This window comes from Aptenodytes patagonicus, chromosome 1, assembly GCF_965638725.1.
Source record: "Aptenodytes patagonicus chromosome 1, bAptPat1.pri.cur, whole genome shotgun sequence".
Classification (NCBI taxonomy): Eukaryota; Metazoa; Chordata; class Aves; order Sphenisciformes; family Spheniscidae; genus Aptenodytes; species Aptenodytes patagonicus.
The window spans coordinates 72,112,035-72,169,573 of NC_134949.1; the positions used below are offsets into that span (position 1 = coordinate 72,112,035).

The window sequence follows — 57,539 nt, forward strand, 5'->3', positions numbered from 1 at the left end:
GGGGGAACTAAGGTAAAGAAGCAACTTGCTGAAGGCTGGGTAGCAGATAAGTAGCAGAGCCAAGAATAGCACACAAGTCTCCCACCTTTGCAAGTATCAACTAGCCAATACCAGACTCCAAAATTATTTGTAAATGATACTGTCACAAAGTAATTTGCTAAACAAATGTGTACATGAGTTTATTATTTTTGAACCATTACTGAGTACAAATACATGTGGATACCTATCTATTTCCCTACAGAGATTAAAAGCTTCTCTCTACCAACCGTGCCAAGCAGTGAGCTCTCATTGTCCTCGACATGCATTATGACAGTGCAGCATCCTACAAGGCCAAATCCTATGACGACTGCTATTTTGTAAACTTATAAATAACATTATTATTTCTAAGATAATTCATAAATACATTGGCAGTTCCACTAGTACACTAGGTAATTTATCATTAGAAAGCTGGTTGGTAACACAATCAAAATCTAGTCAAACAAGTGAGAAATTTTATCAGGTTTTCTCCATAGGAGACAAAATGGGAGAACTTTCCAGGACGCTATCATAATGCTTGACGACTTTTTTGTGCTTCAAAAGTTTTTCTTCAGGAAGACTTCCTCTGAATTCATTGGTGTATTCCCGATTCAGATTGTCATATCTGGGAGGGAGGATAGGGAAGGAAAATACTGAAATAATCATCCTTTCTGGGATTAGCTTCATCCATTGTTTATTAGGTAATATTTTGCAAGTTACAGTGCCTTCTGAATCCTGGACTTCTAAGCAGCCAAAAAAAAAAAAAAAAAAGAAAAGGATAGTGGTATGTGCTTTCCTAGAAGCTTTCAGAACTTCAGGATGAGAAGTGCCAAACGGGATGCAGGTGTTATTAATAGCTGTACTGTGTCATTTTAACAAATTTAAAAAAGAAACATGCTTTTTTCCTCAGAGAAATTTTAGTATATTTTTTCTAATTCAGAGTTTTAAAGCCTGATTTCCCCCCACCTTTAAATCAGTGTTTATCTGAATAGTCCTCACCCTTTTCTCCCTGCTCTGGGAGAATTCTTATTCGGCACAAAATGAAACAATTACATTTGACCTCAAAAAACATACTTCATATAGGTTTTGATTGTCTTATTGAAAAATGAGCTACCTTGATTTTGAAGTGAAATATCAATTTGAAATAATTTTTTTTTTTTTTTTTTTTTTTTTTTTTTTTTTTTTTAGGAAGACTGGAGGTCAACAGATTTCCTTGTAAAAATATGTTGATTTGTAGCAAAATTGTTTGATAAGTTCAACCCAATTTTATGGCCAGTCTAACAACCAAAACCTTTTAGTTTTCAGCAGTAAGTGTCACAAATGAAAGTTTCATTCTACAGAAGAATAAAATCCCATTTTATAAAAGGAAGACAAAGTACATACAGGAGAAACATTTCTAATCATGACTCAGGTCACATTTAAAAAGAACAGAATCAAGAACTAGCCACTGGAGTAAATGGACACTTGTGTCTCAGGTTACATTGAAATAATTGACAAGATGCTATAGTAATATTTGGTGCTGAAAAGTTAGTGCTATATGTAACAGAAAAGGCAGTATTTTTCTCAAGAGTTCTAGAAGTACACTGCCCTTGGAAATTTTCTGTTATTGTCATTATGAAATCACTCCTTCATCAAGGTTTCTGAAAGATTTCCATAGAACTGCAGCCTAATGTCTAAAAGAGAATGCCACTAACACGTGACCCTTCCCAGTCGTGGTGACACAGGTTGCTTCCCTCCCTGTTCTTGACTACGAATATTACTTAGAACACTGACCATAGAAAGTTAACTGTGATTAAATGTTCCAGAATACAGGAGACAGGCCAACTTTCAAACCACCCTGGATGTAAATGGGGACTGCAGTTGTGAGTTCCTTGCATTTTACAGGCAATAAACCTAGGCTCTATAGGTGGCATAAAATTGCTTCCTGTGTGGGGGCTAATTAAGCAACTCCCATTGTCTCCAGCAGAAAGTTGCTTTTATCTCATTGACCAGTAGACCATCAGAAAATATTTCAGGGTTATTCTGTTGAAACCACTGCGTACAGCATTAACCAGGAGCGGTCTGCTGTTTTCTTGCAACCCCTTCACCTACTGTCCTATACTAAAGATGTAAGCTCGTTGAGACAACAGCAACGTTTTCTATATATTGGTACAAAGCCAAGTGCGGTGGAGGTCAGTTCCATGACTGAGATATCTTGGTACTGTGATCTAAACGCCATGCCAACATATTTACGTCCTTCTGTAAAGAATAGGGTGCTCTTCTTTCTTCAAGGCATTTTTATATTAATAAGACCCCTTAAATATTTAAGGCTAACTACATCAGTCTTTTTTTTTTTTTTTTAAACCTTACCACATAATTTTTACTGTGAAATCTCTCTCCTCAAGGCAGATGAAAAATATTAAAGTCTGAACCCTGAATGACAACACATGATCTATCGCTACCAATTCTTTATTACACACTAGTTTACAGGTTTTGCAAGAATTTCTACCCATATCTACAAATGAAACATCAAGCTTTCATTTTCACACACATACCTGTGTGCAATGGTCCAGAACCCCAGGGTGTTCACCATCATTAAGGAAGCCAAGAAGAAGAAGAATCTCTCCAATTTGCCTTCATGCAGCAAGTGTGGAAACCAGCTGCCTGGCAAAGCAGACATTTGAAGCAGAATTAGTTTACCTTGCAGGATGAGACGTGGCTCAGATGAAAGACACGAAGATAACTCTGTGTAAGACACAATCACAGCAGGTGCTTTGAACCCCCCCTGTAGCTATTTATACAGACTTCATTCTCACAGCATTTATGTTTTTTTGAGTCTACAGTATACTTTGCTCCTGCTTTGCGGACAGGCAATAGAGATCTAGAGAAACTGAAGAACTTTCCTAACAGATCTGAAGTGTGCTGGAAAACCTAACTCTGCACAACTACTACTGTAATGATTGGGCCATCTTCCCTCTATATTATCCTGTGCACATAGCTAAATGATTGTCAGGTATGAAAATTTTAGGAAGAGCTAGAATTAAGGTGTTCTGTAGAAATCCTTATTCACATCTCTCATGGTTTTAATAGGCCCTTCTTAAGACAAAAAAAAAAAAAGGCATAAAAAGCATTTGTTCAGTGCCTTGGATGGTGCTCCGTTACCAAGATGCTACCTGACATTTTACTTTACCTTTCTTTATAGCTGCCTTTAGCCGTGAGTCTGCAACGTGTCCTTGTCTTGCACACGGCATTTATTTGCGTGAATCAGACCTTCTTCTACTAAGGCTTTTGGCAATAGTGCCTGGGACATTTTCGCAGCTTAAACTCCATGCAGCAGAGGACAGTACCAGCTATATACACCCAGAGTCTTCCCTGCCTGTATTCTTGTGTGCTTTGGTTTGCAACTGTATTGCTTTTGATGTTGTCCGTTGCTACCAGTCTGCAAACAAGCTCGAGTGGTAAATAACTATGGAAATCAAGATGCTTAAAACAGAAAGCCAGCCCAAATCAGTCTGCATTTGAAGACAATCAGTACTTGAATTACCATAATCAACTACAGCAAAAACATAAAACCAAGGTGAAAAAGAAGTTACAGTAGATACAGAATATCAGAGAAAGCTCTACAGTCCTGTAACGACCTTTTACATTAGTTCGGAATACAGGATCTTTATTGTCTTTGAAGAAAGAGAGACTGTCTTCATTAGCAAGTAGTGAAGTGCAATAGGAGCAAATACAGAGCGTGAAACAACTGGTGCTGAGAATACGAAGTCCACACTATACACAGCTCAGGGGGGGTCACATCAGACCAGTTCCCACTAACACCTGGAACCCATCAGGCATGAGCATTTTTTTGGTTTAGTTCCATCCAAAAGGAATGCAGGGTTTTTGTGCTCCAGGATCACTCTGTGATGCAAATCAGAGATGATCAGGAGGTTCAGATCAAAAACACACTTTTGATCTGACCTAAAACACCAGCATCGCTGTGCCCAAAGTCGCCTTTCTTTGCTCCCTCGAAGTCTGGTATCAAATCCTACCCATCTAAATAGAGTGGCTGCTCACCACTTGAACGACCTAAAAGGGAGAGGAGGAAAAACAGCCGCCTTTGCCAAAGCTGTGCTGTACAAACCTGATAGCCTTAACTGATCTTTTGGCCACTAATGCCATCTTTAGCCATCCAATGCCATTCTTAGCTTGTCAAAATTTTCTAATTACAGAGAAAGAGCTGTTCCACAGCCCAGGAGAGCCAGCAGTCAAAGGATTACACTCCGCCCCCCCCCCCCCCCCCCCCCTACATATATTTACATTTTTCTCTTTCCTCCACATCTTAGAGTTGTAAACACATTTCTTTTCAAAGCAGTTACCTTTAGCTCTCCTGGGATTAACAGAGAACAACTGCCATCAGCGCAGTTTTCCCTAACTCCTCCGCAGTTTGCTCCATGCCACGTTACCTTTCTGCCTGTCACAGAGCACCACCTCACCTCTGCCTGCGCGGTTCCTTTTGTAGCATTATCTCAGAGCAAGTTTTAAAACGTATCATTTAACGTTGTCAGTTGACTGAGCTCCTAGGTGCTATAACTTCATTTTAGTAGCTTATAAACTTTTACTGTCATAATTCACAATCAGGTAGTTTTTCATTTCACATCCCCCAGTGGCCAATAGAAGTCACGGAGAGATCGCGTGTATCTGATGAAAGAGAAAGCACGCATGGGGCTCGGCGCTACAGCTTGTCAGAGCAGAGTTCACACTGTCTGCTAGGTTATTTACATCAGCTAGGCTAACTATATGAGCAGCAGGAGCTTCCTAATGGAACAGCGTTTACAATGAAACCTGAACAGAAAATATGTACTTAAAAATACCACTGAGCGATTAAAAAAAAAAAAAAAAAGAGGAATTTAGCAGCTTCTAAGAGAACGGAGTAAAATGGACCTTTGAAACTGTCTTAAAGCTAGCAAAGGCACCATACCGAAGCGTTGAAAGTGGGAATGGTTGGTTTTATCAGGGTGGGAGGGCAGCCCAGCAAACAGGAGATCTGGGTTTTGCCCCCACTTCACCACTGGTCTCCTCCATGGCCTGGGTCCAAGATCATTGCTCTCTCTCCTCTCTGCCTCTTTTAGTAATTGCCAGTGTTTAAACAGTGAGGCCAGGATAACAACACAAAGCCTCTGGAAAATCCTGTATTATAAATGAGCAACAGCATAGGCAGGGCCAAAATTAGATCGGGCATGGTAAGACTCCAGCTCCCATAGCGCTCTCTCTCTCTCTCACTTACTGCTCTATCCAAAGCAAGAGGTAGGAGCAAGACTTCCTTTTCCTTTCAGTGAGGGGCAACAAGGTTCATCAGGGATGCCTTTCTCTACAGAGAAATAGGGGTTGCAGCAGTCCTAGAGATATCCAGACTGTTATCCTACTGCCAATACGCATTTTCATCAGTGGATACAGCAAAGATTAATGTAACCATTTGCTATTTTCAACCAAAAATATTTACTTCTCCCTTCCCCCCGCCCCTTCTTTTTCCTTTTTAAATGGAAGTTGGTTTTCCATGAAAGAGGGGATAAACCTGGACTACATTTACTTCTACTTACACTCACCGCACAGAGAATCCTCTGCTGGCAGAAAGCTTTGGGAGAACAGCCGTCAGTGTTAAAACATCAACCATGTGTTTCAGGCAGCAAAACTCCCTTTAGACGCTTTCACCTCTTACCCCACTAACACCTTCCACAAGCTGTCTGCAGACTCCAGCACCCTCCACTGACTGGGTTTGGGGTTCATACTTCCAGGATTTTACTCTCAGCCATGAACGTCAGGAACTTATTGGGCCAGTTTGTTTGTTTTTGCTGGAGTAAGATGCCCTAGGCACTACTGTGTTTGAAGAGTCCAGCACCTTCTCATCCTTGAATCAGAATGCAATATGCTAACAATTCACTTTCCCCCAAAAGACACTGCCTTTGGGTTCTGTCAATCCTTTACTTTTCTATGGAGATTGCCAACAGAAGTGCCAATTACAAGGTTGGTTTGTCACATAGATAATTGCTTACTGGGAATTAACTTTCTACAACAAGCTCCTGATTTCCATTTTTATTCCAACAATGGAAATACTTTGTAGCATGAATCACTCAGAGAATCAGAAGTTTCCTTTAGCTGTGTGTGTTTTAAAGAGCCTTTTCTTATTTGTTAGAGGTGAATCAGTTATGCATTTCATGGCAAATTTAGAAGAAATTAGAAGATTAAGTCTAGGCAGAGTCAGTTCCTCAAGCCTGCTATACCATACGTCATTGAAATAAAGTGCCTGGTAAACTTTCACTGACATTTTGCAGTCCTATTGATTTTGCATCAAAAATGCTCAGGTAGTACAAGAAGAAGAAATATTATACAACACCAAGAGAAAACACCTGATCCTACCAACACAGACAGAAAAGTAGGTGAAGCAGGGATTAGGACACAGACAAAAACCACTTTCCTGGGCTGTTTCTGGTGGATGACTGACAGCAACAAACTGCTGGCAATACTAGCCACGAAAGAAGATGTGGAAAGGGCTATAAGCCAGTCCTTGACATATACTAATGCACACAAGGTATCTGTTACTATGATGGCACCCTTGGAGCTCTCAAGGGATCCACAACAAAGCCCAAAGTTGCATAGGAAGGCATTCAGGTTGTTTACTGAATAACACCATCATGTTTTAGTATTGGGAAAACACAGAAGACAAAGCAAAACAGTCACATGCCAGAAGTTAGTATAGTCTGTACAATTCCTGCATTTTTACAGCTATCCTACAACCTAGACTATGATTATAGAAAAATTTAATTCACATCTTAGAAAAGGACTGTATTGCCTTCCATCATTTCATCAAGTTAGTGGGCATATATTTAGTGTTTAATCATATCCAAATTAAAGTCTCAGTCTGCCTCTAATCCTTATTAGCTAAGTAGGCACCAGTGGACACCACCATCTGGACCACAAGAGGTATCCTTTAGCTTTATCATGTTTGGTATTTAGAATCACACAAGGCTCCAAAGTGAAAAAAAAAAAAAAAAATAAACCCACAAAAACACCCTGGTTCTCTAAATACAAGCAGGAAAAGTGTGCCTGGGGCAGTTTCCTTCCTCTGACCTTTTTTTTTTTTTCTTTTCTCCTTTCTTACATATTTACATTAATATTTTTAGAGAAATGTATTCTGAAATGATTGGCATAGGAGGACAGGTTTTGTCTTGCATCTTCTTCTGTTAAAATGTTAGGAGAGGTAAGAGATCCAAAAGAAAGCAGTTTCCCAGCTTGTACTGAAAATATCACTGTCACCCGTCATCTGTTTGCACTCGTCAGATTTTAAAAAAAGTCTTTTTATCATATTCACACCATCCTCCATAGATGCGTTAAAAATGATTAATGCAGCTTTGACTGTGACTGATATCTGATCAACTTTGCCAATAAAAACCCAAATAAAATTCTAAACTAGTGACATGAAATAGGATATAAAATGTTTAAATTTTGTCAACACCCTCTGTGCTTCAGCACTTCAAAATACACACTGGAGAATCTACTTCACTGATTCCTGAATTGCTTCACGGCAAACATGGTCTCATTGCTTAGAGATGGGAGAACCAGAAATAGTCTTGGCTCACGTTTTGGTGAAACAAGAATCATGGGACAAAAGCACCCATAGCCCAAGAGTCGCACACTAAGCCTTGTTAAATCTTGCAAAACCATTGCATAAACACTATCATCTTCTTTCAGCAAAAGAGAAAGAACTTTGGTCTTCCAATATAAATAAATTAGTTCAGCTTTTTAGGAAAAAAAAAAAAAAAAAAAAAAAAAAAGAGTTCTGGGTGGTTTGCTTTACTTCCAGTTCCATAATTTGTCCAAATACCAAATGTTTTACAAGCTCTTTAAACAGAGCTGAAAAATAATACCAAATGTGAGTAATGAGGGCTTAATTTGTGTCATTTGACCTGAGAGAAGTCACAATTTTGTTCTCTGAAGCACTATCATCTTTAGAGGGTTCAACAGGTAACCATTAGGTTTTATAAATTAAAAAATTATTATTTTGCTGATCTTAAGCTTTTTGTCACAAGCACCAAAGAACACCGTAAGAAGCACAATGGAAGAGTTTGGAAAAAATACAGATGGAACAAGAGAATTTTGTAGATAACATTTCCTATCAAACTAGGAGAAAAACAAAACCAAGCCTAAATCCTCTTTGGTTTTGTTGGAGTCTATACCCAGCTCCAAAAGTCTGATCCCAAGCCTACTTTGATTTATGAGTCATATTAGACAAAAGTCTAGCTGGGATGAGTAGAGGAATACTCTAAGTCTTCAGTCTGAAGCGTTATAACATGAATGAAGATACAGGAGTATCTCCATTATTTACAAGCTGTGAATTGCATGAATTGTGGTAACTTGGAATAATTAATCTCTTTCAAGCAGGGAACACTGGGAAAGAGATACCCAGTGAGATTCCACTTATTTTTAGAAATAAAATGTGAGCGCCCAATAATATGTTGTTTACATACTAATAGAGAAAGTAATCTCTAATGCTTCTAACTAGAGCAACAGAGCAAACATTAAACATTTTTCACTATATTTTCTCTAAAGCTTTTCAAGTTTTGCAGAGGACTTCCCCTATTTAGGGGCTTATTCAGTCCCATTACGGCACCTTAATCTGAATACAGACTGTCACTGAATCCCTTGGAAATTTAAGGGTGGCTTTTGCTCAGGATAATGGTGCGGTCAATTCCATCTACAGGAATGACAGGTCTGACAAAGTTAAATAAAGACGTAAGTTATACCTTTTTTTTCAAAGCTAAGTAGAGAATTTTGCCACCCAACTTCATAAAAGTGAGGAGTATTTTAGCCAGGAAGCTTTTTCAGTTTGCTCAAAAATCTTGAGCAAAAAGGGTTAGAACATGGCAACTGCAGTCTGTGGAGAATTTGGAGAGTTCAGGCTTTTTGGTCCCAGCCACGATGAGAATTTGAAGGCTCTGATAAAACAGTATTTCTGGCAAGAAATGAACATTTTCTTTTTTGAATCAATTAAATGTTTTCATACAGACTTACAGAAAAAGAATAAATCACCCTGATAAAAAATTAGACAAAAACCTACTGAATTGCAAACCAAATGCAAAAATTGATTTTCTCTATCACTTTGTATAAAATATTCTATAAAGGAATAAATTATATATATAGTGGCACAATATAGTCAAAATGTTTTGATGCTGACATTATGCTTAATTATTTTATAAATATTTAATTATACCCAAAGTCAAATTGCAGTAAAATATGTCAATTTTACTAAAACAAAATATTTCAGCCTTATCAAAATTAATAATTTCCATACTTTTGGGGGGAGGGGAAGACAAAAAGTCAGCAACATAGTCTTTCTTGAAGTGTTAGTTTCATTGAACCCATATTACCCAATGAAAAAAAAAAATAAAATCTATTCCACTGGGGGACATTCAAGGAGCTCTGCTCTCCACACTAGATGTCTTGGTACTTATTAGTTCTTTGCCTGACTCATTTGGGTAAGCATTCCTGTTTTTTACCCTCTCTAGGTGATGCTTTTATACCTCATAATAAAATTTTAATTGAGTTAATTTAAAAACAGCACTGCATGTCAAAGAACCATTACAATTTCTTGTCATACTTTCAAAAAAACCCACTTCCCCTTGTTTTTAAGTTACATCGTTCTTTATGTAGGAAAGAGAAGAACCCAAAACTTAACCATGAGCAGTTACAAAATTCTGCAGCCGTGGTAACTGCAATGGTGTCGTGCATTAGGGCCAGCAGTTGTGCTCTGTAAGAGAACAGTTCTCTGTAACACAGTGACAAAGCTTATCAGTGGAAATCATCTTTAGAAGTTCTGCTTCAGCAAGTGGAACTATTTCAGATGTGTGAACAAAGGGATCCCTGTCCTTTGGTTCAAGAACTCAAGTGCTTTACTTTTTAAATTTACTTATGAAACAAGTCTTTTCTGTATTGAACAAAGATTCATCAGCAAAGGAAAAAAGACTTTAAGAAACTCTTGGCCTATCTTGAAAGTCAGCAACCCAGAAAAATCTCCAGTTCAGGGCTTACACTAAATAATCCTCAACAGGCTGACTCTGAAATAACTCCTTTTGAAACAGTAAGTTCTCTGGAAATTGCAGTATTCATCTGCAAAAGGGTAAAACCACAGTGAGGCCATATTGTCACAGAATCTGGTTCTTCCAGTAGCTGGGCAAAAGGGAGAGGCGTAAAGGCGGCAAGAGAGAACTAGTAGGTCTAGGGGAACAAATTCCCTAGATGCCTTTGAAACACTCGACTCAACCTCCTTTCTGCTACGACACTATGGAACAGAAAGAAATGCATGTTCTCCATTCTTTGAAGCATTAATCTTGCTCTCATGGCCAGAGGCTTCTATGTAAGTGTGGCTAACATAAATGTACTTCTTCATGAAGATAAAAAGATGCTTCCTAGACAGTTTATTTTCTTGTCTTCCAGAACAGAAGTATAGAGATTGGAGGTGAGGGCTTCCTGCAAGATGCCATCCTCTAATTACTCCAACTATCAAAACTAAGATGACTCATTAAAATTGGATGAATACAGCTGGAAGGCTATTTCCTATCTTAATTCCATCTTAATTGTGAGAGAAAAATCAATAAAACTTTGGCATCCCCTTTAATTCTGCTGCCTAATTCTCCAAATCAATAATATTAGAAAACTGCTCAGGAACACCAGTCATGAGCATATTCTTACCTTGAGTGCCTGCATGGGCTGTCTGAACAAAGAAAGCTCCCATAAAGCAGCCAGCTCCATTAAAGAGAGTTAAAAAATGCATGGAAATCCCTCTAATTCTTTCTGGCACGAGCCGGAATGAAAGTAAGGAACCTTAGAAAGGAAGCAGACACAGTTACAGGTTTAAAAAAAAAAAAAAAAAAGTAAATGATGGTAGAAGATAGATAAGACAGAAAAAAATCCAAAGTGTCTCCAGTAGGGACTTTCCATATTTTACATAGAGAATGTACTTGCTGCAGAAGGGCAATCAGACATGTTAGTATGTACCCTATCAACAAAGGATTATCTAAACTGTTTAAATGAATCTCTGTTACAAACCATCCCATGTACAACTATCGATATTCCACAAGTACGTAAAGATCTTTCACCCAGGCAGTTGCTTTCACCTTTTAAAACCTCAGGCATAGCGAGACAAGAGAAACACCACCGCAATCAGCAAGCATGAAGTCAGCAGATGTGATATTTAACTGCAGGACAGTGGGACCTCCTATGCCAGAGCCAATGCAGCATGGCTACTAGTAAATACTTCCAAAATCCAGAGCTCTACCTTAACTTGGACAGTTACCTTGCTCTAACTTAAGGCTTTACAATGCTCCTCTTTCCCAGAGAGCAACCCCCAGAGTCACTGGCTAATTTTTAAGACATTGTCTTCACTTTCTTGCCAGAAGATTAAACCAGAAGAAGCAACAGCTTTGGTGGTAAGGGGAAGCTGTAGCACGCTGTTGTAGTATGGATGATTATAAATAATCCCACCAGTTGTAATTTGGCTAAACTAGGTTAGAGTAACAGTAAGTCTTTATGATAGCTGCTCTTTTTGAGTAACTTTCCCTGATTATCAAAACCTCTTGTTTGCCAATTTCACACCTTGAGCACTCATCCACACTTGTTTTCCAAGCCCCGGTGTCTCCCAACCTGCTCTATTAGTTGAGTTTGAATGACCTCCAGCTTGAGACACTTGTCAGCAGAGGATCCTATTTGGATGCTGAGTTGCCTGAAGCATCTCTGAATACAAATGAAACTTTACAATCACCATCTTCCACCCTTTTTAATTTGGATGTCCAAATGAGAGCTTTGGAAACATATTAAAGAAAAGAAAAAAATACTATGGGTAGTGTTTTTTCATCATTCACAATGGGAACCAGAAGTCTGAGGGCAAGAGAAAGCAGGGGAGCCTGGGACACCATCTGTAGATACAACAGTACAGTCTGAAACATTGTACAGTCAGCGTCCTAGCTAATTTGAATCACTAAGAGCCTAAAAAGTTTTTGGTTATTCCTCCCTTCTAAAAGCAAGGGTGCAAAACATGCATCTTGGCCAGATTCAGCTTGGGTAATTGCATCCTACTTACCTAAATTACCCCTGCTGTTTCAATTGTATACTCCGTTCCTCGCTTCTCCCACGGTGCTGCTGTGAACTATTAAACAGCTGCTGCATTTCACCCTGGAGACTATTGCATTTCATCGGTGGGTGAAGTGATCCCCAATATATCCTTTAACTAACAGAGCTGTTTGTTACAAGGCTTCCCATTTCTAAGTGCTTTGAGACATGTTGATGGGCAGATGTTATTCTTGCAGCACTTCAGCAAACACTGCAAATCTGCTAACACTTTGTAGGGCAAAGTACTTACAGTGCACCAGACTGCTTGGACACTGGCAGCGTAACACAGCTGCTGCGGCCAGCAGGCTGGCTTCCCATCACCAGCAATCTCATGCACTGTGGGGGCAAATACCTGCTAATATTGTCCCACAGGATGGATTTTGGGTTTTTTTTGTGGTGGTATTTTTTTGTTGGGGGGGGGGGGCAGGGGAGTTTTGTGGTTTGTTTGGGTTTTTTTCCCTTTTTTTTTTTCCTCCTTTTAAATCATTGGGCTTTGAAAGAGTAATTTCGTAGTTTAAACCAAGCAAGGGTTACAAATTCAAGCTGTCAGAGGCCTGTGAGATCTTACATTCTAACACTGCAGAGGAGAGCAATTATTTTATCATTGTTTTATTTTATATTTTAAAGACTCAGTGCTAGGGAAACATTAAATGCTGATGTTATTCTAAGAGATGCTCATGCCACCTGAAGCAGATGATTATATAAAACTCCTATCAACAAGATAATGAAATATATTGTATAAACACAACTGTAAGTATCAAGGCTCAAATGTAGATAGAGAGTTCAATATGCCAAATCTAGCTCCTCTAACCAAGCACTTCAGAAATGAGATATCTCCTCTATTCCCTCTGATTACAAGTGTGAACATTTCTGTCTTCAACTTGGATCATGTACTTTCAGGTCAAGTAAATTATTATGATAATTGAATTTGACCTTCTGCATAACAAAGGCAGTAAAATGTCAGGGAAGGTGAAACAACTATTTAGGTGTCTAGGCTGTCATTACCATCCATGGAGATCCACTGAATGGTTCCTGAACAGCAATTCAGTTCAAACTGAAGTAGAAACCTAGAGCTCAGTTCAGTAGTCTGAATACAGACGCCCAGTGCTGCCTGAAATGCTCCAGTGCACCTTAGCCATCTGCACGGGGCTGTCTGATAAGGTGCAAGACCTACAGGAAAACCATGTTCTTCTCCAGCAGCAGCTGGAGGCCACACAGGTACCGTAAAGAGCCTGCTTGCCCGGCGTGCATAGCCTAGATACTCCATGACAAATGATGCCAGACGCTTATGTGTGGGCAAGTGAACGGAGGCCTGCATCCCCACCGACTATAGTAGTAATGTACTATTTTAGGTACCTACCTTTATTTTTCTACCTGCAAATCTCAAATTCAGACTTAGTCCCATTTACCGGGGTTCTTGAATTGTACCTCTAACTGCAGACCTTAGCAAGATGCTTAATCTTTATTTAAATAGGGAAGACAATTTTTCTTCCTAAGAAATTCTAATCACAATCCTTTAAAAAGATAAAAAAAAAAGAAGAAAAAAACCCCCAAGACGGAGCTTTATTTCTTTTCTAAACACTAATGTCATCTTCTAGTCATTGGACTTCTGTTGTGTTCCAGCGTGCTAGATTAAAAAGCCTTATTCTATCAGCAATATTCTCATGTTTCTGTATGAGAAGACTGTAAGCAAGCCACCTCCTAACCTTTTTTTTTGTTAAACTAAAGAGAGAAGGTCACACTTTTCAGTTACACTTAGCCTGTAACCTAGAAACCACATTACCTGCCTAGAAACCTGTCTCAGTTAAGTACTTGAGAGCTATCGGATGAAGAGGCATTATGAAAGTGCTAAGTATTTAAAACTAGGGAAAATTACCTTTTTAGTGACAGACCGTGACCCACAGCTCTCAGTAGTCTTAGAGTGTGAGAATGAAGCTGAGACACTGAAGTTATTTCCTGCTCTTAAATAAAAACCTGAACATTTCTGGGGTTGTACTGGAACAATAGACACTCAACCTGTAGAATTAAATGCCTGCAGAGATCAGCTAGTCAATTACTTTACTTGTGTCTCTTTAAGTGAATGTTGATTAGATTATTTTTGTAATACATTTTTTTTTTAAGCTCCACGAAGTAAAACACTGGTAAGCACTCTGTGTGCTCCTCAGAAGAAAATAAGCCTCAGGAATGTCGGCGTAGATGTGGAAAGGTAAATTATGGAAGGGAGAGAAGGTTCAGACACACAATCAAGAGCGCGTCTTCATAACTTGTGGATGGCAGGAGTGAGTTAAGCTCTGCCTGTGCTCTGTGAAACAGGAGTGTTTATCTCTGGCTCCATGCCACAAGCTAAGGCATGATGCTCTCTGCAGGCATGTTCGCATGACTCCCAATTGGAGCACAAACAAAAATCCTGCATCTGCCTACAATATTCTCCAGGTTAGCCTGTCAGTTGAATTGTGTTACCCACCTACATATGCTCTGTGTCAGTGAAAAAGGTGTAATAATTCTATTAGCTGGGTCCACAAATGAAAAGTGTTAAGCTAAATTGCTTCACCTTGCTTTGACTGTGGCCTAAAAAGTGCTCACAGACCGTAACCACAGCTCCGCTGTCATGTGCGTATTTGTTCTGTCTCAAGAAAATAATCACAGAAGAGTTCAGGTCAGAAGGCACCTCAGGAGCTCATCCGGTCCAGCCCCTGCCTGAAGCGGGTTCAGCTTCAAGACCAGTCATGCATCTGAGCCCAGAGTGCCACCGCTCTGATCATTCCCCTGCCGAACGGTGGATTACGCACCCCAGGGACCTGTGTCACCTTCCAGTTAATGTGGAACAACGTCATTGCTCACTGAATTACAGCCAGCAAGACAAATTATGCTACTCTGAAGCAGGTAAAGCACAGATCTGCTCATTAAGCCTGTGGAAGAGAGCCAGGGTTAAAATATCAGATGACAGTAATTATTTTTAGGAAGCTGATATAATTCTCTGCGAATCAGGACACTCTCACTTTAGCCTATTAGATTTTACTTACAGGAGGGAGTTACCAAAGCTTCAGCCACTCCAAGTAGGATGTACTGAGGAGCTAAGTGGAAGCAAGGCATGGAGGAGACCAGGAGAACCTCCTCGGAAAGCGTCTGCTCCACCTGAGGGAAGTGTTTTCGGTGTATTTCAGAGAAGCCAGCAACCATCACGGAAAGTGCAGCAGATAACTGACCTACAACTGCGTAAAGAGCACAGAGAGCATTCACCAAGGTTGTAGTTATTGAATTATCATGTATTTAGAATGAAGCAGAGTCCCAGGAGATGCAAAAGAAGCTTCTCCTCTTCCTCCCCCTCCCCAGTACATCCTCTCTGGACACAAACATGGACAAAGAGTAATTGCTACGCCACAAGCCTAACTCTAAATATATGGCAAAGGGACACCAGCTCAACACAGAAAGAATTTAGGGATGCAGAATAAATGAGAGAGGAAATACTTTTCTGAAGAGCAAAGTCACAAACTTTTTTTTTTTTTTTTTTTTTTTTTTTTTTTTTTTTTTAAAGACTGGGGGAAGTAAGGAAGGAGGAGAGAGAGAAAAGGCGGCAGCCCTTCCAGGTATCACAAGAGATTGGGTGGGAATAAGACTACGCAAGGGAAATGCTCCTATTCAAGCAGCAATAAGATTCTCAGATATACGCATACACCATATCCTTTACCCATTTGTTTTCTACACAAAGAAGTAGTGCAGGCAGTTGAAATGATGGGAGAGAAAGAGATCAGCAGTGCATATCACACCTCAGGAGATCAAGCATTCCTACATTTTCCCCTTTCCCTCCACTATAGAGCTCTCCTGATGTACTTTTGAAAGTTTGTTGGATAGTCCATTTGCTGGACTGTTTAACATTTTAGGATGAGATGAGCTGCATTACTGGAAAAGATAATCTCCAGCTCTCTAAGTTTTTACACATAAGCCATTGGACTACAGTTACCTCCTGCCTTCTTCAGTTGTCCTGAAGAAGTACCACCGCATGATCCATAATATACTGGATCCATAATACATTTCAATATATTACTGCACATGCAATGCGTGAAGTCTTACTGCCTGCCTCAGTGGTAAGGCACAAGTACAAGTACTGCACAAGCACACAGGTCAGGAAAAAACCCTATATGTTTAGTCTCATAATGCAAGAAAAAGCTTCTAATAAACTCAGACATATTTTAAATACTGCACACTTCACCACACATTGCATAGAGGATACTATTTAAATAGATTATATTTCTTGATGCTGACAGTATGAAATGGTTGTAGCCTCTCAGAAAAGAAAAAACACAGAATGCAAAGTTTTCAAGTAAGTCTCCTGAACTTGAAACATTTATACTTCTAATGTTTTGAGCTCCCATTGATTTTGACTAAGTTTGTGATTCCTCAGCATTTCTAAGCTACAATGTAAGTACAGCTTACATTACAGGAGTGAGAATTTGGTTTCTTTTGACAGCTTTGGCTCAAATACCTGGACTGTGCACTGCTTTCCCCATAAGAAACCTCATCTCACTTCATGACTGGAAATTGTTACGCTTACTAGATTTGATGTCGACATTCAAAGGCTTTTGTTTCATTTTATATTTATTATATATATAAAGTTTGTCTCTTTGGATGCCAGGACAGAAGAGGCAGAAAACTCATATAGCTAAGTGGCCTTAGCCTTGTTATGTTTTTGCATGCTTCTGTGTTTCTTCTCTCAGCAGCAAACTCTCACACCCTTCCATCAGCACAGTTCTCCTGCGTTTGCAGAACTTTAAATATCCTCCCCTGTACCTAACCTGAGGCCTGGAAGCTGGTTTGCTGTTAAGGCCCTTCTAGTGCTTAATGAGAACATCAATGAATTATTGCTTGAAAATCGATGATGAGAGGGAATTCAACAGCATTTTCTAGCCAATGCACCTTATCAAGGCCAGGTATAAAGCCCTCAAGGAGCTTCTTGTAATCTACCAAAGCAAGAGTTCTCCTAGTGAAAAATTGTGTTAGCACTAAAGAAACCTCAAGCAGTTCAATATTACTACACAGTGCTATATTTTAAGCATTTTCCTTACTAAAAGCCAAAACATTTCAGAAAAAGCAACCTCTGAATGCCCAACAATTGCAATATTTCTTTTAAGACATTATGTGGCAGAGGAAGAAACTGAGACACGTGGAGACCTGGTTTTCCTCCTACCTCTTCTCCCTTTATTCCTCTTTAAAACAAGCAGTTTGGAATGACCATCTGAGGCTTTGGTTTTACAGGAGAACATGCTGTTTTAGGAACACTTGGGGCTGATTCTAGAACAAGGTAGTTTATATTATCCAGAGACTAAGGTTGCACTGGACCTTTGTGATTACTTAATCTCATATACTGAGTAAAACAGGTCAAAAAGCTTTCCTGAAATTAATACTTGTTCAAACTAGAACATCTTTTAGGGAGAAGTGGTCATCATCAACTCTTAAATCACTTGAAATAGACATTGGACTGGAGGCTTGCTTTTATGTACTGTACGGAGAGCTATTCCCCACATCGCTCTTGGATGGAGTAAATCCAAGATTTAAGACACTTCAGTATAATCAGGCATTAAGAATACTAGAGCAAGAACTTCTATGGCTCAGGTACTTCAGCTAGAGCCTCTTGCCTGTAGCTGATGGACAACTACCCAGCAGACACATACCTTCCGTTCTCTGCTGAATCTTTTATACTATTGACTAAATCAAGTAGCATAAAATATATTAAAAAAACCCAAAACCAACTATGAAACTGGAAAAACTCTAAGTTTACCAAATACTCATGTTTTTCATAAAGAGGTCCAGATGCTCAATATATTTGGGACACAATCTAAATTCACTTTAAGATTTTAATGTTTTTTAGATCATACCTAACTTACAAATAAACCAACAATTATAGAGAAATAACATAGATTACAGTTTTCATGTAGATCCTTATTACAGAGCAATCAAGTATTTCAGTTCAACATTGTCTATATGGCTCATCCCTGAAAAATGTTATTCTTAACATACTGAAAGTTTCCAGAAAACTATTTAAATTTCTTCCTCTTACAAGACCTGAATTAAAATATAGTTATAGGCTGGCTTAACACCAACAGTCTATTTATACTTTTAATTTTGTTCCTGAAAATAATTGTGAACCTAATTAACTGTTGGCAAAAATATTGGCATTTAGAGGTCTACCATATTTGCAGGTGCAGTCATATACTTGGATATCCAAAGCCATCGCCTGTACTCACAGGTACTTTTTATGCCTCAGGTAGTTTATCACCTCTAAGAGGAGGCTATTTTAATAAATGAAGCTATTAAGAATAAACCACTGCATATATTTTACTGCTGTTCAACGTAACAGGATAGAACATTAATACTAACTTGAAATTTCCATGGTTTTAAGGAAAATTATTATCCGAATGTGCTTTTTGTGTTTTAATGCAGATGTTATTTTAAAAACTAGGGTAATCGCAACCTGCTGCGTTATATGCATCTGGTTTGTATAAAACTTAATAACACTCTTAATTAGGCTAATTTAGTCAGATTAATACCTCTGCGTGTGTCAGTACTCACTGTGCTGCTTGCCATGGGGCACTGAATTAATAGTAGCACACTGAGAAAATAGTCGTTTATAAATATTTTTGTCTGAGGTTTGTAATAGCTGGAAGATAAAAAAAAAAATGTAGGAAGCTTAATAATAGTATCTACAAAAGGGAATAGTTTTAAGTGAATACAGAACGGAAGCTGCTTTTCTGGTGGTGTTAGATGGAGCTGATATCAGAAGAGGGTTTTAGAGGATCCCTCCAGATCCTGGAACATAAGACGTTTGGGGGTAATTAAAAAAACCAAACAAACAAACCACAAACGCAAGGAGGCCCAACCCCTACTAAAGCCATCATTATTTCTAGGCTATGAATTTCTCCAAATGAGCGCCAATCTGCAAGCCTGAGTTTACAATGCTTACTGTTGAAAACGCTGGGACTCACAACAGAGGAGACTTCTTTGTACCACTTCTATGAGAAAGAGAGAGTACTTCACCTCTGTAGATGCCTCTTTGCTTTACTTTAAGTGAGTGTACAGTAAGGTATGTTTCAGTTTAGGATTTTAATAAATAAAATTACTAAACACCTGGACAATTATCCCATACTAGATATTCAAATGAAAATTCTAGTACTAGAGAGGAGAGCTGTACCTCTCCAAGTAACCTTCCACCTGTGAAATGTTCAGCCTGCTCAAAGGGAACAACAGTTCAGTGATATGCATCCATTTGTTTTATGTAGTTGTCTGCATGTTTTCTTTTGCTCACCAGTTCTGAACACACCTATTGCAGACACAGAATTAGACTAGGTACTTTTATTTCACTTGGGATGAAATTGGAATAAACTGTATTAGTGATAATACAATTTCACTCTTACAAGTTGCAATCCTAATGTTGATGCAGTTATAGCACAAAAATGTAAGAAAAACAAAGCCTTTATTCATAACCTAATTATTTAAATCCAAACTCATCATTTTGAGCAACAGAACATTTCTCCAGTGTCAGAGAACAACTGAAGGACTCTCCCATCCCCAAAGCAGACTTCCAAAGTAAATTAACTTTCCAAAAATTAATGGATAAACAAACATATAGAAGAGAACCAAGTCAGAGTAAGTCTCAAGCCTAAATGATTAGTACCGTTTCTCTCACCAATTCCTTAGGATGACTCCTAGTTATTTGTGAGTGTCTCTCAAATTTTTTTATTTGTCAGAAGAGCCTCAATCTCTGTCCTAAACAAAAGCTATCAATTTTTTTCTTTATATCTAATATGTTTTTTCAGGACTGTCCTTTCAACAATTCCTTTGAAACATATTCACCTCAGAGTCATCCCAAAACAAGTCCATGTTAATATTTATAGTCAGAAATAATTGTATAGGATCATCCATCTCGTACTGCAGTTTCTCTTTCAAAAACAGAATACATATCAAAACTGTATAAACACATGTACTCTATACGTACCAATGTAAATGGTTGGAGAATGTCCAGTGTCCTTGGAACTAAAGAGACACGAGTTAATGCATTCCAAAATAGGAACAAGAATCAGTAGTGGCACAATGCTTATCACATTCATTGCTGCAACTGGCAAGACAAATCCACTGAAGTTCAAGTTGGAATTCATGGTTTGGAGATAATATCCTGAAGGAATCTGTATTGAAGAATAAAACCCCACTCCATTAGTATACCAGTTACCTTTCACAGATAAGATTTTTTACTGTATTTGGAAACCTCTCCAACTCTTTTCCTTCTGAAGAAGTCACAGTAAACCAAACACCTGCTGGCCAAAAGGAACGACCTTTCATGATGAAAGCCTTTCAGACAGTGACATTCTCATTCTCTGCCAGAATGTAACATTTTTCCTTCTATTGCATTTGCTCCTCAGTTTAACAAATGTAAGCAGCAGCCATTCATAGTTAGAGCTATCAGCCAATATACTAAATGGTTCTGCCTAACACTTTAGTCACTACTTCTTCATAGACAGTGCTTAACAGAACAGAATTTTAGAATAGCAAGATGCAGAGTTATTTTGAACTGCTGATTATGTGCTCAAGGTGGGAGTAATTTTTAAGACACTCATACCAGCACATGGCTTTAAAAGCTACAGGGAAGGAAGATTTGGCCACAGTCTTGGAACCAGCTTAATGTGACTGACAGCTATATAAAGGACTTCCTTTTACTTCTGGGAATCGAAAACAGAAGAAAACAAATAATCAGATGAGCAACCCACCAACAGCAGTCATCAGGGTATGAAATGAAGTAGATTTGTAAGGCTGTCTCTCACCTCAAAAGCAAGTAATTTCTCCTGCTTGTGTGAGGCTCTACAGAAGATCTGTTGAATTTATTAAAAAACCAAACCAAAACAAAAAAAACCCAAACCCCAAACAAACCACAATGGCTTCTACCAACAGATTTTTCAGTTTGTTTTTTTTTTGAGGAAGCTTGATTAACTAAGCATTGCAATTTCATGTGCAGCTGGGAGTTATAATCCACTCCATTTTACAGACTGATGGGAAAGGAAAGAGAGGTAACTTGAGCAATTCACAGAATACAGTCATGACAGAGCTGGATGTAGAACTTGTTTCTTTATTTCTGTTTTTAGAGAATTCTGGATTCCTGCAGTATTCTGCATGGCTCTTCAACGCGACTGGCAATGCCAAATCTAGGTAGAATATTACTGCTTTATAGCTGTCTCAAAATTAATGTGTAGTTAGTAACTGAGCTCATCTAGTGTTTCTTATCAATGGTTATAGTCAACCCTACTCACTGGGAGTCTGTTCAGTGCTAAACAATTACTCAAATGCTAGCTGCTAGCTCTTAATAAAAATATTTTTCACCTACATTCCACCTCCAAAAGAAGATATAAATTGTAAAAGGGTGAATAAGTGGCAACAGAACTATGGAAGAGCAGAACTGAACCAAATTTTGTTGGTTTCTTCTTTCCACTGCCTACTGCAAATCAGAATTGACTTCTTAATAGGAATTAAAATATCATCAGCATAAATCACAGGCACTGAAAACTGTTAACTTAATAATATGGAGAAAATACTGTTAATCTTTACAAAAAAGATACTGATCTATCACCTAGTCTAAGAAAGAGCCTTAAACTTATTGGAAATTCTGCCGAAGGAATAAAAGTCATCTGTTTCAGCAGTGCAAATACTTTTATCTTTTCTAGATATATACCTGATTATTACAACTCTGATTAATGATACCTGGTTCATTTCCATCTGGTCATTAATGCATAGTCTCAGCCATATGTGTGCATTTTTTGCTTAGGGTGGGGATTTTTTGTTTGCTTGGGTTTTTTGTGCTTTTGGGGGGCAGGGAGGGAAGAGGAGAAAGAATGAGGCAGATGGATGGGAATGTAGAATGATGGCAAGAGGGAGTGTCAGTAAAGCAGTATACACTACACATTTGTAAGAATTTCCTTAAGCGGCATTTTAACACCAATAAGTAGAAATGAATTTCCAAGCCAGCACATAAATTCGTTACGCCAGTTGCCAGGGGGTAAGCTACCTCAAACTCCTGCTTAGCCAGGATCATCCAGACAGAAATGAATCTGAAGGAATCATGTCAGCTTAAGTAGCTTCCTGACACATTTACATTTATATAACATACACGCACTCAGAAGTGGAAAGAACCATGTAGCCTGATAGAGAGGCTGTGCAAGGACTGTTTCTTTCCACAAACGGAAAACCACTCGTTTCCAGTGTAGGTACACTACCTACACAATCCTGCCAAAACAGTAAGAGAAACATGCAACCAAAAGAGCAAATAAAGATTTTCTACCGCTCCCAAAAAGTGAGCGAACATTTAAGAAATTGGAAAACTAATTTTTTTTTTCAAAAGAATGCTGAGCCTGAGTCTCTGATAACTGTAACATGGCGGCGTGAGGAGCACAAGACTCTAGCACTAGATGTTTCAGCCAGTAAGGGTTCAGAGAAATAAGTAGCAAGCAGTCATACAAGCTCCTTTACGAGTCTTGATCAAGTTGATTTTACCTATTCGATGAGATGAGAGGATATAACAAGGTATATTCTCAGGTAATTAAAACTACTCTGCAAAGTTGCTCTGCTGGTAAAGCAACAGTTAAAAAAAACATGCCTAGAAACATAGTAGTAAACACGTCACAGTATTTTTCAAGATTTTTGTTTAAAAGCTGTGTACCCACCTGCATAATACACGTTCTGTACAGAATTTGGAAAGCAAACAACGGGAAGAGCCTGGCAAGCGACTTTATGCTTTCCACCTGAGTCTCGCTGTACTGACCACCATAGTTTTCCTTGGCATGATCTAGCCAGTTTGTCACGCCTCCACTAAAGTAGTGATATCGCATGCAGCACATTTTCAGTGCGCTAGCAATTACCCCAAAAGTCGTCAGCAGGGAACTGTCTGCAAACAATCAGAGACATTGGTATGTCTTACTTGCCGCCAAAATAAACAAGACAAGACAAATCACTTTGGGAGGGAAATTACAACCCGAAATATTCACCTTTATGTCTTTTTGGGGAGGGGGAAGGCAATAACAGTCTGGATTTGTTCCAAAACATTCTTTTTTGGAAGCCAGTTGGTTCACAACCTAATTGTTACAAAAGCAATTCAGCCCAACATCCACAGACAAAAGTGCCTTTTGCTGCCAGTTATTTAACACACACCACAGCAATTTGTTGCTGTGGTTGAGCAGGTAAAGTCTTACTTTGCTTTGCTTTTGCTTTCTATTGATTGAATGAGGTTAGTTTTTAATTCAAGATAGTAATGAAATATTGCATATCCACTGGAGTTCAGCAAGGGGAGGGTAGTAGCGAAGTGAGAAGGAAAAGGAGTTCAAAAGAGGGCTGATGAGATAAGAGAATTTTCATGGATGCATTTCAAAGCCAGAAATAATATCTCGGGACTTCCAGGTAGCATCCTGTGGGAGAGAAGTTTCCAGTCTAGCATTTGGCATATTAAAACTTGCCCACTGGTTACTGGGTTCAGGAGTTGCTAACTTGATTCTTAGACTCAGAGGCAATGGAACTAAAACAAGGATAAAACTGCTAGCTTCAGCCTTGGGAATGCAGATTCATTTACCTTTGGTAACTTGCCGATCCATGCAAATAGGGGTTATAGCACTTCTCTGCTTTTCTGAGAGTGTTGGAGCACTACAATAATTGGGGTATCTGTAAATAGATACTTTCCAAAAACTGCAGTGAACTAAGAAGATGGTAGAGGGAAAAATGTCTCCCTACTATCTCTGGTATAGAAATTATTTTCCAGAAATAGCAAGTGGAAGCATTTGCTCTGGAGTATGAAGAAAGGGAATTTTATTAGATAACTAACATTTAAGAGGTATTTAAAAGACGTGTAGATGAGGCGCTTAGGGACATGGTTTAGTGGGCCTGGTGGTGTTGGGTTGACGGTTGGACTCGATGATCTTAGAGGTCTTTTCCAACCTCAATGATTCTATGATTCTATGATTCTATGATTCTATGATAAAACTCTGACTGTTTAGCATTAACCTGTAGACTGTTGGCACTGTTGAATAAAATCTGAAATAGAGAGCATATCAAAGCTTGCAAACACAGAGAGTTGATACAGTTTTTATTGTTCTGTATGACTGTACTAGGCAGCTATTCTTACCACTCATTGTAAGTGATGTTTAAGTTTAGGATCTAGACTATTTCAAGACCAAATCTGAAGGCTAAAAGAAAAATATGCAGACTTCCAGAGTGACTTGGCTAAGAAGCTAACTAGAAAACAAGTGGGACTTGGGGCTTTTGTCAAAACAGAGTTATTTTCAGAAGTAAAAAAAAGGTAGCAGAAAAGTCAGTATCAGCTCAACTCATTGGCAAAGCTAGTAATTACGTTTTAGATCAGAGAAGTGATAACCTTTTGCTTCGCTGTATGCTAGAGGTTGGACATTCACAAAGAAGGAATTAAAAGCAGTGAAGCGGTGTTATTACTGCTCTACAAGGGTTTGAACCCAGTCAGTGTTGAAATTGGAAGACACACAGAGTACCCCATGACATGATTAGCAGGCAGCTCAAACAAAGCGACAACACGGCTGTGTCCTGGTTTATCTGACCTAGTCTCAAAGATGGCCATGGCCATCTCCTTTCCTTTGGAATGGAAGATGTTGGGCAGACTCTTCTTACTTACTCTCACTGAAAAAAAAAAAAACCCTAAAATAGACAACAACTCCTGACATTTCACTGCCTTTCCTAATGGATCAGCGGCCCTCTTTAATGTAATTTCATTCAACTACCTAGGAAATATTATTTTGTATGAAGCAAACAGACAACTACATTATTTAGCTGTGTTTCTCAGCATGGAATTCCAGCAGATTATAAGATCTAATAAACTGGGAAGATAAAGCTGCTTGAAGTTGTAGTTCAAAAATCAACTTGAATGACACATAGATCTAATCGGTATCAAGAGGATTTTGCCAATGATGTGGTTCGAATAAGTATCTCGTCCCTTCTTTAAAAGAAAACAAGTAAACCCCACAGAACTCCATAGTGGTGAATTCTTCAGATTACAAATCTGATCAGCTAGTAAGAGATATGTTTAAAAGCATAAATATTTATATCAGTATACATTGTGTAGATCAACATCATACACTCTATACTTTTATTTCTAATGTTTTCTTAAAAAAAAAAAAATCTATCTATATAGCTATTAAATTGCAACTTTCAGAAGGCAATTTTCCTTCTCCTTTATACTTCAGTCCTTGGCTGTAATGTTCTGCTACTTTGACCTTGATCTAATCATGAATATCTATGCTACTTAATTACAATAAAAAGCCTGCACTGCACCCTAGATGGTAGATACACATTTTTTCCTCATCTCTGGTCACCTGCCAGTCCTCAAAGTTATAGCAGTGGGAGGAAATGCAAATGAAGTCCATGCTTGACAGCTAAACATAATTGAACGCATGATACATATTTGAAGAGTTACCTTAAAATAAAAAAGGCAGCATATATAAAAATCATTTAAGGTCACCTATGGATTTGAATTACACTTCCAAAGAATTTCCAATTTCATAATCTCACTGGAAGGTAGAAAGTATATTATATTATATTTTATTTTGACCAAGGAGATAAAAAACTTTGCAGATATTAGTAGAGAGATTGGCATTCCTCAAAGACTTGGAAAAATATATGATAAATCAAACAACACTCACAGGGAAAAACATTTGATAAAAAAAATCTGCTAGTTTTGTTGATGGCCAAGATAGATATAATCTACAAATTTATGTTATTCCACTTCATAGAATTAAACTAGTTAGATGATAAACTACAGATTTTGTCCATATGAAATAGTCCAGCTCAGGGGTGGATTCTAATGAATCTTTTCACCTTCTCAGGTTGTAAAACCTGTAGTGAGCCCCAGCGAGCCAGACAGCCACCATTCTCTCTATAAGAAGCTAGCTAATTTGATGCTAGTCTTTGCAGACCTCAGTTGCATATCATCATGATGTTTTTGGGGCATTGCGGAGGTGACGCATTTCTTTGGCTCTATTTGTTTTGAATAAACCTCTCTAGTGATGTCCTCACTATGATATTACCAGGCACTTGATTCATGCATTCATTCCCTCACTGCTAATACATTTTTGCTTAGATTATATTTATAACAAAAAGACTGAAATAACAACTTGCTTTCAGTTTCTGAGTTCTATTGGAAAAAGAATAGCAAGGTTTGGGCACTTACAGCCTTATTCAGGTCACCTAGGCTCCTCTGACATTTCTGTGCTTGGTCAGCGGAGAGGGGTAGTTGCCATCAAAGGATTTTGAAGAGCTCAGGTACTAACTAGTGAGGCCACAGAAGTGTAAGAACTTCTTCTGTTTTAAAATATCTCCACAGTCTGCACAGAAACTATTTAGAGTTATTCAGTATTTCTAGTTATTTTCAAGTGTGTAAGAACACTTGATGTTGTATAAACAAGCATGTTGAAATAACAATAAGCATCAGACATTCTGCAAGATAAAGGCATTATATGACAACTTTGCTACTAGTGCATATTCCTGTTTAGCTGACTAACCACACTGCTTGGCTGCTGGGTCAGAGTTCAGGCAAAGCAATGGAGCACACTTAAGGGAGAAAATACAAGCGTGCTTGGTGCCTTAGCATAGGTGTAAACTCTACTTCAGCTGACCAAGACACATTGGGCATAGGTTGAACCAAACATGGCAAAATAAAGTCCACCAGCAGCATGCATATGATACCTCTTCCTGCACAGACAAATGCTTTGATACATGTCTTGACATGACAGAAAACGTACATAAGTTTACCAGAGACTGCTTTCCACTTTTTCAGCCTATCCAGAATCTCCAGGTCTATCTTTACAGAGGATGGATGTTGCCTTTTATACACAGACCTTGTAGAGCTAAAACCTAAGTATCTCCAACCAAACAGGGCAGTGTTGTGGAAGAACTCATTTAGATATGCAAGTTGATCTCTTCTGTGAAAATAATCTCTAAAGATATTTCCCAAGATATAGTTGTCTCTTACCTGTTTTGGGTTTGTAAATCATTTCACCACGCACCATGTGAATTGTGATCATAGCCATAAGTACAGACACAAATGGGATAAGAAAACCAAGGTTCCTGGCCACAGACTGCTGGATATAAGAAATGCTGACAAAGACAACTGCTGAATTTAAGTTAATCAGCCAATAAAACCTAGTACACACAGACAAGAGGGAGAAGAGTGGAGAGGTTTAATAATATAAGGCTGTTACAGAAGATTAAAACATTACATTAAAGGCATGGTAAGTATAGTAAACATGGACAGCATCAGTACCATGCATACATTGACACAGCAATTAACATCAAATTTCACTTGGATGTCTCAGCTCCAAGAGGTATATGATTAAAGTAACTGTACTAAGGCAGTAGAGCTGAACAAATTATCAATCTAGTACTGGAAATATTCTTGTGGATCAGACTAAATACATCAACATTTACCATTTACACATTTAATATCTGATAACATAAGTTTTGTGTATGCAATATCATCAAATCACATACTTTAAGCTTAAGAGAGAAATGTCTTAATGCCACTATCCCTTGCTTAAGAAGAATTAGAATTTGATTTATCAGAAGGGATGGCTTTTCCATTAGTTGCAAGGCTCAGCTTGAATTTTTGTTGGCTTCTGGAAATATCTTGATAAGGAGGTTCCCCAACATAATTTGCTGTGAGACTGCCTTTGGCAGTAGAGGTGCTTCTCAAGTAAGTGCTGAGCCCCTCCTATGCACAGAAGGTATTCAAATGAAAATCACATACTCTTGGAAGCAGATGGCGTACCACTAATGATAGGCCTACCGCAGTTTGAAACCCCTGACAATAGCACAATAAATATGCTTTAAGGAATTATAAGGATAGCAAAAAGCAACCCCCAAAAATAAAAAATGCCCAAACAATGCATTTCCCTGATAGGATGTAAAAGGATAACTACTTATTTTCTTTACCCTAGCAAATGTGTTTATATCTGCACAGTTAGGAGTATATCATCACACATTTTTTTCCTTGGATTCTGACTCCTACATAACACATTAAATCAGGAGTTATTGTAAAATTCAGCTTTTTCAAGAAGTTAGTTAACTGTATAGCTATTTATTAAAGTGAAACATAAGTGAAGTGAAACAAAATGTACTGCTTATTCTTCTATTGCATAACCCTCTTCTCACAACATGACTGACCAATTTTTACCCTACCGTTCATAACTACAAGTGTTTCACTTATAAACCCTCTAAGTTCTTTTCAATTCTAAGGTACTCCCCTTACACTGTTCTTCAAGCCACTTGTGTTGTCTTTTTGCTTTAAGGAGAGCTTTAACCAAGGTTTCCCTTCAAACGTAACTCTCACGCAAAACAGGGGTTTGAGGCTACAGAGCAGGCTCAATGAATATTCAGTATCTCAGAGTAGAGAGATCAGATTTAGGGAGGACCTGCTTTGTTGGAGTCACAGTTTCCAAAAATACTAACTGTCAGGTAACAGTGTAATACTTCATTTGAAGAGTCAGAATCTGTCACTCAGAAATTTTTGCTTCAGATTTGACTCTGACTTGCAGACTTAGCCTTTGAAATTTTAAGTTAAGAATTTTAACTTTGACTAAACTTTCAAGTTCCAAGTTGGCTTTAAAGACGACAACTGTATTTTAAACAAAGAAGAGGGATCAATAATGGAGTAGTACTACCTCAGTATATCACAGATTACATTTTGTAAGCAACTGCAAGAGGAGATTCCTTCACCTTTGCTGGAACCTTAGCAAAATGGTTTCATTTAAAAGTGAAATATACATTGATACATAATTATACAGCTTAATACATATTGCTTGAGGAACCAAAGCTTGCTTTCTTGTTTGGTGCCACTTCTGCCTCATGTATGCTATTTGGACTTGAGTATTTATGTCTCTTAATTCATCTAGAATTACCTTCTCAACAATAAAAGAGAAATCTTAACATGTTGTAGAAGACCGGTTACCCCTCAACAATCCAGCTCCCAAGCTTTCCAGCTTGATCCCTCCTCAACTGCAAATGAGTGGGTAGGGCAGGAGCGAGGTATCAGCCCACCATTGCAGCTCCCTGTATCAGCAATCACAGCAAAATGTTTTGAGCTGAAAATCCTAAGAGGGGGGTTGCAAGTCTCTTGACACCTGGGAGACTTCCTCAACGCCGTTTAATTCATTTAAAATGACTTCTAGGTGGCCTGTCATAATTGCCAAGACAAACCATAGTCATATTGCAAGTTACAGTATTGAAGTGCCTGCTGTACTCCTTCCGCTTGTTCTGACATTGCCCATTACATGACATCTAGCTAAAGCCAAGAAAGCAAAACCTTTATCATGACAGAAGTACGGACCTTGGTAATGCTACTCAGGTCTGTTCAGTTACAAAGTCAACACACTCTCACTCTGCTACGGGATGGGAGATGACCACAGGGCTGTGCAGCAGTAGGCACAGGAACATGCTTATGCAGCTTGCCTCACAGGACCCAGGGCAAGCGGCAGAAGAAAAATGACATACTCCACCAGGGCAAACTCAGCGCTGCCGAGAGCCATGCAGTAGCAGCTCTCCTGGAACCAGCAAGGACATGCACAGCAGTGAGCTCTCTTGCTTCACGCATTTCTTTGAAGTCACGCCAAAACATGGCCGAAGTTCCAAACCAATTACTGTTTCCTTAAGTAATTTACATTTTCAGGAGATGATACTCATCAGAATTGTAGACTTTTACCCTCCACCAAAAGCAGTCTCTAGGGACTTTGAAATTATGTTATTCTGTGATGATGGTGTAGTTGGAGGGATTTTGTACATACACATGTTGACCCCTGTTCAACTAAAGCTTTTAGAAAAATACAGTTACACGACTGAGCAAGCTAGAACTTGTGTAGGAGTTTTGAAACAACTCCTAACTGACAATTGAGTTAGAAGTTTCAGTGGCTGTTTTCCAAACTTTCTAAAGAAGTCTGCCTAAGCTACCTGAAGTCCTGACACTCTTCATGACTCTACGACTGTTTCACTGGAAGTAGGAACCTCCAAAGAAAACCCTTGAGTACAGGAGAGTGCTTTTGTTTTTCACCACTGTATAGCAAACTACTGTAAGATTGAAATGTAAACCTCCTGTCCTCTCGCAGAAATGAGAAGGAAAAAACCCCAATGTGTCTTAGCAATCCCTATGGGCCAAACAAGAAAGACAAACTAACCTCAATGCACACATCAGAATTTTGGGATTTGCTCATATCATACTGACAGCAGCAGATCAGGACCTACACAAACAGAAACACATCTTGCTAGCTCTCATACACCACAGCTATCTAATATTGCAATATTTGGACTTGCATTATATAAAGTGTCTCAGACATCCCAGTAGGGCACAGCTGAATTAGTTAAATACATCAAACTGAATATCATGTCCAACTTTGCAGGGAACAGCTCATTCCTGGAGCTTCAGCACTCTGAGGTCTCCTCACAATGAGAGCCAAATGCCAACTTGGGAGGTTCATTTCACGAATGCAGTCCAGATACAAACCTAAATGTTATTGTGACATGCCCATAAAAACCTAATAATCTTATTATAACATTTTACAGAAATGTATTCATTGTTATAACTTTAAAAAACTAACATCCAGATGACTTCTTATTTAAAAGTATTTATTATGTTTATACAGTATTCAAAAAGTTTTTACTTAATGTAACAATTGAGATGAACCTGCTGAATGAAACAATCTGAGATCAAGTAAAATACATGAAAGTATTCTAAAATTGACCTTTCGTCACTTTTTGGATTAATTTTGAAGACTCAGTAGATTTCCTGTCACTTGAAATATTATTTGCTTTTATTTTTTAAGCATGCCTAGCTCTCACAATTTAAGTTCTGATTTATCCAAACTCAGACCCAGATATTCCATGTATGGACCAGTATCCAAGCTATATACTTTTCTGTACCACAGCTTTGTAGGAGGAAGTAATTTTTTTCAGAATCACTATGGAGTTCTCTGCAAAGACAAGGTGGGGGGGAAAAAAACCCCAAAGGGGTATAAAAACATTTTAAAAAGTCAAAGTAAAGTGCGTCCAGGATAACAGCAGAAACTGATCTGAAGTATATGGAAAGAAAAATTATTTAGAAGAGACATAAGATAGGAAGGAAGAAAGGAAAGAAGATAAATACTGGTCCCATGTTCTCTGCATTTTTTTTTTTTACAGCAGATCAGTAAGACAAGACATAACACTGCTAACTCTCATCCCTAGTCTGGATTGTACCCTTTGCTCTCATTCTCTACTCCCATAGACAGAATTTACTTTTCTTGCTGCAAAAATAGTACCAGTCCATAACCTTATCTTTAGAAAAGCAGAAATCCTTAGAGAAACTTAGTCCAGCAGAATCCAAGTCCCTTCTTCACTTAGCATTGCTATATTCTGTTTATTTAAAAGGTCAGACTCATAGTTCATACTAGGGGTTAGAACCAGGCCCTATATGTGCAAAGCAATCTTCTTCAAGGATTGAATTAGACAACAGGTAATTACAGGGTCTTTTAACCCAATAATTCTGATCGTTGAAATAGAACTTTTGGCTAAGAACACAGATTCTCACTCACCAAGAGTATGCAACCATCTCATTTTATATTATTTTAAAAATCAGTCCTGTGACAAGCGCCTACCAAGAGAAAATGATTATAATCCGAGAGGTTTTAATGAGATTAAGAATGCCAAGAATGAAACCCCCACTTTCTAAATCTTGAGATTGCAATCAAATAGCCCCTCCTTGGCTGCCAGTGTAAAAATTACTGAATTTTTTTTAATCGCACATGTGCCTTTCTTGATATTTCCAAAGTCCCAAGAACTGACCCATTTGGATTCCCCCAAGGAACTTTTTATTCGTATTATGTCTCCTTTGTAATCAACACTAAGAAATGTCACTTTGATTAAACACAATTCTGAATGGCTAAGACCACAGTACAATAAATTCTCCAGAGCTACCTTTCAGAACAACTGATTGCTCTCCAGTCTTAATCCCCCAGAGTCTTATTTAATCAAAATGATGTTGCTAATTAAGGATTAAAACTCAGAATAGAGTAAAAAGGAAGGATTTTTTTTTTTCTTCTCTCCTATGGGCAGGTCAAGGAGGCAGAATCTGCTCTAAGGAACTGAACAGTCTCATCCACCTTTGCTAAAGCTGCCTTATTCATTGAAGTTTGGATTTAATTCAAAACTCTTTGATATTAACATAATTGGAGGAAAAAAGAATAGCCAGGAAAGCCATTCCCAAAGGAAAAGAGCTGATTCACTAAGATCTTCATTGATTCTTCAGCATTGCATTGTCAATATGCAAATGTGCTCAGTTTTGATTTTAATAACTGTGCATATACAGGGAAAGAAGAGAAAAGGGGGCAGTTTAGGACTTATTTCACCCTGCCTCAAAGGAGGAATCTGGAGGTTCTCACTGTGACTTCTTTGGTCCTTACTCCACAGTTCAACCAGAAGGTACAGGTGAATGTATATAGCACTCTGTATAGTGCTACAGAATTGGTAAATAAAGGCAAACATATCATAAAAAAATGACCTCTCTGACACACTGAGAGACACAAACAGTTAACATGAAAAAATTTTGATTTTTAAGAACCATTTTAGGAGCAATTTCTCCTCAAAGTTTTCTTAAAAGCTTTAAAATATTCAAACCGAAACACAAATGTCAAGTGGTTTATCTGAGGCCAAAACTTCACACCAACAGAGCTGAAACTATACAGGAGATCCCTACCACTGAGCTGAGCAGTTAGAGACTACAAGCAATCCCTAGTTCCAACAAATTAGCAGACTCTACTGCTGCCTGTCATTGCTAAATATTTACTCTGATGTAAACTCTAATATATCATTGAATTTTGCCACTGTTAGCTAGGGAGTAACAGCAAAATAACCTAAAAGGATAGCCATGTTAAAGGCAGAAAACCAAATGGAATATGTTGTTCTAACAGCAACTAGGCTATTAAGTCTGTGAGGATTTGGGCAAGTCAGTTCATCCTAATTCTGACTGAAGATTTCTGTAGGAGGCCAAAATAGATGCTACTGGTCCTAGCAAAAGGAAAAATTTAGGAAAACTTTTTACAGAAATTCTTGGAAACTCTTCCAATATCTAAATGTTTTGCAGTTAAAAACAAAACATGAAACCCACCATCTGCAGAATCTGCCTTGTAAGTCAGCAGTGAATTTCAAGGCAATGCTCTATCGTCCCCAACAGATATTTAGCTGACATTAAGTTACCAACCAGTTGAAAAAAGAAAGGAGTTCCTTTGGTCCACAGTCCTCAAGGTTGTATGCACTTAATGGACAAACTATAGCTCTTATGCCTCCTATTCCCAGACTAGCTGTGAGTAGTGCAAAGTAGAATACTATTTTCTGCTCCCTTTTGGTTAGCGTATGAAGAATATGTCGTCTGTCAATGTAAATATCTTCAAAGGGGAATGCCACAACAGGTAATAGGGCTGTGCCTGGAATTGGAAAGAAAATTGTCATTTAAAATGGATTAGAATCAGACTGATGAATAAGACATATTTTTTAAGCAGTTATGTTGAAAAGACAACTGAAAAAATCAAGGATACACAACAGAGCAGTGCAAAGAAGGAGAGTCTTAATTCTGTAGAGAGGCAGAACTTTTCTGGACGTTGCTATATATAGTAAGGCAAAACCACTAAGGGCCTCCAAGAAAGCAATCTTCCTCTGAAATGCTTGTAAGGACTCAGGACTGAAGAGCTGGCTCTGGAAACATCGCTCGTCTCACTGGACTTCCCCATTGCCTGCACATAGAGGGCAGTAGCTCTCCACTTGCCAGAGGGCACCAGTTAAAACACGTAACTACAGTTGATGTACCACCAATCAGCCAAAAAAAAAAAAAAAACAAACCAAAAAACCCCACCCCATGGTGGCATGTAGCCTTTTTTGCATCTTCTTTAAACCCCAGAATTGTAATGAGAATCATGATTTAACAAATAAATTCTCAAAACTTCTGTGGAAAATTTTCCTTTTTTCTGCTGCAGCTTCATGGAAAACACGTGATTTTCAGAAACTTTACCTACAGAAGCACTGCCATGAATTGCATTTATCACCTCTAGTCTGCAAAGCAAGTCTTTTGGATTTAATCAGCTACGGATTCTCCAGGTTGTAATTGGAGACTAAACTCAAAATATATTGATGTGTCAACAACACCAACATTAGCCATGACTAAGACTACAACTGTGCATCAAACCCTAGTACGTCAGGAATGTTTAGTGATCTATCTCCAAAAAAAACCAGTTCTGGTTAAAACAATACCCAAATACATCAAAATCTGTTTGTGTCGCCAGTCTTCTACTTTAAGATATGCATTGAAAGGACAAGTGACAGAAGGAGATTCCAAACCAGAAGCCCATGGGAGAAACAGTGGAACATAACAGCAATCATTTTTCCAGGCTGCTTGCACAATGGTTTTGCAATCAGCTCAAGAACATTTCAGGAATGACTGATTTTTTCCTTCCTTTGTGGCATGTCTAAATAACAACGTGGCTGGCTATTGCAGAAATCAGACTTGCTTATGCCCAACAACTGGTCCAAGTAAAAACTATTTCTATCAGCTTGGTTTAAGTTGACAGAATAACCCCCGGCTTCGAGATGCACTAATTGCTACAGAACAATCATACTTAGTTTGAACAGTGTTTTTTATGTAAAAGATCTCCAGAATAACACATGGGGAAGATTCAGAATGTGCTAACAGAAAGCAGGCTCTCAATGCAGGTATTAGGATACAGCCTCTCTACTTAAGGCAAAGTTTGTTTATACTGGTATGTGCTTAAATACAACTTTCCCTCTTGTCCAAAGACAACAGTCATATACCTTTAAATACAATAAAAATCTTACTACCAACAGCTGGGAAACAGTTTCCAAACTCTCTCTCAAACTATCTCTACGACTAAAGCCTCTCATTTGCCCCAAACACTGATAACCTTAGATGCTTGTTAAAGGAACCAATTTTAAGAGTTGGGCATCCGCGTTCTAAATAGCTAAGCCACTTTAGAGGAATCAAGTTTGTGCACCAACTATCCCCAAGATGCACGTGCAAATGTTCCTTAGTCTTGTTCAAAGCACTGCCTCACAAAAGTACATAGGCAAAAATACTGCAGTGCATTTTGTAGAGGAGACACTAAGTAACTAGCTGTTAGAGAAGGTGGCCACAAGGTTGGAGAAAATTGTTAGATTTCAAACACAATGCTCAATAATGCATTTCTGCAACAGAATTACTAAAGCATGAAATAGTCACCAGGGTGTCACCTACCTAGGAAGTGTAGAAACATGCAGATGCACACAAGCTTGATCCTCCCCACAAGGCATTCGGCAAGCCAGCCAACCAGCACTGGCGTCAACATGGAGGTGCCTACAAAGCACATATTGACAATAGCTGCCTGGTAGTTGTGATAGCCCAGTTTGACAGTGCAGAAGAGGATCATGTTGCAGACAATGCCAAAGAATGTGAATCGCTCACACAGCTCCACCAGCAGCACACAAATAGCCTCTTGGAGCTTCTTCTCAGGTTGAGACAGGTTTCCAGCATGGTTGCTTCTCCCAGGTAACGGTCTTTGCTCCTTGTCAGCCGTGTGGTTCAAAAGCTGCTTCTCTCGCATATCTCTTCTGTCTGCACCAGGCATGCTTGTCTTTTTTCAGTACGACTGAGTAGAGCAGCTTAAGTTATAGGTATACTTCTGTTCTCCTCCACTGTAATTAGCAAACTGGTAAGATTCTCGCTTTGAATTCCACACTTCACTACTACAATTTCTTAGGGCACCTGTCACTTTTGTAACATTACATATAGGATCAAAGAGTATTAAAAAAAAAAAAAAAAAAAAATCAGAGAGCTATATCAATATTTCAATTTAGCAACACTCAGGAACTCAATCTGTTTATTTAATTAGTCCATTTGGGGGTGAACAAGATTTTTCCCCAGAATTATATTACCTATTAAATTATGTGAATCCAATACAGTATGTGCAACTCCATCTGTATGTTAAAGATAAAGGTTTCAATACACAGGAAAGCTAACATTTTCAGCAGAATTCAAATAATAGATCAAGAAAATAATTTGGTTAAAATAATCTGATACTTTAATTAGGCAACAAGTGAAAAACTGCAAGTAGAGATAAAGAGAAGGATTTTTTTTTTTTAAGGTTAACAATATCTAATCTTTACTACATTTCTTGTTATTTTTGGTTGAAATTCAGATAAAGTTAATTGTAAAAATAAGTAATGCTACTACATTTAGGTTAGAAAAGCAAATTTTAAAATGAAAGTAAGTTGAATGTATTAGCAAAGAAAAAAAAGCAATCCAAAAGCAACTTAAACCAGAACTGTTTCTCTAGCCAGATATTGCGCCATAGCTACAATGCATCATAAGGGGCAGGGGCACAGATGATGTGTTCTCTCATATCAACCAAAAGCAATCACCAGCTTGAAAAGAAATTAGGAAGAGCCAAACTTAGCTTTATAATACTCCTGCAACCTTAGCCACAGAGAAGTTTGCAGATTTCCCAGATCAGTTTCTCCATTTTGTGGAGCTCATTTAGATCATTAACACCTGTTCAAAATACTCCCAACTAAGAATGAGAAGCATTCTGCATTTATTTTGCGCAAATGCATACATATGTAACAAGGCAGTGGTAAATCAGGCCTGTTTCTCTAAATAGAGCTCTCAACGCCTCTGGTGGCATTTTTTGAGATATAGGCTCTGCTGTTTGTTTCCATCCGTCCATATAACTACTCAAATTTTACCTCTTCAGATCTATTTAGTATATAAGAGCTCCTACATCCCAAAACAGATGCACAATAGTATATAACCAGTATGGATAAAGATAGATTCCAAGACTACCTCAAAAAAAAAAAAAAAAAAAAAAAGAATCTCTGAATGTTGCTGTCAAGTTTTGGTTTACTTCCCTAGCTTGTTTCTAAAGCGACTGTGATGCACACACAAAGCCTAGAAGCTCTGAAGCTTAAATTTAAGTAGCAACAGATTGCTCCCTAAAATAATTCTGAAATATATTTTTTTTATCTAGTACGAGTCTAAAGCAAGAACTCAGACACAAAAGAACTTCTAGTTTTCAGAAACGTCCAGTTAGGGATGAAAACAGCTGTGACTTGTAGCATGCCAAGAACTATTTGTCTTCTGATCTATGATAGCTAAAATGATCTTCATTTGGATGAACTAACCAGAGAAATCCATACTAGAAATCACTTGTAACTCAGCTGAGCTTCTCCATCAAAGCCTAATGAAGCCAATTTCAAATCAAAACAAGAGACATGATAATTTTTGGACTAAAAGACACATATATCTTCTGTTGCATGAAGCCACTCATCTAACTGTTCATGAAGAAAATTACCCTTTGGGGTTTTTTTTTAAGGAAATATGACCCTATTTTACAATCAGACAGAAAATACCAGGATAAACACACTGTTGCTCCTATAGACATTCCAATGTAAAATAGTCTCTTTTCCTACAAATTATTTTTCTTAAAAGACTGCAAAGTTTACCTGTTCTCATGGGTGCTAGCAATTCAAAGTGAATCATATCATGGGAACCAGTAGAGACAGCAGGGTTACTAGCTGGGATGGCTGTATCTTAGTCCTCATGTGGTTTCATTTACCCTAATTTTGGGTTACAAGCTAGGGAAAAGAAATAATTGACTGAGCCTTATAAATGCCATAGAAAGCAGGAGGTGGGTGATTTTCATTGTTACTTTTGAATTGCCTTTGTATGTGACAAATATGGGTGTGGTGGTGATGATAGTCACAGATCACAATCAGTACATAAGTTAGCATGCTCAATGCTAAGAGAATATGCAACTTCATATAACAATATGATCTTTATTGATTTTTTTTTAATCACTTCTGCAGCAATTATAGGTGGTCTATCTAATTACTTGACATGGTTTTAGTTGAATCCTAGTTTAATCACCTGGCATTCACTTGACTTATTCTTAATACACAAAGTAGTAGGACTGCATAATGCCAGATGAAAAACTCTATTATTTGTATTAACATATGTAGAGCTTTATATGTACTGAAGCAGCTAGAAACTAGTTGCACCAAGTAACTGCTATTTCAAAATCCAGCCCTTCTTCTGGCAGTACCTCTGTCTGCCAGTAAGGACTTTGTGTATTTTTTTAAACAAATCTTCTTTAAAGGCTAGCTCTCAAAATGGGACAGTCAGATCTTGGGGAGAGGTTTATAAAAATACTCACTCTAACACGACAGTTTCAGCTCACTAGAGGTCTGGCCATTAATAAGAGAGTTGCTATTTGATAGCCTATCAACCAAGGCAGAAGGTTACTTCTACCCATACTAGATCCTATAGATCAGCATTAGGCAATGAATTAAGTTGGACAGCTTGGAACTGAAATTTTCTCCTAATTTTCTCTCACAAGTGACAGTTTTTGTCAGTGTTTTTATTATAGGGGTAATTTATTGAAATTGAAGAGGCAGAACTTCAGTGTCCAGCACAACAGTTCCTCTGGCTAAAAGGCAGTAGTGGCTCTCGACCTCTGTTTATGTTCTAGAAGGGTCAGTCTCTCTAATGTTTTAGCAAATTTAATTCAGCTTTACTCTTACTCTTTTAAAGAATATGTGAGAGGTGTTACCCTTCATCATAGCGGCAGCTGTGGTTCCTGCTAAATATCTGGGGAGGGAAGCCTAATTGACATAGATTGACAGTGCAACACAACAATTTTGACGTTGTAAATAAAAAATGACACGGGTCAAATCTTTCTAGTTAGCACCAGGATTCCCATTAACTTGCCTGGGTTGAGAAGTTGGCTCAATGACCACTGACCTGAGGACTGCAATTTCAAAGACGTTAGAAAGGCAGAGCAAAAGCTCTGGGGGAGAGCATTGCCAAACAGGGGCAAACATGTCTGGGGTTTGCTGCCTGATGGTGTAAACACAGGTCCAAGGTGGTAGGTTGAGCAGGCAGCCACAGTAAAGAAACACAGCTCAAAGCTGGATGACAGAAAGGGAGAAAGCAGGAAGATGCTGCAAAGACAAGTTTGGAGGAATGGTTCTGGCACCAAGTGTCTTGCTACAACTCCAGGTGACTAATTAGAAGAGCTACAAGGCTAATGACAGAAAAAAAAGATGTGGTAAAAGCACAAGCTAAGACTAGACTTCATGCTTTTCAGAATTCAGAAATTCACTTTAATTTACTTCTCTTACATGTATGAGAAATGCTCAGTTTAACACGAGGTAGCAGTTACCAGCCCAAGTTTGATCCCTGCAGGATGTCCTTCAGCAAGGGTAGCTAACCATTGCTTTCTGCAGGTACTGCCCATGCTTGCTTTCATCTAGGCCAATGTGTGGCTTCAGAGAAAGGGTCAGGCGCTCTGATATTAGGTATATCCTTCTCTCTTTTTTTCCTTCCCTGCAGTTACATCTATAGTAGCGGAAAAATCAACAAATGCAAATTACAAGTCTTTTGAGGCATAAAAAACAAGTGCTGGAAGCCGTGATCTTGTACAGGTTGGAGATGACCTGCCACTTGTGAATGTGCTTCACAGGACTTCAAAATGGCTGTGAGGACAGAGTTTAATTGTAGAAGGGGTAAAGCAAAGGTTCATATTCAAAAAAATAGATTGAACTTCCAGTATGAACTTTCTTTGCCTTTTTCTGTCACCTTTTTTTGTTCTTCTTTTATCTTTAGGTGTCACTTTGGACAATGTCTTATTTCCTATGCCCTATATCCTATTTCATGGGGGAATAATGGAAGTTCTTCTATGTAAAAACTTACCTCAGACAACCATTTTAGCGATTTCTGCACTGCCTATCACTACAGTATCAGAGTACTCTGGCTGCTGTGCAGATAGCCTTGAATCAGAACTGGGATAGAATATGACGGTGCTTCTTTTGGAGTTCACAGCATTTGAAACCTGTATCTGATGCTTCTGAAGAACCTCAGCAGCGGCAGTAAAAATGCTGACTAATATTTGTCTGACTACATACCAAAAGAACAAATACACACAAACCCCAAGTGCTCTGTAAATAATGTAAAAAGTCAATTAAGAAACTGAAATGTAGTCAACAGGAGGTTGAGAAAGCTTATTTGTGAAATTTGTTAGATTAGCAAATCTACTCAAATAAAATTGTTTTATATTTTATAAAGATCTATTAAACATTATAAAAGTACACTTTGAAGGCTGAAAAATAGCATCTATAAAATAACCAGTTATTTAAAATTACTGACTAAATGAGAAAATCTCTGGGAAGTTCTGGGACTATGGTACCACATCATGTTTGAATAATTTTATTCTCTCTTTGGTAAGTATTCTTGCAAAACTTTCCACACTTTAGCCAGATGTAACCAGGAACCTTAGCCCAGTTCTGTCTTGCTGCAGGATAGACCTAACGCCTGTCTTGTTCCATGGCAACTTTTGTCTGTGAAAGTGCAAGCAGGGTGAGACTTTTAATTTAGGGAAAAGCTGTATTTTAAGAAGTATATTTGTTTATTTTTCCTTGTTTAGTCATAATTAAAAATGATGTGGGAAAGCCATTTTCTTCTTCATTCTGACAAAAGGTAACATACCAAGAATCAAATCCTCTCTCAAGAACGCCCAGGAGGTCCCTGTGGAGAGTGCAGACAGGACCACTTCTGCAAAAAGCTTTCTTTTCTTTGCTTGTCCTACGAAAGACTGCTGTAGCCATTTCTCCCCAAATCCTACTTTTTCCCCAGTGTAATTTTTTTCTCTCTCTTTCTCCTATTCAAGCAGGGAGTGTGGCTAAAGCACAGAACTGCCAGGAAGCAAAACTTCCACAGCTTTTTCCACAGCACCTAAGAAAGTGCAAGTACGAGAAAGTACAAGACATGGACATACTGGAGTGAATCCAGTGAAGGGCCATGAAGATGAGGGGACTGAAGCATCTCACATATGAGGAGAGGCTGAGAGAGCTGGGACCGTTCAGCCTGGAGAAGAGAAGGCTCAGGGGGATCTTATTAATGCATATAAATACCTGAAGGGAGGGTGCAAAGAGGACGGAGCCAGGCTCTTTTCAGTGGTGCCCAACTGCAGGACAAGAGGCAATGGGCACAAATTGAAACACAGGAAACTCAATTTAAACACATAAAAACTTCTGGGGTCGTCAAACACCAGAATAGGTTGCCCAGAGAGGTTTTGGAGTCTCCATCCTTGGAGATATTCAAAACCTAAGTGGACACAGCACTGAGCAACCTGTTGTAGGTAGGTGACTCTTCTTTGAGCAGGTGGGGTGGACTAGACAATTGCCAGAGATGCCTTCCAACCTCAACAATTCTGTAATTCTGAGCAGCAACATTAAATACTTTGCCAAAGCAGAATCTAAGCAAGAAGAAGATAGAGGAAAAAAAAATAGTTTCTTGCCCAGTTGCTGGGTGTGCCCTCTATGAGTGAGAAAGTTCTGCTAATTTACTTTCATAATTTTTTTTCAGGGAGACGGTTTTAAAATTGCTGATCCTCAAACCTTTCCTATAAATGAGAATTATTTTGGCATGATTACGCTGTTCCTTCAAACTGCAGGTTTTATTTTGGGGATTTTGTTCAAACATATATAATTATCTATGCTAAGCAGTTTTTCATATGTTCTAAGGCTCTTGTCTTATTGCACCTAGTTGACGGTTTTATAATTCAGGAGTAATTGAATTGCAATTATTTTTCATGATGCATGGTATGGTTTTATATCATGTTGTTGGCAGATATTCTTTATTATGTCGTTTGGTCTAATGGGAAAATTAGAAGTAGCTCTATCATATAGAAAGATGGCTTTTTTGTGTCATGTTATAGTTTGTAGATGGCACTCGGGATATTTTCTTTTGACATATAGATTTTTAGGTACAGACTGAAATGAGATTCTAAAGCAGGGTTCACAGTTGAGACAATATTATCTGTACATCCAAGATGATTTCAGCTATTCTCCCATAGTGACAGTTCATTTATATTCTAGTTCATTTAGTAGACTGTGGTTAGTATTCTAAAACACATATGTAAGTACTATATGATGGCAGAGTTTCTGCTCTAAATTCATCCCTGATCCAACGTAACTGGTTTCAGAGAAGCCATGAAAAGATGTCAGCATCTCTTTTAGAAGCAAATATTCATCAGAACAGGGGATTGACAGTAGATCTCCCACCTCACTGAAGAGCTTTCCAACCACTGCAGTGCCCAGATAGTCTCTTAATCTCTCCTGCTGGAGCTGTAACACATTGCGTAAAGCTTTATGAGCTGTAGGGAAGCTGACTTTGTAACCTAGAGATTAGGGCTGCTCTCCTGGAATTTGGGGAGAGGCAAATTCAAGGCTCTGTGTCAATGAATAGTTAATTATGTCTACAACATAGATAGTCCTCAACAGACAGGAGTGAGAAAACACTGAGAAAAGCACAGTTTGGCACATCGGATGTAGGAGAATGGTAGAAAATGAGAGCTGAATGCTAGAGCAGGCAGAGCATCCTTTTACAAAGGCAAAAGAAATACTTGAAAGTTTTCAGTTTTGCCCACAAAATAATATTTGGAATTCACAAATTTTCACAGGATGGGTCAATGGTCATATGAAACCCAGATCGTCTGTCCATATGAAATTCTCATAAACAGATGATCGCATAAAAGTTGATAACAGAAAGTTTCAGATAGCTATCTTGAAACCTTTTTTTATTTCCCTCATCTGTTCATACACATTTCAGCCTTGTAAACTGGTACAGGAAAGAACGTAATGTAACTTTATTTATTCAGCTGCAAACTCGAATGTCTGCAAGCTGAAAACTCTGTAAGTTACTACAGATCCTGTCTACAGTACCTCATGTGGCTTGGTTGAGGGAGAAACTGGCAGAATTGAAAATGCTTCTCCTTGTAATGGCCAACACTTTCTTATTAAAATTGTTTTTTTTAATGGAGTTGTCAGTCTTTATGAAAGGTGTCAGCGTTGCCAGCAGGTCAAGGGAGGTGATCCTTCCACTCTTTTCGGCACTGATGAGGGCATGTCTGGAGTACTGGGTACAATGTTCTCCAGTGTCAGCAATTTGCCTAAAATGAGTGAAACTGAAGTTACACTCCTAATCTGGGGATATGTGCAGTAGAACTGTTTCAAAATTAGCTCTTATTCTTGCAGTAAAGACAGACAGGTTGAAATTTTGTCCTAAGCATGATCCAAACCCAGGGTTTTTTTGCTAAGGGTTTCAGGATACATCTTCTAGACGTGGATCTGAACTGAAACCATGAGTCTGAACAGGTCTGGGCAAGTTTGGATCCTGATGTGATCTCCCAAGTGCAGACACTTCTTTAAGCTTTCTCTTATGTTTGACATTTAATATAGAAGCCACATGCTTCTTCTAAAGTGAGAAGCCACATGCTGCTTCTTTTTTTCTCTGGTACACAACTACGTCACGGCCTCTATGTCGCCTGTATTTAACTATTATAATGACCTTTGACTGATGTCCCAGCACACCGAATTAGCAAACTACAAGTAGTACAAAATGCTACTGCTAGGATCTAACCCAGCATATGGAAGGGTAACTATGTAGCTGCAGTTGTACTTTTAATTATGGAAATAGGAAACCAAAGGTCTCTTAGGATACTACAGACAATACAAACCAGGTTGAGCTCTTACTTTATTTTCTCCAGTCTTTTGAAACCTTTGTGAAGAAAAATGAACCTGAATAAGAATTCTAGATCTAAAACCCCTGGGAATGAGGCTCATCCGTAATTTGAAATAGGCAGGTCATTAGGAGTTTCCTTCTTGCTGAGGAAGATTGTATCATGCTACTTCCAGGTGTTTATATGTAGATGTATATGCATCCTAATAATCAGCTTTCTTTTTGCTTGTCTTCTCCCTGTATGGCTGTCCTGGTTTTGGCTGGGATAGAGTTAATTTTCTTCAACCACGACAATGGCATAGTGAGACCATAGAAATGACTAAAGGCCACCCTCATCATATGGCTGTTTGAAGCACACTGGTCTGCAGACATACATGTATACATTTTGTTCCAATCAGCTCTTCTGAATTCTGATTTTCAAACACAGATGACAAACACTCAATATTTTAGTAATAATTCCAGGGAATTCCATGCACAGCTTCTGAAAGCACAGTCTGTGTGCAGCAGCAGGTCACATAAAAGGCTTTATTTAGTTTCCAAGGAAGTCAGCCGGTGCTTGGGATAGCACACCATATTCAGTCAGTAGCATGGGCCATAAACGCCCCATCTTCTTTTCCTTGTTGTTCCTTTTCCCAGTAGCCTTGTACCAGAGTTTGAGAAAGGGGCTGCACAGACGTTTAGCTCTCACCATATCTACCTCTAGGATTTTTACAGCCTCCACGTTAGTCGACTAGCACACAGGAACCTTAGCAAAAGGCAGAATCCTTGGTCCAAATATGAGTCTCAATGCAAGAATGGTTTGTCTTCTCAGCACCTCCAGTCTTCACATCAATCTGCAAAAGCTACAGCTGCCTGGTGCCCATGGAAAGGCATGGGATGTACTCAGACACCAATCTTCTGGCACCGATGCCTCCAGATTTCAACACAACCCAACTCATCAGCTGATTGCTTATGAGTTTCACTAATGCTGTACTAAAATGCTGTCACTGAATCCATCTAGTACTTTCTTCCTACGGTCCTTCAAAGAGATGCAATGGAGAGGTTGAGTACACTGTACGCAGGCAAAAAGAGAAGGAAGCCTTGGATTCACTCATTTTATCTCTGGCTTTCATTAGTTAGCTGGACTAAAACACAGTTTTAAACCACTGTACAGCTTATACTAAAGCACCCTGAGTTGTCTTTTAACATGATAAGGCACCATACATGCTACTGATTTATTACTGGAGACAAGACAGTTTAGTGTCTGTTACACGTTATAAATGATTTAGCTATCATTTCAAACAAAGCATGCTTTTTTTATTAAAAGCAGTTCAGTTCCTTGTTTTAAAACCATCAATACCTAGAAAAAGGAGAGGGACACCAGATACCAAGTTAGTAGAGAGTGAAAGTAGTACATTGCTATTAAAAGAAAAAAAATTAAGGACATGGCTAAGGAATCATTATTGCAGAAGCATGATTTTAAAGGCCCACTGACACTCTCAGTAGCAGGTGCTCAGCTCTGACAAGAAGGTGCTTTTGAAAATCAAGGGACATTATGAGACTCAGAGTATGTTCAATGGCTTGCACTGATGACGTGTGAGAGTAAGGAAATATATTTTGTTAATGTGTAAGTGTGTGCAGCATCTATATTTAAGTCCTCTGGATGTCTTGCCATTGAACATGGCAGGTAAAAAAAAAACCCTGATAATTAACTTCAACCTAAACATAGTGAATTAACTTTTTCAACTTCAGTTACTATTTAACCTGATTGATTTTGACTGAAACAGATTAAAGAAGGCTTACATAATCCTTTCCACTGATGGAATTGGTGGGTGCTGTGATGCCTGTCCCAGGGTAGTGATGTCTTCAGCTGCAAAGGTTTACGAAGAGAAGGTTTGCCCATGCCTCAAATGCTGAGATCAATACATCGTGTAACTTTATAGCAGGCTGTACTGCTGGGCCTCTGCTATTTGATGACTTGAATACACTTTTTCCTGACTACTTATGGCACTTTAAAGACATCACTGAATTTCCAAAAGTATAGTTACTCCCACCCAAATTGCAGTCTATGAGATCCGAATTTGTATTTGGAAATATTGTTTTCAATTCCTGCTTAAAAAATATACTACAACCATCAATGGCTGTTACACCCGCTATTCAGCGCTCACGCAGAATGCTTGTCATGTTCAATACAAGAACTGCCTGCAATATGTGTCTGCGCAGTCCTCAAAGCACGGAAGCAATTTAAGAGAATGAAAACCAGAATAATTATTATTAACTTTGTTTACATTTGATACATATTTAAGATTAGGCGTTGTTGGTTTTTAAGCACTGGACTTTAAATTTCACTCTTAATTGCTGGTGTGTGAATTTCAGGATAGAAATACAATTGCTTACACAGACTACACAGTATTTAAAAATAATCTTCCCCCATTTTGAGACATGCAATATACTACATTTTGAAAAATTCATTTTTCAGAAAGGTGCGCTTGAATGTGCGATTCCAAAACAATATAATCAGACCAAATAGCTTTATCAAAGATAGCAATTCAAAGCTTTTAGTGCAAATGCATCACAAATGCTTACACTTAGAAATTCTCTTTGTAAGATTGTGTTTACAGACTCTGCCACAATAGGTAAAAGAACAAAAATATCTTTGATGATTTAGCAGAGAAAAGGGTAGTACTGAAAAAGAGATGAGAAAGAGTGGGATGCAAGACACTATTGAAAAATAATTGATACTGTTACAGGAAGAAAGGCTAAACTCAAAAAGAAAGAGAGGGAATAATAATGAAATAAATTTGGTATTAGGTGCTCATATTTTACAATTAGATACATAAGCGTTTGTGCATCAGTAAAGTTTTGTCACATTCATATTACACATTGACCTAAAACCACATTTGAGTTTCTCAGCTTTCCTCCCTATTGCTTTCTCCTTGACAGACTTTTTGAAGATCTTAGATACGAAATCTCTTAGCGAGACATACATCAAGTAATTATATTTGTGGCAGAAGAGATGAAGGTGGAGGAATGCAAACCAGGTTTTGGTTATCAAACCAGAATCTGACAGGAAAAGAAAAGCAAAGGGACACCCTAATTTCCTCACCCAGTTCCTCTGGCCGAGGTGGAATGGTGAAGGAGAAGCCTAGGTGCCAAGCCATGCACAAGGGGACCACACGGGCTGCACTGTTTAACAATGATACAGCCATATCACCAAAATGCTTGCCTTTCTCCATGCGTAACAGTGGGCATCAATTTTGGAGGGAAGACCTCAGGTTATAATAGAAGAAAGTCTGGAAGTGGCCCAAGAAATCAGTCTGCACACATGTAAAAGTGACCAATACCTCAGCATCTTGCAAACAGAGCTTTAGCAAACATTACATTTAGCTTTTACTACCACGGTATCTCTCTATCTGCTATACACATTTCCCCTCAGTCCCCGTTCCCAAACAAAACACCACAAACATACTTGAGAGAACAGTAAGACTTTAAGACAAGTACTTTAAAAATAGTAAGTGTTAAACTTCGGATGACCTGTGCAAATCTGTTCAGTCTTTTTTTTTTTTTTTCCTGGACTGTGAATAGTCTTTAAATAAAAAATAAAATTTGTTAATAACCTCAAAGCACAAGATGGATTTCCTCTGGGGATAATTGCCGTGAAATTAGAATTTCTGTAAAACTCAGCTTTACTTTTTGCAGAGTGTGGAAAGTGTGGAGTGGATGAAGTAGAGGGGTAAGGCTATAGACTACTACTAACGCCAAGTGCTACGCTAAGGAAATCGGGCTGGCTTCCACCTTTTCCTTCCAGTCTCCACCTTTTTTCTTTTGCTCTAATTTCTGCCCCATCCTCTCCGTTCCTCCACCCTGCTATTTCTACTTATCTCCAATTTAACCTGGCCTTTATCTACTGTTTTCTACCCCTGCAAACTTGTACTATTCCTCTGCAGAGAGCAGCAGGAACTGAGATTTCTGTATCATTATTCCTCTTCAGTCTGTTCCAAGACTCCTTTTTGTTATCACTACCTTTTTCTTCATTTTCCTTTCTACAGTTTTGCTGCCTTTTCTTTGAGGGGAATGGAGAGGCAAAGAAAGATGTAAAAAACCAGAAGCTGGTGAGAATTTATTTTTCTTAGAATATGCCAGTTCTTTAAAAATCGAACAATTACACTACATGGGTCCAGATTAGCAAAAATCCGGCAGATTGATGCTTGTCAGGCCAGACTCATGCAAGACTTGCCTGCCTTGCTGTCTGCCACTCCCATGGCGGCCTGCTGGCTGGACTGCCTTCAAGTCAGGGGTCACAGATGCTCCAGAGCCTACATCTCTTTAATCATCTACCAGGGCTGGGATCCTCAGGCCAACTGCTGGGCTTTGGAACAGCTGGAACACACCAGCATGGGTGTTTCCATCGATGAGAACTTAAAAATGTTGGGGTCTTCTTCCAAAGCTGCCACAAACACAATTTTGAAATACTGACTTACTCTATGAAGTTGAATTTTTTTTTTTTTTAACCGTCTCCACACTGCAGGCTGGATGGAGGCTAGCTGGGACAGTTGGGAAATGGAGTTCTCCTCCGCTGTGTCCCAGTGCCCAGAGCCCCAGCAGCTTCTGACAGCCAGAAGCACTAAAACCAGCAGAAATGTATGTAGTTGCTGTCTGCAGTCTGGTACATGCTTAGGAGCAGGGAGGGGATGCAGTATGCTCTGTGCAAAGGGAATCTTCTGAAGATGCCGGTGCTACAAATCCAACAATCCTTCCAGGGCATACAAAAGTGAGATTTCAGAGGAATATACAGTTACAAAATACAGACAGATATTTAGTATATTTGGCAGGTGTTTCAAGGGATGAGGAAGGCACCTTTGGTTCCAGTGGCTTTCCATAATTTCAAGTTCACATTTCATCGAAGACTTGCAATGAGTTTATGTCTCCCAGATTACCATACCTCGCTACATCAAAATAAACATGGAATTCAGATCTGTTCTTACATTTACTTACGGTTGATAGAGCACATCACTTGGTCTGGCTCCTTCCAAGAGAAAAGAATCATGCTTTCTGCTGAAAAAAATGGCAGGGAGATGTTTAATATGATTGCAACTAACTGTTAATATTCAGGCATCTGACAGAAGAAAAAATAGCATAGTTATATAGTCCCACCACAGAGATGTTACATTTGTAAGATAACCTCCTAACACAGTGCTTGCAGCTCATGTTTGTTCGCATACTTCAGAGGAATGTTTTCTAATCATCCAAAGAAGTTTACAGTGTTGTGTTGAGTTGACACCAGTTGAAATCAGGTCAGCAAGCAAGAGATCCATCACGAAAACAGCTGTATAGCACTTGTGTGTGCTGTGCAAGTGGCTGCTGCTTCCAGTTTGGTGATGAAATCATGATAAATATTTTTCACAGTGAAAGATTTTGGCAGTCACACAAGCATGCTTTCATGGAGTTGTAAAATCCTGAGCAGATCTGAGCCTGAATATTAAGTTTTAAAACTTATTTCTTCTCATAGTTCATCGTGTGTTTCACCTCTGGATTTTGCAGGTAACCCTCAGTAGGTCTGGCAGAGTTTGCCCTTCTCTGCGAGAGAAAATGGAATATATCAACCAAGAGTAGTTAGGATTTCAAGTCTTTGGCATTGAATAAGGGAAAGAGTTAGGTTTCAGAATATGTGTGTGAAAGTAGCCATTAATATATTCACTATGATATATAGTAGTGTGTTTAAAATGTAACTTATCAGAACACCAACTGTTTTTCAACAACTTATTTGTGAATTTTTAAGTGTGAATGCGTATCCTGTGTGAGTGTGAGACTCAACCTGATAGTCTTCAAGAGTCTCAATTTTCACAGGATGTCTCTAACTGGTCACTTTTGAAAACATTGTCTGTTGCTAATTAAGTCTGGCACGTTTCTGTCAGATAGGCAGGGAATGTTATTTGCCACACTAGAGATGGGTCATTTATGATACAGAGAATTTGTGGCCCCCTTGCAAATCAACAGCAGGACCAAATATAGAAATGAAGAATCCTAGATAAGATCAGAGGAGAGGCTAAGAACCTAAATAATGCCTCTACTTACACAAGGATGAAATCAAAGCCATTCCAAATTTAACACTGGGGGGGGGGGGAAGCCTTTTCACAATATCCAACAGTGTGACAATCAGATCATAGGCTTGATGTGTGGGGCACAACATTTAAAGCCTTTCTGTCACTTTCTGAGCATTATGTTGATGTCTGCCTTGTTGGGAGGATAACTTCTGTCCTGCACCCACAGAATTTTTCCAGGTAGATGTTCTCTAAATTGCTCTGCCTTGCAAAAAGGCAATTAATTTAAGTGAATCTGATTTTTCCAAAATCAGGCATTAAAATAAGCCTTACTGAGCTGTCATCCTTATGGGAAACCCTTGGCAAGAATTGTTTTTCACTGCCTATTTGAAATCAGAAAACAAATACTATACTCCAAGTATTGCAAGATATTTAGCAATTTTTTACAATGGCACAGACTTCTATTCATTTCTCAGGAGCGGCTTCGTGACATGGTGACACTGTGAGTTCCGATAGTTAGCAGACATAAAATGGTCTTATTCTGCACAAGAGTTGGATCCTGAGAAATTCTTCTGTGCTCAGTGGTACGGCTGCTGATGCTACTGCCAGAAACCTTGTATTTTCCTGCCTCAGTGAAATGTTTTTGCCACACTTTTGTCATCATTAATGTTATTTAATACAGCTCATAATGTGCTAACATTATCCTTGGCCACAAGAAAACGTGGTTTGTACCTGAAGCTGCTCACAATCTTTCTGATTTGGGCCTTATCTGCACTCAAGACCTCTCCCAGCATAACATTTTGGTTGCCTTTTTTCTTTTAGCTGTTACCGTAACACCAATAAAAACTTCAGTGTGCAATGCAGTAGAAAATCACTACAGATAGCTCCCCTCGCTCTACAGGGACGACTACATGACTGAATGCTGTTTTACAGGGCTGTAACAACAACCAATGGGTTGTATTACTCTAACTGCGGTGGTATATTTAAAGTGGCACAATTTTGGAGCACAGACAAAGCCTTATTTACCACTTGAGGTATAACAGCTGCATAAAAAATTATATTCCATCGATAAATCATCCCATGACGGTGGCAAAATACTGCATTTAGCATCTCTCTGTGCCAGTAAGAGACCCAACAAGGCTTCAGACACCTGCTAACGGAAAACAAGGAGGATGCTTATTTTTATTACCTTCAAAGTCTTTTGATACTAAGCTTGGTATTTATCAGGAATTACTGATTTTATTTCCCCTGTGGAAATTCAAACTTTGCTAAAAAACAAAGAGAAAGATTTTCCAGTGTTTTCCTGATTTTTCAACAAGCTGTGATACTGAGCTTTTGTATTCCCTAATCCAAACCTGTGCTGATCATATCTCAGGAGTCATTATTGTGGAAAGAAATATTGAGCTACCTTGTCCCCATTCAGTGTGCATTTTGTGCCACAGAGGGACAGAGTACTTGTCACCTGGCTGCTGCTCCCTGAATGTCAGGTAGGTCCCATATGCAGTCAGGTTCCCAGAGTAAATACTAACCTCCTAATGCTGCGGTAGTGGCTATCATTTGGGAACAGCTGGAGTACTATAGGGTCTGTTCGTTTTCCTTTTTTTTCAAAAATTCAAAGAGGACGTTGGGGTTTCCTGCAGATCCAGCTTTCTTTTATCTACCGTCTATCCCACCAGTTAGTTACTTAAGCAGATAAGGCTTAAGAAAATACTGCCCAAGCATGTTTTTGGTTTTTTGAAAGTAGGTTAGACTATATTCTGTTTTTCACAACACAATAAAGTGAGCTACAATCACGTGCCACATTGAAGCACACAATTTAGCTCTGTGCTTCCTCATTTTTAACTCTTTATGTCTTCAGGCTATTCAGTACTTGTTTGTAGGTACACAGCATATGTATAAGAAGGAGAAATAAGTGGGATCAAATTAATATTGCTGCTAGTTATGGAACTTCATCATGGCAGCACTCCTCAGCAAGCAAGTGCATGGCAGCGGCATGTATTCTTACTGGCTGTGAACACCTTCTGTACAACTCACACAAACCCTACCAAACCAGCAGAAGGGCTTTTTTGGATTTCTGATACCTTCGCTATTGCTTCCAGGTCATAAGCATTCAACTGATGTCCCGCTGAAAAGTTCCATGCTTCCATTGAGCAGGAATTTGCCACATGCACGGTGTCCCCTTCTGTACCTGGATGGGGGCAGCTGGGCCATTGAGGAAGAGACAAACACAGATTTCTTGAACCCCATGGGACACCACCACACCATTTCCAACCGGGCAGTGCACCCAGAAGCTAGTATAACGTGAGCTTCCTACTAATACAAGGCTTCAAAGTGAGATATACCTTCAGAAAGCGAGGCTAATAAGCAAAATTACTGTAAGTGTTATTACAGCTTTGTTAAAGTTTTAGCTCACTATACTTTTCTACTCAGCTGAGTCCTTCTACTTCAGCTGATAGCAAGGATCGAGTGCAACTCTAGCCTTGAGACAGAAAGATACTGACCAGACAGTGAAAAGCTATCAGCCACAGCAAACCTGCAGATACTATGGTTCACTGACTATCTAAATTGCATTCATACAGCTCTCGTCGTAAGAAATATGCTGGGTAAGTTCAGGGACAGGTTAACCTGCCATTGATTTATAAACTTTCTAATTTTTTTTTTCATGAAACAGGTTCTAGAAAAGGGTCTGTCTTTATTTTTTAAAGCAGTTCTGAAGTAAGCTAGATATCAGTGAAAGCTGTCAGATACCCAGTAATGAAATTCTTTCTTTTCCTTTTTTTTTTTAAACAGAATGGGAAGAAATAAGTTCTTCAATAAATCCCCATTTGGTGTTTCTAAATGCTGGTCAGGACAAGCCCCCTCCAGGAGTTTGCATTCCTGTAGTCCATTCAGCCTTCTGCCTGTTGGCTGTGGCTACCAACAAAGCCTTATTTAATGAGTGCCAGTTGTGACAGTACATTTTGCAATGCTGAAGAACCAAAGGGCACACAACTTGCTCTGAGAAAAATGCCTTGTCTCAACTGGGGAGAGTGTGAAGCAAAAAAAAGGGCAAAAAAACCCCAACCAATATTGAGGAACTTCTGCCTGATAAAGACTGAAAAATATTTTAAACCTCATTAGAAAAATAAAGTTTGCCTATTTCTCCTGTTTCATACACTGTGCAGGCAATGAACACATATGCTGTCACATTCCTATTTTACGGGCTCTTTTTTCCCCCCAAAGCTTCGTACCTCAGATTTGAACTTTAAACTTGTGACAGTGTTATGTTCATTAGAATAAGAATCACTTGCTATTTCCATTGCAAAGCTCCCCCCCAGAGGTTATCTTAGCTGTTTTATAAATCATATCAGGAGGAAAGCTGGCATAAAGGTTGACAGCTCACTCTAGATAATCATTTCCCCTTCTCTTAAGTGACTTTAAGGAGAAAGGAGCGTGTAGCTTGCCAGTTCAGTTTTTAGTGGTCAAGCATCCACATCTAACCACTACCAACACACTGACTAAATTAGCTTTTAAGCATTTTACTGAAATGCAGGAAAATCACAATCCTGCTCAGAAGGAGAGAGAGACTCAAACATTCATCAGCTATCAAGCCATATTTTCTCCGTCCTCCCAGTGCAGAGCTCATTACACTGAATGGCATGAACTCCAAAGCCCTTTGACACAGGCTGGCTCTTGAAGGGAGGCTGGGGTTTAGATTACTGTTGATTTATCAGCTTCCTCAGATTAGACTAACGTCTTATATGGGATAGATTTCAGGAGAAAAGTCCTGTATCGTGGGGGCAGACAAATGAAGCAAGTTAGTTCTTGTAGGAAACAGAAGCTACAACTCAGGGCAACAGCCTATTAAGTAGAAACTTAAAGGGAATAAACAGGCACTGAAAGAATCCCGGGTTTAGGAGAAAAGGTCACTTTGCGTATTATGCTTTTTCTGCATACATTAATAAAACCAAATCCTGGGCAGAGAGATTGAAGCAGTCTGGAAATGGTGCCAAATCTTCCCAGGCTGAGTTAGAAGGGGGGAAAAAAAGAAAGAAAACTGTCCCTTTAACACTGCACTTCACCATGACCTGATTACAGGCTTTCTGCAATCGATAGGAATCCTCCACTGTTTCTACTGGACTTTGGAGCCAGTGTGGTTGGAAGAGAAGGGTTCACTATAGCAGGTAAAGTGGGGGGTCACAGGCAGCAGATGGAAAGCCTTTCTTGGAAGTTGGTTATGATAGTAGCAAATATTAAGGAAGAAAAAAACCTGAGAATATTAACTTGAAATGTAAGTGTGATTAATCTGCTAATCACTGCATCTATCCCTGAAGCTGTTGTCTCTTATTTAAATAAGGATAATAAGACTGTCCTTTGTAAAACGGATAATCCTGAAAGTATATCAGTAACGAAGATATAGGGAGCTTATTTTCTCACTGTCTCATAATACAGAACCAGAAGACAAATTCAATTCAATGCCATTACGAAGAATAAAATCCAACCCCGAAAAAACAATGCCTTTTTACCCAGCATATAATTGGACTTTGAAATTAATTTCTCTTAGAAGCCAAGAACTTGACAAGATACAAAAAGGGACTGGATATTTATGCAGACATTGAAAATTATATATAGAATTATTAATTTTGAGGAACAAGTGCTTGGAAAAGATGTTAAATTTTATACTTCAGATATTTAGCAACTGTAAACTGACCAGTCCAAGCTGACAAAGACAACGAGTAGTTCGATTTGGTTAGCCGCAAATAAATAGTTAACTGTAGTGGTGTGGAAATAAAAGGAACTTCTGAAAGTAGAACAGAATCTGAATCTTAGGCAATAACTTGAACGAAATACTGCCAGTTAATGAGATATTACATAAAGCACTACACATTGCAGATATTACTAATTCTCGGTCTTCCCGTATTTTTATTAAGCTGATCTTAGCTTGTACAACACCCCCAGGAAGCAGATGAACCTTGTATCTAGTACACCCTGGTAGTTTCAGAGCTTGGCAGCCTATTTACATTGATGAAAGAGATTATATATAAGTATTATACAGTTATTTACACATGTAAATCTTAAAAAAGACAAAGAATTACATGAGACGCCACCCAGTAAAGTGGGTCAGAGTTGAAGGCACGTTTGCAGATAGGCGGGAGGACACTGAACAGCTTCCACTACCAACTCCTTGCTACATAGTGCTGGGTCTTTATTTCCCAGGGCTGTCAGGCTCCCTCAAGTCCACATGAAGAAGATGTTTTGAAATGCACAGATTGCTAGTCTGGTGCAAAACCAGAGAGTAATGTTTACCTGATGTTTTGACATGAGGAGTTTTCATTAGCAGTAGCAGAGCTGGGTGTGCACTTGCTGTTAAGTAGGTATTATGCCTAGCAACCTGTCACTGTGTTGAATGCAGAGAAACAGAACTAGGGGGCAAATACAAAATCAATATTGTGTTTGCTCTAAAGGAAGCAAGGAGGTGAGGAAATTCTGAACCAAAGCCTCTCCATTGTGTCTTCAACCTAACTTGTTTTCAGTGTTGTTACATGTATTGACCTAACTGGCAAACCACACAAAAATGTCACTTCATGCTCACCGAATGCAAATTCTTGGAAATGAAACATGGGAACTATTAAAAAAGAAGCAATGATTTGGGATGAGAAGGACCATACCTAATTTCTAGTGAAACTACCTTAAGAAGGTAAGTAGTTAGAACTGGCTTTGTTTTTTGTGTAGCCATTATCTTCTTTAACGAGAACCTGCTGGAACAAAGATGCAGCTATTCCAGAGCCTGGCTGAGCATTGTTATTGCAGTTTAGGCCGAAGTGTGCTTTCAACTTTGCAGCTTGTGATGAAAGCAAGTTGTTGCATCAGTGGGAGTTCCTGGCAATACTGTCTTCGATTCCCAAAGATGAGCTCGCCTTGGGTAACCTCACAGAAAACAGTGCAACATGGCTGGGTGCCGAGGTCAGTGACAAGCTTAGGACACAAAATAAGAATCTCTTGGGCCCATTGTCCCCAGGAGCACAAGTGACGTAAAGCATCTTTCAAGAAGACAGCAGTATTCTTCTCCCAGTGGGAAGCCAGCTTCTCCCTGTTTTGCTGCTTCTTTGGTCAGAGATGTGGAAAGGCTAGGGTGGTACTCACTCCTCCCTTGCACCTCCCTGGCAGTTTCTAAGGACATAGCTTCATTTCACCACGTACGCTCTCTGAGAAAGATCATTCATGGGTGTTAGTAATTGTTTGGGACAAGAAATGCCTTATGTGTGGAGGTCCGTTTCAATGGGAATTAAACATCAATGCATCCAGAAGGCCATTTACGTTTTGCCTTTGATTTGGACACTGGAGATAATCTTACTAATCTAAAGATGTAGTTTATGCAGAATTCATAACAATGCCTGATACTCCAGTTACATCTCTGCTTTCTAAAAGCATCGGGGTGTGCTGTGGGATGAAAATATTGCCTTGATTACTCCAGACTCACCTTAAACCCCTCACACAGATTTTACATGGCCTTTTTGCATCTTGCTATTATAGATGCCAAGCCATTAGTATGCCTACCCTCTTGTACTAACCTGAAATTATTAAATTAAATGTTTATGATTATGGCTGTATTTCATTGTTTCTTGAATGTGGACAGTTCAATACAATTTCTAACCTGCACATGCTTGCCACCTGGGGGCTGTGAGTCATGTTTTAAAAGAGGCAGCACTCACAGACTGTCACTCACCTGGGTTATTAGAAACAGAGCACTTTAAGAATTACTCTGCCACCTCCTCTTCTCTAAATATAGCTAGCGTGCGTGGGTCTTAAGCAATTTAGCTAGTCTGAGAAAAGGTCTCATTCCAAATAATCAATTAAAAATCCATCATTTTAAGAACTATGTGGGCCTCAGGCCAAATGCATCTTGGATGTAATACCTTTGACTGCTTAATGCTGATATTAATTATTTGTATTACAGCTCCAGATCCTAACTCGGAATGAGATTTCTTTGCACTAGCAAGTAACAAGACCTGTTCCAAAGAGCAAACTATTTAAGTAGGCACGATGGACTAAGAGCAGCAGCAGAAAATCATCGTTATTCCCTGCTTCACGGATGGGAAACTGAAAGACAGATTCAATGACCTGCCAAGGGTCACATAGGAAAAAAAGTAATTCATAAATCCCAGCACAAGGTCTTAAGCCTTGAGATTTCCTCTCATTCCTTAATCAATAATAAAACACCACAGATGTCTAAGAATCTAATATCTACAAAATTGCTCCAAGGTCTATAGGCGTGATACAATTAATTTCCATTAAGAGCAATGTGATGTGAGGGCACTCTGTACTGACCAGAAAAGTAGGCCTTGAAGAATTTGAAGTTTTTTTAATGTTCTTTTAATAGAGAATGTAAAAATCAGGGAGAGTCTAATTAAAACAAAAATGAGGGGAAACAGTTGCGAAACCTTTGACCCAAGCTAAAACCAAAGTAACTGATTCAGGAAGCAAACCAATTTAAAAAAAAAAAATCAGGTGTAAAGAAAGCAAAGTCTATAAGTGAAAATATTTATAATGGATTTTCCTTTTTTAAATGAGCACGTTGTTTCTCAGTGTTATGTGTTCTGTTGGCTTGAGCTTTAGGGCTGTACTCGGCCACATTTTTTAACTCCCTCCGCCCCTATTAGCACAAAGGATTACCAAGAGAAATTCTCACAGATTCACCTGCCTGAAGGATTTGGATTTCAGGAAAAACATCAAGTATCAAAGAACTTGCAACATGAGCACAAGAATCAACAATGCTG

General features: G+C 38.8%; 1 protein-coding gene across 1 annotated transcript; it reads right to left on the minus strand.

The window, feature by feature from the left end:
* Window positions 1–463: 463 nt before the first annotated feature.
* Window positions 464–35,816, minus strand: SLC15A5 (solute carrier family 15 member 5). The gene is made up of 9 exons (XM_076328758.1): window positions 35,447–35,816; window positions 33,407–33,629; window positions 27,158–27,327; window positions 22,839–23,059; window positions 20,129–20,315; window positions 15,162–15,350; window positions 10,723–10,854; window positions 2,550–2,658; window positions 464–640 (listed from the first exon to the last, which is right to left on the minus strand). Exons 1-9 carry the CDS (start codon window positions 35,814–35,816, stop codon window positions 496–498), a joined length of 1,746 nt encoding a protein of 581 aa, XP_076184873.1. The 3' UTR covers window positions 464–495.
* Between the last annotated feature and the right edge of the window lie 21,723 nt (window positions 35,817–57,539).

What these genes read in the sequence shown, in the direction of transcription:
- SLC15A5 (XM_076328758.1), bottom strand. Translation starts at nt 35,816, where the DNA reads ATGCCTGGTGCAGACAGAAGAGATATGCGAGAGAAGCAGCTTTTGAAC. An exon ending in CTCCTTTCTTTTTTCAACTG is followed by an intron (nt 27,328 to 33,406) that starts GTTGGTAACTTA and finishes TGTGTGTACTAG; the next exon opens with GTTTTATTGGCTGATTAACT. An exon ending in TTCTCCAACCATTTACATTG is followed by an intron (nt 15,351 to 20,128) that starts GTACGTATAGAG and finishes CTCTTTACGCAG; the next exon opens with TTGTAGGTCAGTTATCTGCT.